The sequence below is a fragment of the Trichosurus vulpecula genome, chromosome 6, assembly GCF_011100635.1.
Source record: "Trichosurus vulpecula isolate mTriVul1 chromosome 6, mTriVul1.pri, whole genome shotgun sequence".
Lineage (NCBI taxonomy): Eukaryota > Metazoa > Chordata > Mammalia > Diprotodontia > Phalangeridae > Trichosurus > Trichosurus vulpecula.
In genome coordinates, this window is record NC_050578.1 from 31940482 (window position 1) to 32001429 (window position 60948).

The 60948-nt window shown below is 37.5% G+C and overlaps 1 protein-coding gene across 1 annotated transcript; it reads right to left on the reverse strand.

Moving 5' to 3' along the window:
• Window positions 1-37337: 37337 nt before the first annotated feature.
• MTNR1A (melatonin receptor 1A) lies at window positions 37338-60315 on the reverse strand. The gene is made up of 2 exons (XM_036764986.1): window positions 60063-60315; window positions 37338-38206 (listed from the first exon to the last, which is right to left on the reverse strand). Exons 1-2 carry the CDS (start codon window positions 60313-60315, stop codon window positions 37338-37340), a joined length of 1122 nt encoding a protein of 373 aa, XP_036620881.1.
• Between the last annotated feature and the right edge of the window lie 633 nt (window positions 60316-60948).

Sequence of the window (60948 nt, forward strand, 5' to 3'; positions counted from 1 at the left end):
GAATAACATACACACTCAATTGGGTATTTTGTCCTACAGGAAAGCAGAAGATAAAGGGATAAAGAGAGGGGGGATGATAGAAGGGAGGACAGATTGAGGGAGGGCTTAGTCAGAAGCAAACACTTTTGAAAAGGAACAGGGTCAAAGGAAAGAATAGAATAAATGAGGGGCAGGACAGGATGGAGGGAAATATAGCTAATCTTTCACAATATGACTATTGTAGAAATGTTTTGCATAACTACATATGTATAACCTATATTGAATTGCTTGCCTTCTCAATGAGGGTGGGTGGGGAGGGAAGAAGGGATAGAATTTGGAACTCAAGGTTGTAAAAACAAATGTTAAAAATTGTTTTTGCATGCAACTGGGAAATAAGATATACAGGCAATGGGGTATAGAAATCTATCTTGCCCTTCAAGAAAGAAGGGGGGAAGGAGATAACAGGGGGGTGGGGTGATAAAAGAGAGGGCAGACTAGGGAAAGAGGTGATCATAATGCAGTCTATCTTGGGGTAGAGGGGTAAGGGAGAGATGGGGAGAAAATCTGGAACTCAAAATCTTGTGGAAATAAATGTTGAAAACTAAAAATAAGTCAATTAATTTTAAAAAATAAAAATAAAATTTTTACCTCTATATTCATTAGGGAAATTGGTCTATAATTTTCTTTCTCTGTTTTGACTCTTCCAAGTTTAGGTATCAGTATCATATTTGTATCATAAAAAGAATTTGGTAGGACTCCTTCTTCACCTATTTTCCAAAATAGTATGTATAACATCGGAATTAACTGATCTTTAAATATTTGATAGAATTTGCTTGCAAATTCACCTGGCTTGTTCAATTTCTTTTTCTGAGATGGAGTTATTTAAGTATTTTATTTCCTCTTCTGTAATCTGGGCAATTCACATTTTTGTAAAAATTTATCTATTTTCCTAACATTGTCAAATTTATTGGCAAACAATTGGACAAAATAGTTTCTAATTATTGTTTTAATTTCTTCTTCATTGGTGGTAAATTCACCCCTTTCATTTTTGATACTAGTAATTTGGTTTACTTCTTTTTTTCTAATCAAATTAACCAAAGGTTTATCTATTTCATTAGTTTTTTTTTTCATAAAAACAGCTCTTATTTTATTTAGTTTTTTTTATTTATAGTTCAGTAGTTTTCCTAATTTCAATTTTGTTAATCTCTTGGTTTTCAGCATTTCTAATTTGGTATTTAATTTAGGGATTTTTAATTTGTTCTTTTTCCAGCTTTTATAGTTGCATGCCCAATTCATTGATCTCTTCTTTCTCTATTTTATTCATGTAAGTATTCAGAGATATAAAACTTAGCCTAAGAACCACTTTCACTACATCTTTCACTACCTAAGTTTTGGTATACTGTCTCATTATTGTCATTCTCTTGGATGAAGTTATTAATTATTTCTATGATTTGTCATTTGACCCACTCATTCTTTGGGATTAAATTATTTAGTTTCCAACTAATTTTTAGTCTATCTTTCCATGGCCCTTTATTACATAGAATTTTTATTGCATCATGATCTGAAAAGGATGCATTCAATGTTTCTGCCTATATTCACTGGACTGTGAGGTTTTTATGCCCTAGTACATGATCAATTTTTGTGCAGGTGCCATGTACTGCTAAAAAAAAAACAAGGTATATTCCTTTCTATCCCCATTCAGTTTTCTCCATAGGTCTACCATATCTAACTTTTCCAAAATTCTATTCACCTTCTTCACTTTCTTGTTTATATTGTGGTTAGTTTTATCCAGTTCAGAGAGGGGAAGGTTGAGGTCCCTCACTGGTATAGTTTTGCTGTTTATTTCTTCCTGTAACTCCCTTAACTTTTCCTCTAGGAATTTGGATGCTATACCATTTGGTGCATATATGTTTAGTAATGATATTACTTCATTGTGCATGGTCCCTTTTGGCAGGATACAGTTCCCTTCCTTATCTCTTTTAATTAGATCTATTTTTGCTTTTCCTTTGTCTAAGATCAGCATTGCTAAGCTTGCTTTTTTACTTCAGCTGAAACATAATATATTATACTCTAGCCTTTTACCTTTACCCTGTGTGTATCCTCCTGTTTCAAATGTGTTTCTTGTAACAACATATTGCAGGATTATGGTTTATAATCCATTCTGCTATCCACTTCTGTTTTATGGGAGAATTCATCCCATTCACATTCACAGTTATGATTACTATCTGTGTCTTTATCTCCATCCTATCCCCTACCCCTTTTATGTTTTTATTTCTCCATTCTCTCTTTCCCTCCTCAAAAGAGTGTTGCTTTTGACCACTGCATCCCTCAATCTTCCCTCCCTTCCATCAGCTCTCTCCCTTTTCTTTCCCTTTCCCCTTACTACTTTTTCCTTCCATTTTAACCACCCCCTCCTTTTTCTTTCCTCTTTTCCCTCCTACTGCCTGTAGGGCAGTTAGATTTCTATACTTAACTGAGTATGTTATTCTTTCCTTGAACCAAATACAATGAGAATAAAGTTCAAACAATGCTCATCTTCCTCCCTTCTTTCCCTCTACTGTAGTATGTTTTTATGCCTCTTCATGGGATGTAATTTACCATTTTCTCCCTCCTCTTTCCTCTTCTCACATTACAGTCCCTTTTCACCCCTTAATTAGGTTTTTCTTTATCATCACATCAATTAATTTATACCCACACCATCTGTCTATGTATATCCATTTTAAATGTCATAATAGAGATAGGATTCTCAAGATTACAAGTATCATCTTCCCATGTAGGGGTGTAAGTTTGCCCTTATTGAATAACATGTTCTTTTTTCCTTTCCTATTTACCTTTTTATGCCTCTCTTGAGTCTTGTATTTGAAGATCAAATTTTCTGTTGAGCTCTGGTCTTTTCATTAGAAAAGTCCGGAAGTTCCCTATTTCCTTGAATGTCCATTTTGCCTGAAAGATTATTCTCAATTTTGCTGGGTAGTTGATCCTTGGTTGTAATCCAGGATCCTTTGCCTTATGGAATATCATATACAAAGCCCTCTAATCTTTTAATGTAGAAGCTACAAGGTCCTGTGTGATCCTGACTATAGTTCCATGATATTTAAATTGTTTCTTTCTAGCTGCTTGCAGTATTTTCTCCTTGACCTGATAATTCTGGAATTTGTTTACAATACTCCTTGGCATTTTCAATTTGGGATCTCTTTCAGGAGGTGATTGGTAGAGTCTTTCAATGACTATTTTACCCTCTGGTTCTAGGACCTTGGGGCAGTTTTCCTTGAGGATTGCTTAGAAAATGCTGTCCTGGCTCTTTTTTTCATTATGGCTTTCTGGTAGACCAATAATTCTTAAATTATCTCTCCTGAATCTATTTTCCAGTTCAGTTGTTTTTCCAATCAGGTATTTTATGTTTTCTTCGATTTTTTCATTTTTTGGTTTTTGTTTGACTGATTTATGATGTCTCATAAAGTCATTAGCTTCCACTTGCCCAATTCTAATTTTCAATGAATTGTTTTCTTTACTTAGCTCTCATGTCTCCTTTTCCATTTGGCCAATTCTACTTTTTAAGGAGTTGTTTTCCTCAGTGTACTTTTTTCCTATTTTGTCCATTGTCTTTCAAGAGGAATTGTTCAATTTTTCTTCTGCCTCTCTAATTTGACTTTTAAAATCCTTCTTGAGCTCTTCCAAGAAGGCTTTTTGTGCTTGAGGCCAGTTCATATTACCCTTTGAGGTTTCAGATGTGGGTGTATGGACAATGCTGTCATTTTCTAAATTTGTGTTTTGATCTTCCCTGTCCCCATAATGAGAATCTATGGCTTTTGATTTTTCCTGGCTTTTCAAGTTGATCTCTGCTTCTGGGGCACAGAGGCACTGTCCCACACTTCTTGTGCTGGAGGATAGGGGCCTGGTTATTGGCTTTGTGCACTGGGGCCTCAGGTTCTGGCAACTGGAGGCTGTAGAGGCTGTAACTTACCTGGTGTTGAGCTGGAGTTGGTGGTGGTGGCTGGTGTATGCCGATGCCAGGTGGGGTTTTATTGTGTTTCCCCCAGGTTACACGGAAGCTCATTGGGTGAGGTGTGGGGGTGGGGGTGGTCTGGCTGCTGGAGGTTGCCTCTTTGCTGGGAGCTGTGCTAGAGTACAGGTAGGCTCAGCAGCTGATGGACACCCATCTGCCATATAAGTGGTGGTTCTCTGTGCGGATGTCTGCCAGCTCCCCTGTGTGCGGAAAGGCATGTGGGGGGTCCTAGTGTTAGTGCTTGCCCACTTCACCACCCCAGGGTTCAGGATTTATCACTGGGTTGCTGAGATGGGGCTTGCAGCTGGCTTGCCAGGACATGTTCCATCCTGTACTGGTCACCTTCAGCTACGGCAAGAGGGACCTTTCCTGTTAATCTCCTTAGCTTCATGACTAAAAAATTGTTGCATACCATCTTTCTATTGGCTCCACTTTTCCAGTATTTTTCCTGGCATGGTATTTTCAGGGTTGTTTTTTTTAACTCAGTAATAGAGACTGAAAGCAACTTACTGCTTTTCCACCATCTTGGTTCCCAGAAAGCTAGTCAATATTTGAATCAAGATTTAAACTCCAGTATTATTGACTCCCAGTTCAGCACTCTACTCTGTCACCTAGCTGACTGAGGGTATTGGCTAAAATGTTAGGCAAGCAAAAAATATCATTTCATTAATATTATTAATATGTGATTAAAAAGCACTATCCCTTAAGTTGCACTGAACTCTGATTTTGAAGTTGTTCTATATGGCAAATGATTCCCCTGCCTCTCTATGATGACTCTCTTCTCTAGACTTCAAATTTGTTTGGAGTTCAAATTTCTGTACAGTCTAGCTAATGGATCTTGCCTCCTAAGACTGATGTGACAGTGCTGTATCTTTCGCATTATGAGACAGTGCTGAGTTGTAGGCCATTATAAGCTATCACCAGGTAGAAACAATAGCACAGGGATTGCAGTGTTAGGTACTAATCTGGGAGTAACTAGAACATACCTATGACAAGAACTTCTCTATAGACCTGATGTTATCATTGCTGAGCAGGAACCCTGCTTTTGCTACTGGAATAAACTCTCAGATTCACCCAGATATTCTCAATTTCATTTGGAGTAGAGAGGAACCAACAGAAGCAAGAGGTAAGAGCAATAGAGGAAAACTTGGGAAAATAAATGAGAGTGATGCAAGGAAACTATGAAAAGAGAAGTAACAGCTGTGTTAAAGAGGCACACAAAAAAAAATTGAAGAAAATAACACCTTAAATAATTGAACTGGCCTAATGACAAACAAGGCATAAAAGAAAACTTTTCAAAATCAGAATTGGCCAAATGGGAAAAAAAAAGATACAAAAACTCACTGAAGAAAATCATTCCTTCAACATTAGAATTAGGCAAGTAGAACCTAATGACTCTATGAGACAACAAGAAACAATAAAACAAAGTCAAAAATGGGGGGAGGAAGTAGATGAAAAGGTGAGATATCTCATTGGTAAAGCAACATACATGGAAAATAGATCATGTAGAGGTCATTTAGGAATTATTGGACTACCTGAGAGACATGCTCAAAGAAAGAGCCTAGATGGTATATTTCAAGAAATTATCAAGGAAGACCAAAGTTGAAGTAGAAATTGAAAGAATCCACTGATCACCCTCTGAAAAAGACCCCAAAATAAAAACTCCCAGGAATATTATAGCCAAATTCCAGGGGTCTCAGATCAAAGAGAAAAGCAGAAAACAGAAAGAATGAAACAATTCATATATCATGTAGCCACAGTCAGGATCACACAAGATTTAATGGCTTCCACATTAAATATGATATTCTGAAAGGCAAAGAAGCTAGGATTTTAACCAAGAATAATTTATCCAGCAAAAGTGAGTGTAATCCTTCAGGAAGAAAAATAGAAATTTAATGAAATAGTTTACTTTTAACCACTATCTCACCATTCCAAACATTTTTAAAGAATCCCTGCCTTATCTTCTCCCTTTACTGTCATTCCTAATTCTACTAGCCCTCTAAGAATCCTTCCCTTATCCTCTCCCCCACCCTCCTAAATTTCAATCTATGTACTCTTCTAAAAGTCCCTCACTTATCCTTGTCCCTTTCTCCTCTTATTTCTTTATAATTTTAGAAGACTTTTATACCCTTTTAGGTGTATACATTATTCCCTCATTAATCCAAATAAGATAAAAATAAAATTCCAGTAATACAAACCCTTCACCCCCACCTGCTTCCTCTGTATCACTTTCATGCCTCATTTGTATGAGACAATTCCTCCTTTTTACCTTTTCTTATCCAATTTTGTTTTTTGGAATTACCCTATCATACTCAGCTCAGCCCCAACCTTTCTTTCAAACTACCCAAGTAATGATGCAGTCTTAAGAATATTAATAAAATTTTCACATATAAGAAGTAAACAGTTTGGCTTGTATTTCTTACATTTATATTGACCTATATTTCTTCTGAATCTTATATATCAACTTTTCCATTGAGCTCTGGTCTTTTTGTCACAAATATCTGAAAGTCTTTGAAACAGGACTTTCAAGAATTCCTAATGAAAAGACCAGAGCTGAATAGCAAATGTGACTTCAAATATAAGATTCAAGAGAAGCATAAAAAGGTAAACATGAAAGGGAATTCATAAGAGATTGAATAAGGTTAAAATGTTTACCTTTGTATATGGGAAGATGATATATGTAGGGAGGAGGAAAATTTGGAACTAAAAATTTAAAAAGGAAAGAATGATAAAAAATAAGCAAATAAATTTTTAAAAATTAAGATAAAAGAGCTGTCCATTGAGTAGACAATACGCATAAGAAAAAAAAAAGGATTATAATAGTTCCTACCTCTTGGGATCCATCATCATAAATAAGAGAGTTATAAGTAAGATTCTTATAAGTAAGATGCTTAGGACAATGCTTGAACGTGGTAGTCACTTAATAAATTATTATTTTCCATTGCCTGTTTGGAGCAGAGTCCAATGATATATTTGGCACAATGGCCCTAGGATGCTACAGAATCCTCTTAACCTATGGTATACTGGGTAGAGAACTCACTTTGTAGTCAGGAAGACCTGAGTTTGAATCCTGCTTCAGACCCTTAATAACTCTGCTGTCCTGGGCAAGTCACTTAACCTTTTCTCAACTTCTGTTTCATCTGTAAAATGGGCTCCTACCTCACAGGGTTGTAGTGAGGATCAAATGAGGTTACACAGGTAAAGTGCTTTGCAAACCTTTGTAAATGTGGACTGTTCCATAGTGACACTGGAGTCCACGTTGAGGATGTTAAAAATGGAGTGGATTTCCCTTGAAAAGACATGAAACTGTGTTCATATTCTCCTGCTCCAATTTTTTGGAAACTAGATTTCAGCAGCCAATAAATTTTCAAAGTATCTTGTCTGATTAAAAAAAAAAACTTCATCCTATTCATTCATCAAAAGGAGAATATGCAACCTCTTTCCATTTTAAAATCAGTGCTAGAGAATCTTGGAAGGGGCCCTCCCTGGGGCTAGATTTTTTTTTAAAGTAACTAACCAGAATGTTTAAGCACTTACGGCCATGCAAAAAGATGTGAGATGAATCCATTAAAGGCATTAGTGCCCCCTCAAAACCAATCCACTCTGAGGTTTTCAGCTTTTTAAATGTCAACAGCAAAGCTTAAATGAGAAAGAACTCCAGAAGATCACAGTTCTATGAGATATTTTTTGAAATAAGCATAGAGGAATGAAGAAGCGAAAAGTAGTTTCAGCTAGGAAGGGAACATGTCCAGTGAGAGCTTTTGTGCCCCCAAATTTAAGCATGAAAGTCTTATTTTATAGCACAACTATGTTTTATGAAAATCCTTGAAAGGTAGTAAACATTTCCAGGGAGGAGATAGCAACTTCAATGTACTCACCATCTTTGATACTTCAAGTGTGAGTACTTTCTTCAATGTGAGTACCACTATGTCAACCCACCCAAGAGCCCTATCACTATGAAAGATATAGGTTAGTTTCTATGGCCCCTAAAACTCTGCTGCTGGTCACATGCATGCTGCTGACAGGTACAGTGGGTATAATGGTTGATCATATGACCTGATCTATGCTAAGAAATATGTTAGCTGATTTTTTTATTCATTAGCTTGATGTAGATGACTAAAAGTGAGGCAATTATACTTTCTCAACTTACTATATATCCTCCCGGGTGTCTCAATTTTCTTAGGTCTGGAACAGAGAATAGGAGATATTTAAGGTGCTTTCTCCAAATTAGTTTGACTTCCTCATATGCAGGACCTCCAATGGATTATTTTCAAACATGTGAAAACCAATCATGCTTTGTCCCTTTCCCTAGAGAAAGGGTCATGAAATTGTGTATATATGGTAGAATTCTCAGTGTTTGCAGCAAAGAATTTTTTCATGTTCACAATTCCAAGAAGATTCACACATAGGAAACAGCAGATTAGTTTGGTCTGAATATAGTGAATGTAGAGAAGATGAAGAAGAGAATAGGGCAGTACATATGGAAAGATAGGTAGAATCAGATTGTGAATGGCTTTAAATATCAAGTAGAAGAGAAAACATTTTCTCCTGCTTTTAAGAGGGAGCCATCGGAGATTCTTGAGTAAGGGAGTGACATGGTCAGGCACATATTTTAGGAATACAGCTTTGGGTAGACATGCCTATGTCTCCATCCTTCTCAAGAAAGCCTTATTTGATCTACCTTGTATGGACAATAATTTGATAGCTCTCATCCTAGACCTCTCCTCCCTTTAATAACTAAACTGTGAAAACTGAACTGGCGCCTCCATTTTCTTTCTATTCATTCACTTCTTTACTCTGGGCAGTGTGGCTTCTAATCTTATCATTCATCTGATGTCTTCAATCATCTGTTAATCACTAAATCTAAAGGGCTTTTCAATTCTAATTCTTATTGACCTTGCTGTAGCCTTTGGCATTATCATCCTTTTTTCATTCATACTCTCTTGTCTCTAGCTTTGTATGGCACTGCTCTCTTGTGTTTTCCTACAGCTGATCTGACTGCTCCTTATCAGCTTCCTTTGTTAAATCTTTATCCAGGTCATTATCACCCATTATAGGTGTCCCCCAAGGCTCTCTCCTAGGCTTTCTTCTATGCTTCATTTATATTATTATTTTTGTTATCTCCTCAGCTCCTGTGAGTTCAAGTATGCAAATAATTCTCCCTCTATCCAGTTTTAACCTATCTGCTGATTTTAAACATATATATATTATTTATTGCATTAAATGTTTCCTAATTACATGTAAAAAATTTTAACACTCATTTTAAAAAACTTTTGACTTCCAAATTCTTCCTTTCCCTCCCCCCCCCCCCTTTGAGAAGGCAAAGAAAATGATATCAATTAAATATATAAAGTCATGCAAAACATATTTCCATGTTAGCCATGTTGCAAAAGAAAACACATATCAAAAAAAAACCCCAGAAAAATAAAGTTTAAAAAGTATGCTTCCATCCGCACTCAGAGCTCATCAGGTCTCTCCCAGGAGGTAGACAGTATTTTTCATGATATATCCTTTGGAATTGTCTTGATCAAAGAAGTTAAGTCTTTCACAGTTGATCATTATTACAATATTTCTGTTACTGTGTATAATGTTCTCCTGGTTCTGCTGACTTCACTTTGCATCAGTTCATATAAGTCTTCCCAGGTTTTTCTGGCACCATCCTGCTCATTATTTCATATAACACAATAGTCTTTCAATCATATACCACAGCTTATTTAGCCATTCCTCAGTTAATAGGCATGCCCTCAATTTCCAATTCTTCACCACTGCAAAAAGAACTGCTATAAATTTTTTTTGCAAATAGGTCCTTTTCTCATTTTTTTGATTTCTTTGGGATACAGACCTAGTAGCAGAATTAAGGGTATGCACAGTTTTATAGCATTTTTGGTGTAGTTCCAAATTGCTCCCCAGAATGCTTGGACCAGTTTATAATTCCAACAGTGCATCAGTGTCCCTATTTTTCCACATCCCCTCCAAAATTTGCCATTTTCCTTTTCTGTAATGCCGAACCAATCTGAAAGGTGTGAAATGGCATCTCAGAGTTACTTTAATTTGCATTTCAGAAGTAATTTAGAGCCTTTTTTATGTTGCTATAGATATCTTTGATTTCTTCTTCTGAAAACTGCTTGTTAAAATCCTGTGGCCATTTATCATTTGGGGAAAGCTTATATTTTTAATAAATTTGGCTCAGTTCCCTATATACTTGAAAAATAAGGCCTTCATCAGAGAAGCTTGCTGTAAATTTTTTCCCCAGTTTCCTTCATTCCTTCTAATTTTGGATGAATTAGTTTTGTTTGTGCAAAACCTTTTTAATTTGATGGCATCAAAACTATCTATTTTATATCTGATAATGCTCTCTTTTGTTTGGTCATAAATTCTTCACTTATACATAAATCTGAAGGTCAACTATTACATGTCCTCATAATTTGCCCATGATACTACCTTTATGTTTAAATCATGTACCAATTTTGACCATATCTCAGTATATGGTGTGAGATATTGGTCTGTGATCAGTTTATGCCAAACTGTTTTCCAGTTTTCCCAAGCAATTTTTGTGCAATAGTGATCTTGTCCCAAAATCTTGGATCTTTGGGCTTATCAGATACTAGATTACTAAGGTCATTTATTATTGTTGTTATTTTTATAGCTCTATAAAATAATTCTTTGATAATTTCATTGGTTGGCACTGAATAAATAAGTTAATTTAGGTAGAATTGTCACTTGTATCACATTGGTTCAGCCTACCCAGGAGCAATTAATATTTCTCCAATTGTTTGGATCAGTTTTTAATTCATGTAAAAAAGTATTGTTGTAAATTGTGTTCATATTGTCCCTAGTTTCATCTCAGCAGATAGACTCCAAAGTATTTTATATTATCTACATTTTTTTAAAATAGAATTCCTTTTTCTATCTCTTTATATTGGGTTTTCGTGGTACTATATAGAAATGTTGATAGTTTAATTGGGTATATTTTATATCCTGAAACTTTGCTAAGGTTGTTAATTGTTTCAACTAAATTACTAGTTTATTTTCTAGGACTCTGTAAGTATATCATCATATTATCTGCAAAGAGCGAGTTTTGTTTCCTCATTGCCTATTTTGTCTAATTGTGATAGCTAGCATTTCTAACAACAATGTTGAATAAGAGTGATGATAATGGACATCCTTACTTTACCTTTGATCTTATTGGGAAGACTTCAATTTTAACCCCATTGCAAATAATGCTTATTCTTGGTTTTAAATGAATACTACTTATCATTTTGAGAAAGGTTCAATTTATTCCTATTGTCTCTAGCATTTTTAATAGAATACATGTATTTTTTCAAAATTTTTTTGTACCTTTTGGTATAATCATGATTTTTGTTGTTTTGTTATTGATATGGTCAATTATGTTGATAGTTTTCCTAATATTGAACCTACATTGCAATCCTGTTATAAACCCCATCTGATCATAGTGTATTGTCTTTGTGATAGATTGCTGTGATCTTCTTGTTAGTATTTTATTTAAAATGTTTGCATTGATATTCATTAGGGAAAGCTAATGTCAAAGTCAGTAAGACTTGAGTTCAAGTCTAGCATCTGATACTTACTAGCTTAACCACTTAATGGTCAAGGGAACTTTCTAAGACCTTTAGTAGCTCAGAAGGTGCCACCTTGCATTGGTAGTGGGAATTCTCTAAACCAATGAAATTACAGGTCTATTCCTATCACTTTCTTATCACAGCTATGAACTGATGATGATAAATGACTTAATGGTTTATTATACTATTTTTCATCTTTCATATGTTGCGGGCCCCCGGCCTCGCAACTTTCTCGGCGTTCCCCCCAAGACCCAGGCCTTTGCCTAGCAAAAGGCCTGATCTCACGCAAAATGAATGGGGCGGGAGCTGAAAGATGGCGAATGACTCCGAATTTTATTTCAGCAAGCAGCATTTTTATATCTTTAATGACATAGGTACATTCTTTGGTTACGTGGGTGAAGAACAGGTAAAAATCAAGACACCTGGGTACTAGGACCACCCCGACTTCACCTACTCTCCTCCCTTTCCCTTCCGGCACTAACCCGAAGCTCCCTGCGGGCAGGCAGTCCAGGCAAAGAACCGGACGTTCCATGTGCTCTGGCAAACCCAGACAGAGAGCCAGAAGTTCCATGTGCTCTGGCAAACCCAGACAGAGAGCCAGAAGTTCCATGTGCTCAAGCAGGTCCGGGCAAAGACCTGAAATTGCTAGGGAGGCAACAAAGGTGAGACCCCTCTTCCTGGCTCCACCCATATCTCAGAGGCCTGAGTTTATCTCAGCAGGCCCCTGGGTATGGAGGTCCAAGGAGGGCAGGGCTCAGCTCTAACTTGGCCCATAACATTCGTACACTTTTCCAAGAGCTAATTGTTGCATAATGCGAGATAAATTTGCATTTGGATGATATAGAAAACAATACCCTGGATTTCCAAATGATTGGAGCAAAGATGAATGCTTGAAGCCAGTATCTAACCAGGATGGGATTAGACACACAGTTCAAAATCTGAGGATTGGAATAACATATATATGTTTCCAGAAAAAAATTCTTCATACGTAAATTGGTAATTTATTATCTGTAGGCAAGAATATGATTTGACAATCTTTCAGACCAATTATTCCATACTTGACCAAGGCTTCGAAAGTGACTTTGAAGCAACTTTCATTTAATATGCAGTAGTAGACAAAAAGACAATAAATTGGCCATGGTAGAAAATTATGATATGATATAAATAAGGATTTACAACCATCTGCATACACACATATACACATACATACATACTTATATGTGTATATTATACATATATATGTATGTATACATGTATTCACATATATGCAGATTTGCAGATTCTTCATTGTGTTTATGTATGTAGTCATTAATATTTTTGCTTTTATATCACCTTCATTGCAAATATAGCTCTCTTCCTACCATCCTCAGAGAGCGATCACTTATAACAAAGAATAAAAAAGAAACAATACTGATGTGTGTATGCATATTTAATTTTTAAACAACTTTATTTAGGCATGTTTTCCACTGAGCCACTACCAATGAGATTTCCATTGGTTACGACAAGACACAGGACTTTTAAAAAAAACAAACATTAAAGTATGCAGAAGGTATCAAGTCATAGGTCACTTTTTTAAAATAAGAAATTAAAATTTTCTTACAATAATAAAATTCCCAGGTTTTTATTTAAGGACCACATCTAATCTGTGGGAAAATAAATATATAACACCAATAATGATAACAACACCACCTTCTGATAAAAAATAATAACAGTAGCTGACACATGGCACTTTAAAAGTTTACAAAGCCCTTTTAATTAATTCTCTTCTGGACAACATGTGATGATATTCTGACTTCCCTGATTTGTCAAACATCTATCTCATTGTGCAAAATGGCTCTCTCTCCCAATGATTAAATCAGGACATAATAAAAATCAATGAATGTTTTTGCAGAAACCTCAGAAACAGGCAAGTGCCCATTTTTAGCCCAGAATTTAGATATTCATGAACCTAAAGAAAGAATGTTCTTGTCCTCGTATTCAAATTAAAAACAATACAAGTTTTGCTTAGAGCAAAGGTTTCATGGGGCACAGAGAGTGGAGGGGGGAGTGAAAGGTAAACCATTCAGATATGAACGGCATTGTATGCAGATCATTTCTGTGTTTCCAAAAGGTACGGTCCCATTCATTGTGAATCCCCACTTTAGGAAATGTGTAGTACTTTCTAAGAGCACATCACAGAAAAAGGAGCCACAAGTATAATTACCTACTAGGTCCTCAAATAACACAGTCATTTCTTCAGTATCACAGCAGCAGGCCAAAATTGTTTGTACTCTGCAATGGGTTGAAGCAGCTAGGTGACACAATGGAGAGAATATCAGGCCTGGAGTCAGAAAGACTCAACTTCTTTGAGGTCAAATCTGGCCTCATACACTTGCTAGCAGTGTGACCCTGGGCAAGTCATTTAACCCTGTATGCCTCAGTTTCATCATCTATAAAATGAACTGGAGAAGGAAGTGGCAAACCCTTTCAATTTCTTTGCCAAGAAAACTGAAAACGGTGTCATGAAGAGTTTGACATGACTGAATAATAACAACAAAATGGGTTACAAGACACCTGGTACCATCAGAAGGTTAGAACATCAGTTCAATGGTAAAATGCCAAGAACGTGGATCTAACCACCAAAAACAATTATAATTTGCAAGATAAATCAACATTTTAATTTGGAACTACACATTGATCATATCCCAGGTGTACATAATTACTGTATTTCCATAAAAGCAGAAGAAAGTATCTAAATGATCCTATATCTATTATAAGAAGGCACTCATGCAGCCTACCAGTCTCAAGAGCATGAGTTAAAATTAATGTAAAACAACCATTATAATTTAAACCTTTTAAAAATTCATAGACACTAAATGAATGCCACATTACACACACACATAAAATATTTATTTTAAAACATTTCTAACTGAATAGCCATCACTTTAAAAGGTTTCAGTTACAGTGATGAAAACACAATGAAACACAAATAAAGATTCTTCTATTATAAAGCACTGATGCATGTCTGGATCCCTTTCATTATTCTAAGATAAGACAATGGTTATTTATTATTTATCATTTGTTTCTCCTACACTGTCATCTGTAAGCAGATAGGGATGCAATTCTACCTCTTGTAGAATTTGGTTATAATTTGCTTCATAGTCAATAAACATTTATTAATTGTTTATTATATTAGGCAATGTGCTAAGTGCAGGAGACATATAACGAGGCAAAAGACAGACTGTCCTCTAAAGAAACTCATAATCTAATGGGGGAGATAACAAACAAATGAATCGGCAACAAGCAAGGTATATATAGGATGAAAAGAAAATAACTAAAAGAAGGAAGGCACTAGAATTAAGAGGGGTTGCAAGATGGATGCTTTTACTCTAAACTTAATAATCATCAACAAAAACAGTTAAGTGACGTGATTTTTAAAAAGAAATTTGAGGGGGAAAATATCCAGATGTGATGATTCAAACCCATAATCTCTTCTCCTAGGGAGGCTTGGCTGGTGGATCACTTGAGCTCAGGGGTTCTGAGTTGTAGTAGGGCTACAGCCAATCAGGTGTCTGCACTAAATCCAGCATCAATGTGATGAACCCAAGGGGAAAAGAAGGCTACTAGGCTGCTTAAGGAGGGATGAATTGTTACAAGTCAGAAAAGGAGGTCAAAGCTACCATAATGATCAACAATAAGACCCTACAGTTGAAGGCTAGGTAAGAATGGATACCTAGTCTTCAAAATAAAATTGAACAAAATAAAATAAAATAAACTCTAAATTACTTAAAATATTATCGACATAAGCAGATTAGCTTTAACTTAAAAAAATGAAAACTTCCATGTCCCTTTCAGATCTCTTTTCTTTTGTGAATTGTTTTCTGGTATTTTTTACTATATATAAAATAATATATTTAATATACTAATATTGCTATATTATATTGTATTACATATAACGATATACCAGTTATACACACACACACACACACACACATATAAAATTTTAGAGCACTGGTCTTGGAATCAGGAAACTCATCTTCTGAGTTCAAAGCCTCAGAAACTTATTAGCTGTGTGACCTTGGGTGAGTCACTTCACTCTGTTTGCTTCAGTTTCCTCATCTATAAAATGAACTGGAAAAGGAAATGGCAAACTACTCCAGAATTTCTGCCAAGAAGACCCCAAATAGGGTCATGAAGAGTTGGGCACAATTGGAATGACTGAACAACAATAACAAAAACAGTCAGTGTGTATATTCCCAATCTGGTTCTTCTTTCTTCACTTTGCATAACCGCATATGAGATTTCTATATTTCTTTGTATTTTTCATATTTGTCATTTTAATGGCACAATAATATTTCATCATATAAGTATGTTACAATTGGTATAGCTGTTCTCCAATCACTGGATATGTGGGTTACAGGGATTTTTTTGCTATTATGAAACTGTACAAGTATATCTTTTCCCTTTTAGTTACATCCTTAAGGTATTATTATAATGTAAAATATAATATGTTCCTAACTTATTGTGTTTTTTTCCCAAAAAATGTAGCTCCAACAGCAGTGTAATAGTGGAAATGTCTTACAGCCTTGTAAACATTTTTAAAATCTTTTTAAATTATTTTTGCAGGATCAGTGATTCAGGAGTGACCTCAATTGCAATGGAACCCAACATATACCTGAACAAGTATTCCTTTTACAATATCCCCTAATAGTTATCATTCTGCCCCTTCCTGAAAATATCAAATGAGGGGAACTCACCACGTGTTGGAGGATCCCTTTCTCTTTTGGGTAGCTCTAATTATAAACAAAAAACAAAACCTTCCCACCTTTTAGCATTAATCCATCTCTCTGGAATTTTCATTCATGGCTCCCAGTTCTTTCCATTGGTGCCAGCTAAAAAAGTCTAGTTCCTCTTTCATCTGTCTGTCCTTGAAATACTTGAAGATTCATGTCATGTCCAACAAATTCAAATCTTCAATTCTCAAAGCTGAATTTCATCAGTTCCCTTAATCTATCCTTGCATGGTATGGTCTCTGTACATCTCACTTGCTTTGGTGCATGTTCCAGTTTATTAAGTGTTCTTTCTAAAATATGATCACAACTGAATGCAATGTTTGAGATGCCCAAACAGGAAATAACAGGACAACCAACTCCTTAATTCTAAACACTTGTTTTAAGTGAAGAACTTGGCATTATTCATCCTATATTTGTTTTAACCTGTCAAAATAATTTTGGATCTTGCCGATATCCCTCCCAACCAATTTAATGATTACAAGGTAGTAACTCAGAGTTATTTTATTTTGCATGTTTCTGATCATTAGAAAACTTGAAAAATGGGGGCGGAGCCAAGATGGTGGCTGGTAAGCACTGACTAGAGTGAGCTCCATACCCGAGTCCCTCCAAAAACCTATAAAAATGGCTCTGAACCAATTCTAGAATGGCAGAACCCACAGAACAGCAGAGGGAAGCAGGGCTCCAGCCCAGGACAGCCTGGATGGTCTCTGGGTTAGGTCTATTCCACACGGAGCTGGGAGCTGGGAACGGAGTGGAGCAGAGCCCAGCCTGAGCGGTGTGGACGATCCAGACCAGAAGCCGGGCGGAGGGGGCCCTAGCGCCCTGAATATGTGAGCTGCGGCAGTTACCAGACCCCTCGACCCACAAACACCAAAGACTGCGGAGAAGGTTAGTGGGAAAAGCTTCAGGAGAGGAAGGAGTTCGCGGTTCGGCTTCCAGCCCCGGGGGCAGCGGAGGTGGGGCAGCTACAGCTGTTGTTACTTCCGGCTCCAGGCTCACCTGGTGGGAGGAATTAAGGGGCGGATCAGAGCAGGAGTGCAACAGCCTGCTCAAGATCTAAGCCCAGCCTGGACTGGGGGTTCTTGGGGAAGGAGTAGTGCGGGTCTGACAGAGCTGGCACCTCCCCCCCAAATGTGGAACATAGAACTCGTTAGTCTACAGTCATACCCCATTGAAAAACTCAAGGGTCAAGTTATTTGGTTGGGAATATGGCCAGGCAGCGAAAACGCGCCCAGATTCAGTCTCAGACTTTGGATACTTTCTTTGGTGACAAAGAAGACCAAAACAGACAGCCTAAAGAAGACAACAAAGTCATAGAGCCTACAACAAAAGCCTCCAAGAAAAACATGAACTGGTCCCAGGCCATGGAAGAGCTCAAAAAGGATTTGGAAAAGCAAGTTAGAGAAGTAGAGGAAAAATTGGGAAGAGAAATGAGAAGGATGCGAGAAAACCATGAAAAACAAGTCAATGACTTGCTAAAGGAGACCCAAAAAAATACTGAAAAATACACTGAAGAAAACAACACCTTAAAAAACAGACTAACTCAAATGGCAAAAGAGCTCCAAAAAGCCAATGAGGAGAAGAATGCCTTGAAAGGCAGAATTAGCCAAATGGAAAAGGAGGTCCAAAAGACCACTGAAGAAAATACTACTTTAAAAATTAGATTGGAGCAAGTGGAAGCTAGTGACTTTATGAGAAATCAGGATATTATAAAACAGAACCAGAGGAATGAAAAAATGGAAGACAATGTGAAATATCTCCTTGGAAAAACCACTGACCTGGAAAATAGATCCAGGAGAGATAATTTAAAAATGATTGGACTACCTGAAAGCCATGATCAAAAAAAGAGCCTAGATACCATCTTTCAGGAAATTATCAAGGAGAATTGCCCTGATACTCTAGAGCCACAGGGCAAAATAGAAATTGAAAGAATCCATCGATCGCCTCCTCAAATAGATCCCCAAAAGAAATCTCCTAGGAATATTGTTGCCAAATTCCAGAGCTCCCAGATCAAGGAGAAAATACTGCAAGCAGCCAGAAAGAAACAATTTGAGTATTGTGGAAACCCAATCAGAATAACCCAAGATCTGGCAGCTTCTACATTAAGAGATCGAAGGGCTTGGAATGCGATATTCCGGAGGTCAATGGAGCTAGGATTAAAACCTAGAATCACATACCCAGCAAAACTGAGTATCATGTTCCAAGGCAAAATATGGATTTTCAATAAAATAGAGGACTTTCAAGCTTTCTCAGTGAAAAGACCAGAACTGAATAGAAAATTTGACTTTCAAACACAAGAATCAAGAGAAGCATGAAAAGGTAATCAAGAAACGGAAATTGCAAGGGACTTACTAAAGTTGAACTGTTTTGTTTACATTCCTACATGGAAAGATGATGTGTATGATTCATGAGACCTCAGTATTAGGGTAGTTGAAGGGAATATGCATATATATATATATATATATATATATGTATGTATATGTATGTTTATGTATATATAAAGTGAATGTGTATGTATGTATATATCTACATGTATATGTATGTATGTGTATGTATGTGTATATATATGTGTTTATATATATATATATATATATATATATATATATATATATATATGTAAAAGAGAGAGAGCAGACACAGGGTGAGTTGAAGATGAAGGGAAGATATCTAAAAGAAATAAAATGAAATTAAGGGATGAGAGAGTAACATACTGAGAGAGGGAGATAGGGAGAGATAGAATGGGGTGGATTATCTCACATAAAGGTGGCAAGAGGAAGCAGTTCTATGGGAGGAGGGGAGAGGGCAGGTGAGGGGGGAATGAGTGAACCTTGCTCTCATCAGATTTGGCCTGAGGGGGAATACCATACATACTCAGTTGGGTATCTTACCCCACAGGAAAAAAGAGGGAGGAAGATAAAAAAAAATAAAAGGGGGGGGATGATGGAGGGGAGGGCAGATGGGGGTGGAGGTAATCAAAACAAACACTTTGGAAAGGGGACAGGGTCAAGGGAGAAAATTCAATAAAGCGGGATGGGTTGGGAAGGAGCAAAATGTAGTTAGCCTTTCACAACATGAGTATTGTGGAAGGGTTATACATAATAATACATGTGTGGCCGAGGTTGAATTGCTCAACTTCTTAGGGAGGGTGGGTGGGAAGGGAAGAGGGAAGAGAATTTGGAACTCAAAGTTTTAAAATCAGATGTTCAAAAACAAAAAAAGTTTTTGTATGCAACTGAAAAATAAGATACACAGGCAATGGGGCGTAGAAATTTATCTTGCCCTACAAGAAAGGAAGGGAAAAGGGGATGAGAGGGGAGGGGGGTGATGGAGGGGAGGGCTGACTGGGGAACAGGGCAACCAGAATATAAGCCATCTTGGAGTGGGGGGAGGGTAGAAATGGGGAGAAAATTTGTAATTCAAAATGTTGTGAAAATCAATGCTGAAAACCAAATATGTTAAATAAATAAATTGCATTTAAAAAAAAAAAAAGAAAACTTGAAAAATGTTTCAATTGCTAATTTGTGTTTCTTTGAAACCTGTCAGTTTATATCTTTTAGCTCTTTCTCCATTAATGAACAGAATTTATTTTACAAATTTGTATCATTTCTTTATTGGTTTTGTAGTGATACTTTGGTCAAATGTATTTACTGCAAAAATGTATTTACCAATCCATTTCTTTCTTTGTATCATTTTGTGTGTAAAGTCTCCCTATTTTATCAAATCAATTGAATATACTTTATTGAATACAATATCTTTTATTTGCTCCATAAGTGAGAATGTTTCTCCTTTTCACAACTCTGAAAAATGTATAATTCTCTTTTGAATATTATATTACTTTTACCATCCATCCATTTGGAATTTATTATACCACATGGTGTGAGATATGGATCTAATGCCATTTTTGCTTTCTCATTTTCCAAATGATTTCGATTTGGATAATGTTTTCTTTGCTAATGTTTTGTGAGCCTGCTCTTATCAAAAACTAGCTTATTACATACCTTTGGCTCTAATTCCGAGTTACCCATTATGTTTCATTTATACATTTTTCTATATTAACTCCATTGCCAGATCATTTTGATAAGTGCTTCATTGTAGTATAACTGGAAGTCCAGAAATGCAATTACTTACTCTACCCTGACCTTTTTTTCTTAATTCCCATTAATAATACTATTAGTTACATTCATACATACATACATACACACACACACACACACACATACATTAAATGTCTCTATAATTGTTTGTTTTCCTTTGTTTCTCTAAATGTTGTTTTCATTATTGTTATACAAATTGTAGGTTTATGCTCAAATATTTGATACATTTAGTCATTATTGTAAACTATATTTCTTCTCTTAGCAATTCTTCTAGTGTTTAAGAAAGATTTGTAATTTTTGGTTTATCCCGTTTTAATGAGAGATAATGGAAGCAATGGAAAAAAGCACTTGACTTGAATTCTGGAAAGATATAGGCTTAAATGCAAGCTTTAACACCTTCTGGTTGTGGAAATCTCAGCAAATCATTTAAATTCACAGAGCCTCAAGTTTCTCTGATGTTAAATAAGGATTATAACACTTGTATCACTTACCTCATACTTGTTTCTGGTTTTGTTTTGTTTTTTTTGTTTGTTTTTTTTCATGAGAGAAGAAAAGATTGCATTTTAGAAATATCAAGGGGGATCCACCAAAATTTTATGGCTTTTTTCTACCATCCTTTCAGCCTTTCTGTAAGTCTCTCCTCTCCTCACCTCCCCCAGCTAGTGGTTGTTAGCATCTCCTGTTTGTTTCCCAAGTTATTCTTGATGATAATCCTACCTCTCTGCATCTTTGACCACATCATAACCCTTCCAGCTCCTTCCTTTGTGTTCTCTTTCTTCTCTTCAAGACAGATCTTGCCTCCCTATATTTAGATTTTGATGTCAATCACAAAGAATTTAAACACAACACACTGCAGATATGACAGAGCTTTCAGACATATTGTAGGAAGTCTCTAAAAAGGGATAGAGATTTTCAGCTAAACATCATGCTAAAATCATTATAACTAGCACTTGGATATATTTGAAAGAGTCATTGGAGACTAGCTTCTTTAGATAAAACACTATTTTTCTGATATATTACTATTTAATTTTTAACTGACTTTACATATTAATGTATAATATCATGCAAGTTTTCCTATACTTTTATAATAAAATGTCCTGGGTCATCTTCCTCATGCTGTAACAAAGAAATTTCAAACGAAATCCAAAATTATTTTGCTCATACATACTGTTGCACTGAGTTATGGTGAGTCAGCTCAAAGGAGATAATAATAAATTCATATATAAGACTATCTGGGTAGCTAGGTAGCACAATATATAGAGTCCCAGCCCTGGAGTCAAGAAGACTGCTCTTCCTGAGTTCAAATCTGACCTCAGACACTTATTAGCTATGTGACCCTGGGCAAGTCACTTAACCCTCTTTGCCTCGGTTTTCTCATCTGTAAAATCAGCTGGAGAAGGAAAGGGCAACCACTATCTTTACCAAGAAAACCCCAAGTGGGGTCACAAAAAATCAGACACAACTGAAAAACACTTCAGCAAAAACATGAGGCTATGTTATCTCCATATCATCTCATGGAACACTGGTTTTAACCGTTCATTCAACAAATATTAATTGCTTAAAATGTGTTTCCTAATGTGATTCTAGAATGTGTTTTACTCTAGTAACAAGCCAAGTTTAGATCTATAGACATATCTTCCCCTGTCAAGCAATATTAAATTAATAACCAAATTTTTTTGTATAGTGTGACATACCCTCCAGTTTTATAATTGTTCAGCATACAGATCTCTGCTTGTATTTTTATATTTACATCAGGTGAAAGACCTAGGTATCTTACATCCTTTCATCACCCAGTATTAATATAATCATTCAAATAACTTATAATGTGTAAATTAAAGATCTCAGAGTATTTTGAAAATTCATTTTTTCTTAAAAAGTTGAACTGAATGTTGCTTATAATTATGTAATATTGAGAGCTGTCCTTGAAGACAAGGCTAGCTCTCTGATAGGGCTAATTGTAGATATAATCAGGCAACTCAAGAAGCTAAGATACTATTACTTTGAAGTATATCAGAAAACTGATAAAAATAATTTTAAATTATTTTGAAATGTCATTTTTTCTACTAAAATTCATTCCTTGTATTCAGCCTTGAGCCTCAATCTCTCCAGCCTGCAATTAAAGGATATGGAGCCAAACCTCACACTGTAGACAAGTACTTAATGTCATAAAAATTTTTTAATGTTACTCATACTCACAGAATAGCACATTGATGAGGAAGCCATTTCACATAAACAAAAGGCTGCTAAAAAAAAAGAAAAAATATCCCCCTACTAGTAAACATATATGGTAAAGTGGTTAGAGCACTGAGTCTGGAGTCAGAAAGACTTAATAGCTGTGTGTAATGTTAATGGAATAAAAAGATCTTTCCCGTCCATTAATAGACATATGTAAGCACGTGTGATACATCCTGAGTCACATAGAACCCATTGGGGGAGGAACTTGCCTAAGGAGGAGCTTGCTTAGGGGAGGCTTGCTTGTAGGAAGGCTTTCACATCTTTTGGTACTAAATTAATTAGGCACTGAGTCATGAGGGCTGTGATGCCTTCTGGCTCTGAGCCTATTACCTAAAAATGTATATATATTCTGAGGTGAGATTTTGTTTTGGGGGTTCACTTATGGAAGGACCTTTTGATTCCCTGGACAGGACTCTGAGTAGCCATTTGTTAAGAGCCTCCCCTCTCCCCCGACTACTGCGATGTTTGTGGTACGTGGTTGTGTTACTTTAATCAGACAGTTGGAGCCCTGTCTGTTGAATCTCTGTGCTAATTTCTCTGCTTGTATTTTCTATTTATCTGTAATTAAAGTAAGATTGTAGACCTCCTTTTGAGTCATCTTTCCTTTAGAAAAGTAGGTCAAAGAACCTGTGCTAGCAGCCTTCCTGTGTGCTACCTCCACACCTCCACAGCAGCTGCAAGCAGTGTTAATACTACACTGTGTCACTCTGGGGAAGTCTCTTAACATCAGATTAACATTTGACTTTGGACAAGTTACTTAATCCTGTTTGCCTCAGTTTCCTCAACTGTAATATGGGGATAATAACACTTACCTCAAGTGTTATTGTGAGGATCAAATGAGCACAATTTTAAAGCACTTAACTGGCACATGATAGGAGCTATAAAAATGCTTATTCTCCTCTGCTTTTCTTCCCTGTATATGTATATAATATATATATATAAAATGTATAAACATACATATATACATGCTAGCACATGCTTATAAGCAGTTTATATGTTAATAGATAAAACTGTAAAATGTTATCTTGTATGCATAAGTGATATAGATACAAATATAGTTAATATATGTACCATAGTCAATCCATATATATGTGTTTGTTGCATTCATACACACATATATACATACACACATACACACACACACACATATATATATATATATAGATAGATGTATGTATCTCTAATAGAACCTGGACTTGGAATGTCTTTGGAATAGATAACTCCCAAATGAGGAGACCTTATCAATGCAAACTGGTACCTGCTCTTTAACTTACAATCCTTGAGAGATGTTGAGAACACTGAGTACTAAAGTGACTTGGCCAGGGTCACACAGACACTTTGTGTCTGAGACAGGATTTGAACCTAAATCTCTCTGAAGGAACATTTCTCTCTTCACTAGCCAGGCTGCCTCTATATGTCCCTCCCTTTCTTTCTCCTTTCTTTCCTTCTCTCCTTTGTTTCCTTCTTTTCTTCTTCCCTCCTTATTTCCTTCCCTTTCTTCCTTCACTCCTTTCCCACCTGTCTTTTGGGACAGTTAACAACTATATCGCTGATAGCATATATCAAATATAGTATATTCGAATTTCAACAAGATACTTGGCAAAAAACTTCTCATGTCTTTGTTGTTAAAACAGAGACCTTTGGGCATGGTTAGATTTAGAAATAGTCAAATGACTATGTCTGATCCCATGGATGCCCCTGCCTAAAATCATACCATTGCTTTACACCATAAGACCAAAGCTATGCTGAGTACTTTCAGGCAGATATTTGGCATTCTCTTTCAGTACATCTTGTACTTAACATCCTGTTCAAGTACTGACCTTTGAATTTCTACTTTAGCAACTGGGTATTTTTGTTCATGACTGCTCCTTAGATTTAGTTATGTTGAAGAATTTCTAGTATCATGCCAGCTGGGCCTTTATAAATAGACTCAGTAACAACAGATACACGTCACTTAATAGAAGGTCAAATCTCCCTAAATACCCAAGTAGGATCTTGAATCATCAAAAAAAAGTTAAGAAAGATATAGTCAATATCATCTTTTTAAAAATTGACCTTTCTATTCTTTCTTTATTTTGCGTTATTTTGCTGTTTATCTTTTTTGTCCTAAATGGCCTCAAAATTCCTTCTACTTCCAAATCTATGACCCAGTAATTCTCAACATCAACACAACTAGCTAAACTTGTTTTATAACTGTTTACATTGAAATGAATCCATTTTCATATATTCAATGTCAAAATTTCAGTTATTCTTAAGTTTTTATCAGAATTTTTGTCAATTTGTCGTCCTTCTGTTCAAAGAGTTTTTTCACAGTGTTATTATTTATAATTGTATAAAATAGTAAGCAGCCTAAATGTCCAATAACAAGAGAATGGTCAGATAAATTGTGGTACATTAAGGAAGGACTATGATGCAATTAAAAATGAAAAATTTGAGAAAGGTGAATAAACCCGAAAGTCCTTTATAAAATAGAACAAAAGAAATAAAAAATATCAGACCCATAACATTATATACACTAGCAATGACTAAGAGGTCAATATATTCTTTGTATGAAGGCAAGCTTTATTTTAAGTGGTTGAAATGGGGGGAGAGGGAGTTTCAATATGGTTAGAAAAATTCACTAAGGAATCACATATTTTCCCAAAGTGTGAAAACATGAAGTACTATTAGGGAAGATAATGGAGATATTTTGATAAATGATTATGTATTATTGAAAAATAGCAGCAGTCCTGAAAATTTCAAATACAAGTACAGTGGAAGGGTAAATATTTGTAGGTAAGATAATTTCCAACATAAATACCTTTAGTCATTTTTGTTCATGGAATAGATTGGTTTAAAAATAGTGTACTTAGGGTTTGATGACCAGTAAGAACAGTTAACCATTTAAAAAAAACTTTGTAAGATTTAAAAATCACTAACAAAGTTTTCTAACAGATTTGTTCCCTATTATGCCCTCTAAATATGGGGAAACAGGAATCTGTTTTTTTCCACAGAAGACCCTGATGAAAAATGAAGCAAAACAAAACAGAAAACCTCCATAGTAGCATTCAACTGAGCATACTACAGCACAAAGAACACTGAGCTGAAGTCACAGGTGGAGGTGGTGGAGGTGCTGGTGGCGGTTGAGTCATGTTCAACTCTTTAGATGAAGAAACTGAGGCAAACAGGGTTAAATGACTTGTCCAAGATCACACAGCTAATAAGTGTCTGAGACCAGATTTGAACTCAGAAACATTAATTTTCTGACTCCAGACCCAGGGGGCTTTCTTGGCAAAGATACTGAAGTGGTCTGCCTTTCCTTCTCCAGCTCTTTTTACTGATGAGGAACTGAAACAAACAGGGTTAAATGACTTGCCCAAGGTCACAGAGCTAGTAAATGCCTGAGGCCACATTTGAACTCAGGTCTTCCTGACTCCAGTCTCAGCATTCTCTCCACTGAGCCATCCAGCTCATGGGACCCAAGTTCAAATCCCAGCTCTGCTTTTTACTGCCTGTGTGACCTTAGACAAGTGACTTAAGTTCTGTGTGTCTCATTTTTTTCATCCATAAAATGAAGGAGGTATACTAGATGACCTCCAAGATCCCTTTCATCTCTGTATCACTGACCCTATAATATTTGAATTAGCAAAATTTATTGTATATGAGATCCTTTTCCTCACCATGGGTCACTTTTTTCTTTCTCATCTGCTCTACTTTAGACAAGCTTAGAGTGATCAAACGAAGATTATTTTTTCCAGGAATAATAAAAAAGGACAGATAGATGGATAGATAGATAGATACACAGGCAGAAAGATAGATACACAGACAGATAGGTAGATAGATAGATGATAGATAGATAGACAGACAGATAGATACACAGACAGATAGAAAGATTATAGATAGATAGATAGATAGATAGACAGATAGATAGGCAGATAGAGAGATGGAAATGGAGATAGATATGTAAAGTCTGGATTAGGTATTTATCTTCCTGAATTCAGGGGCTTTAACCAGTGATTCCTTCTCCAGGTCCCTTCTAGAACAATAATTCAGTGACTCTAGGACTATTTTAGAATAGATATACACAAAATTTATTTGAGAGATTAAATCAAACTGACTGACCAATCAGTTCAGAGAAGTGGGAGTGGGGGGAGAAAAAGGAAAAGAAAAAAAAAGATCACCTCAGTCAAGTAACCCATCAATTCTAAAGCCTCAAATTCAAGGACTTTGAGCCAACATGTTGATGCATCACTAATCTGTCCATGTGGACATAGGTATATAGATCACAACTCATCCACACTTTCTCTGATGTGCTTCTTCTCCACATCTTTTTAAAAATCCTCCAAACAGGGTCTGCTCAATTTACAGAAAATCTTCTCTAAGTGTCTTATTGATGGCAGTGTAGCACTTGGGTTGTCCGTATGTTTATCCTATGTTGTTACTATGTGAATTGCCCACATTCTTTTCCAGTCATATGTGTCCTTCATGTTGTTTATACACACATAAACATAATTATTCATATTATGCTGCAGCCTCCCTATGGCTGCCATGGGTCTTTTCATTGCCCTGTGGGTCCCCCATAATTTTGATTCTTCTGTAACCACCATATTTTATGATTTGCAGCTATATAGTATCAACCAGTAGGTGAATGCTGTTGTTAAAAAGACAGTCAGTATAAAATTGGGGAACCACTGAGAACACTAAATAATTTCTTTTTCGGCAGGGGGCAGGGCAATTGGGGTTAAGTGACTTGCCCAAGGCCACACAGCTAGTATATGTGTCAAGTGTCTGAGGTCGGACTTGAACTCAGGTCATCCTGGCTCCAGGGCTGCTGCTCCACTCACTGTGCCTTCTAGCTGCACCTACATAGTTTCTTAAATGCCATTCAGCCTGCTTTCCCATGTAATCCTGGGCCTAGTTCACAGCTCTTCTGCAATACCTTACCCAAGAGAGATCTACTGAGGGACTAATTCAGGTGGCTTCATGTTAAGATCTAACTGAATTTTGTAATCCAGCAATATGTGTGTATCTATGTCTATATCTATGTCTATGTCTATGTCTATGTCCATATCTATATCTACATCTACATCTACATCTATATCTATATCTATATCTATATCTATATCTATATCTATATCTATATCTATATCTATATCTATATCTATCTATATATCTATGTTATTTACCTAGTTGTTCTTTCCTAGGTAGATTACTGGGCTCATCTCTTTTAAGTGGCACTAGATCATTGATTCAAGGGAACTATGAGAAATAATTAGTTGTCTCTAAAATAGCCTAAATAATTTGTACATTCAGACACAATTTTAAAGCCACGTGTAGCCAGAATGGACTTTGTTTTGTTTGAATGACTCAGCTTGCCTCGTTGAGCTTCCCTGGACGCTGGGGCTTGCTCTTCCGGGGCAGGAGGCCTAGCAACCATGCCAGGGATCGGAGAGCTTCCTGTGTGATGAGTCGTGGGGCTGGCTGAGGAGAGGTGTGTTAACGTGGTCTACGCTAGAGGGAGGGGCCAAGTCAAGAACCAATCGGCCCTGGTCGTTCAGGCAGCACTTGATGATGTCAAAAACTCTGTAAGAGGGGAGAGGACAGCTTGAAGATCCTCCTTTCCTTTTCCGGTTGGAGCCAGAGACGCCTACAGCCGAAGCTGAGCTGCTGGTAGCAGAGCTGACTAGAGGCTAGTGGGTAATCTTCTTACCGTAGAGGGGAAGCATGTATACGATTTTGCCTTATACCATCTCGCTTCTCTGTGGCCTCCTGGTTACCCTTGTAAGGCGGACTTATTGGGCCTGGAAGCTTTTGATGAAAATATCAAAATGGGGACGCTGGTTTGTGGGCTTGTTATTGTGGAGTGTAAATACATGCTTTAGTTTTCCTGCCTTCTGCCTAGAGAATTCCTTATATCCTGTGGTTCCAGACCTTTTAGGCACATATGAGATTCTCTTTGAAATCATAAATTCTGCCTTCCTAATATATTTGGCGAAGAGGTGGATGGGATCACTAGATATAAGATCTCTATTCAGAAGCAGAAGAACTTCAGAGGAAGAGATGAATATCCCAGGGTGGGAGGATCCATTTTATTCCTCCTTAGCAAAGCAATTGGCTAAAAAAGCCGGACCCTGTGAAAACTGGGAACCAAGGCTACAGAGAGGAGATCCTAAGGATTTGGAAAGGTGTTTACAAGAGGTTGGGATTCAGTCAGGGGCATCACTATCTAGGCAAAACTGGATAGTGTTATCAGCCTACCAGCTAGTATATGAAAGATTGAGATTAAGTGAAAGAGATGGGGGCACTCCTATCCCACAGCAAGAAGGGGAATCTCAGATAGCAGGAGAACAAATTGCTGCTCAAGAACCCACTGACTCAGATGAGAACTTTTCTATTAATGTGGCTACGAGCAACAGGAGGCCAAATAAGCCAAGAGTGCATCCCAACTCAGCCCAGACCAAGCCTGACTGCCTGCTTTGTCCTTGCCATGGTGGCAGGGGAAGCGAGTGGGGGGAAAATGAGACAATGTTAGGGGCTGAGACAGAAAACGCTACTAGGGTTCAGGACATCCCTCGCACAGAGAATGGGAGATGGTTAAATACTCAGCCAAGCGTTCGTCCTGTAGAGAGGAGGAGGACAGAAACCCGAGGTGGCAATTTAGTTACGAGGGAATTTCAGGAAGATTTCTCACCATAAGAGGTCACAGATATTTTGAGTAGATTCAGCCAAAGAGTAGGAGAACCATTAATATCTTGGATGGTAAGGCTCAGTGATCAAGGGGCTGGTGGAATATTAGTAGATAAGAGGGACTGTATGAGATTCATAGGTATCAGCCACGATCCTCTAGTTCAGCAAGCTTTTAGGGAACATCATCAGCGAGGAGATGATGCTAGCAGGACTACTCTGTTGGCATTAGCTGCTGCGGGATGCAATAAGAGATATACTAATGATTCTATGTGGCCCACTGAGCACAGACCCTGGTATTCACTTAAAGATTGTATCATGAGACTAAAAGAGGAGGTAATGAAGACTGCTATTATGACAGGAACTGCAGACAAATATTACAATGATCCCATAGGAATCCCTCATAGGAATTTAATAATTAGGACAGCTCCCCCTGCTTATAAACAACTAATTTTGAATCTGTTACTTGGGGAAGTAGGGAGCCATCTTACAGAGGTGATAAATAAGATTTTACAGTTACATGACTTAGGAGACTGGGGAAGGGATAGATCTCCTCGAGAGAGAAGGGTGAATAGCCAGCAAACTTGGCGCCAAAATGGAGTGACAAGAAAAGAAATGTTCACTGCTCTATTGAGAGCAGGGGTAGGTTTTGAAATGATAGATGGCATTCCAACCAATGAATTGTACAGGATGTACCGAGATAAAGGACTCGATAACAGGAGAGACAGGGAAATAAGAACTGCTCCTGCAAATGCTACAGATGGTGAACCTTCATACCCAAGTGAATCACATGCTAGGGAATACTAGGAAAGAGGCCAGGCCCCAGCCCAAATTAAGGAAATACGTAAGCTGGATTGCAGACCTCACATTAACTTGACCACATATTGGAAAAATGGGTCAAGTACAGTAACTAGGGCATTGATAGACACTGGGGCCGAGGCCACCCTTATCTATGGGAATCCAGACAAATTCAGCCATGGAACTCCTATTACCATCGCAGGACTAGGAGGGACTGAAATATCAGCCAGACAAGTTAAATTGATGATGAAAATTGGACAGTTGCCCAAGAAAGAATATAGTGTGGTTATTGTGCCTATTCCTGAATACATCATTGGAATAGACATTTTGAAGGATATGACCTTAAATTTACCTGAAGGGAAATACCAATTTGCTGTGAGGAAAATAGGCATTAATGCAGTCTTAGTGGGGAAAATCAAGATGGATCCAATCACTTTGCCCGAACCTTCTGAAGTAATTACTTTGAGGCAATATCGTGTGCCAGGTGGGCAAGATGAAATTGCCAACACTATAAGAGAATGTGTTGAGGCAGGAGTGTTAGTCCCTACAACTACTCAATGGAACAACCCTGTCTGGCCAGTCCGAAAGTCAGATGGGACATGGAGGATGACAGTAGATTATAGACAGCTGAACAAAGTGACTCCTCCCTTGTATGCTGCTGTTCCAGACACGGTTACTTTAATAGAGAGAATACAAAAACATGAAGGGACTTGGTATGCAGTTATTGATTTGGCCAATGCCTTCTTTACAATCCCAATAGACCCCAAGCAATGGAACCAGTTTGCTTTTACTTGGCAAGGCCGACAGTATACATTTACACGCCTGCCACAAGGATATATTCATAGCCCAACTATTTGCCACAGGATTGTAGCTGAGCATTTGGATGAATTAAAGCTACCTGGTGTACAGCTTACACATTACATAGATGACATCATGACACAGGGGAAGAATATAAAAGAAGTGGAGGAAAGTTTAGCATTATTAATTGACCATATGAAAAGCAAAGGATGGGAAATCAACCCCGCAAAGGTTCAGGGGCCAGCTCAAACTGTAAAATTCTTGGGGATACAGTGGAATAGAGGACTGCGAGAAATTCTCCCACAAGCTCGACAAAAAATTCAGGATTTTCCCACCCCTACTAATAAGAAAGAGGCCCAAAAGTTCATAGGGCTATTTGGTTATTGGAGACACCACATCCCACATTTGGGACAGATTTTAAAACCCTTGTATAAAGTCACCAGAAAGAAATATGAATTCGATTGGGGCCTTGAACAAAGTAGAGCTTTTGAGGAAGCAAAGGCTGTTATACAATTAGCTCTGGACTTATGGCCTATGCAAAATGGGCCAGTGGAGTTACAAGTGACTGTATAAGATGACTATGCAAATTGGAGTCTGTGGCAAAAACAACAGAGCTGAAGTGTACCTTTAGGCTTTTGATCAAGGAAACTGCCCTCATCTGGAGTGCTGTATACACCTTTTGAGAAGCAGCTGTTAGCTGCATATTGGGCTTTAGTAGAAACTGAGCAACTAACCCTGGGTCATGAAGTGATATTAAGGCCTGGAATTCCAATTATGACTTGGGTAATGAGTACCCCAGCTTCTCACAGAATTGGACATGCACAAGAGGCAAGCATAATCAAATGGAAGTGGTATATTCAGAATAGGTCCAGAGCAGGCAAAAGTGGAGTTTCTGCTTTACATGAGTCGGTGGCGAACATTGGCACTGAGAGAAATGAAAAACCCCTTGAATCTAAGCAACAGATGGTGCCATCCTTAGTGAAATGGAATAATGGGTATGATGGACTAAGTGTAGAACAGAAGAAACACACTTGGTTTACTGACGGGACAGCAAAATATTTAGGGCAGAAGAGACATTGGAAAGCAGTAGCCTATAACCCCTGTACTAGGCGACCTCTGGAAAGTTCTGGGATAAGGGGAAGTAGCCAATATGCTGAACTCATGGCAGTACATCAGGCCATCAGAATGTAGAAGGGAGGACAGTGTCATATATTCACTGATTCATGGGCGGTAGCTAATGGATTAGCTACTTGGATGCCTATATGGAGGAATCAGAATTGGGAGATTCATGGCAAACAAGTTTGGGGTAAAGAGTTATGGGAAAATATATTGGACATATCTTTGGTTACGGATTTGTCAGTTTTTCATGTTGATGCTCACGCGACCCTGACCACACCAGAGCGTGAGTACAATGCACATGCGGATCGACTAGCAAAGATTACCACTGAATGTATTGTCCCTACTCCAACTCCAACTGATGACTCAGCCTTAGCAAGATGGGTCCACCAGAACGCCGGCCATTTAGGGGTCCAGGCCACCCACCGATGGGCACAGGATCGAGGTATCAGTATCTCTCATGCGTTGTTAAAACAAATAACAGAGGGGTGTTGTATATGTCAATTAGAAAAAGAACGAATTCTTCTTAGGATAGTAACTGGAGAAATAGCAAGCGGAAAAGTTCCAGCCCAAATTTGGCAGATAGATTATATTGGCCCACTACCCCAGGATAAAGGATGTAAATACGTATGTATGTGTGTTGACACCTATTCAGGTGTACTAGTGGCTTGTCCTTATAAGGACGCAACTCAGAAAAACACCTGTAAAACCCTAGATATTGTAAGTTTATACTATGGAACCCCAATGCAGATTCAAAGTGACAATGGGTCACATTTCAAGGGCAAAGAAGTGAAAAGATATTGTGTGTTGAACAATATAGAATGGATATATCATATTCCATATTACCCACAAGCATCTGGGCTGATTGAAAGAATGAATGGATTGTTGAAAGAACAGCTGAGAAAATTAAGCTCTAATAATTCATATCGACATTGGAAGGATAATTTGTCTATTGCCTTACGTAATTTGAATAATAGGCCCGTAGGGGGGAGTACACCTCTAGCCAGAATGATGACCCCAAATTTGCAGATTAGAGAACAGCAAACATGTGAGATCCAAAATATTGAATTTTGGACTGTGAGGGAAGATGTCCCCCTACCATGTCCAGGAACACCTGGTTTGGCAGGATATGATTTACATTGTATAGAGAATTTTAGGTTGAATAGGAAAGAGATAAGAAAAACCCCTACTGGAGTATGTATGAGAATCCCCAAGAATCATTTTGGGCAGATATTACCTAAACCAGGATTAGCAGCTCAAGGAGTACATGTATTGGCTGGAGTGATAGATTCGAATTATCAAAAAGAAATTGTTGTGACACTCCAGAATTTGGGTGAAAAACCTGTACAATTTGGTAGGAATGATAGGATAGTTCAAGTGATTATTATCCCCTGTGAAAAAATACCCTTTGTGAAAACTGACCCTCCTCCCAGAATAACTACTAGAGGGGCAAAAGGGGCTTGCTTCATTGATAGAATAAAGTTGGGAGTTAAGGTATGGGTAAAACGGAAGCCAGATGATATTCCAAAGGCTGCAGAAGTCATAGCCCATGGGAAGAACAACACTGTAACAGTTGTCTATTCAGGGGAAGATAATTACCAAATCGTGCCCCTGAACCATATATTTTACCGTGAATAGGGCTATAATATTAGATTCACGGACCCCACAGGTATGGCTGATGCTGGTAATTGACACAAGCCACTCAGAGGGAAGGTGACTTTGTGTGATTAACGGATGAAGGCTTGTACATCTGGGGAAAGGCTGGGAGGATAATCCTAGTCTATCTAGGATGGGATCTTCCTGGTTTCCCTTGTACATCTGGGGAAAGGCTGGGAGGACAATCCTGGTCTCCATCTAGGGTGGGATCTTCTTGGCTTAGTTTCCTCATTGTGTGCCGTTTAAAAAGAAACATTTCCCATTTGAGTTTGGCTCTGATATTGGATCTCTGCATAACTGAAATTTCAACTAAACTGGAGATGATTTTATTTGAAGGCTAATAGCCCATACTTGCCTACTCTTTTTGTTCTCTGTTTTAATTAACCTTGTCGCTAGTTCTGTCTCCTGCAGGTTTAAGCACCCTGCAGTTTCCGGTGACCGCCTAAGCATGTAGCATTCTTGGAATTCCTGCCAGCTCGCTAAAGAACTGAACTCTGGAATGGGACTCTTTGAGGCAGGGACACCTCTACATCCAATTTCAGCAAGAAGAAGCTATGGAAAATGAGACCTTCACCCATTACCCCAAGATTTTGAGCCCCAATTGTTTGAGGGGGGGAATGATGATAGTGTTCTGTGTACTTATTTTGTGTTATCCTTGCTATATTGTTTTATTGTTATGATATTATTGATCCTATGTAATGGATACGAAGATCTAGGGGTGGACATTTGAATTATTAATAATTATTTTGGGATGATTGATTGAAGAGATTATCTGGCTGGGATCTAGGGGTGGATCATATTTGAATCGTAAACCAATATTTGGGAATGTCACAGAATGATATGTTTTGCTTTATTGTGAATGATATGTTTTAGTTTCCTGCATAATTGGATCACAATGTTCTAGGATATATAATTTAATTTGAATTATGATTGGATTGTGCCTCCTAGAACATTGTGAGGGGTGGAGTGTAGCCAGAATGGACTTTGTTTTCTTTGAATGACTCAGCTTGCCTCGTTGAGCTTCCCTGGACGCTGGGGCTTGCTCTTCCAGGGCAGGAGGCCCAGCGACCATGCCAGGGATCGGAGAACTTCCTGTGTGATGAGTCGTGGCGCTGGCTGAGGGGAGGTGTGTTAACGTGGTCTACGCTGGGGGAGGGGCCAAGTCAAGAACCAATCGGCCCTGGTCGTTCAGGCGGCGCTTGATGATGTCAAAAACTCTATAAGAGGGGAGAGGACAGCTTGAAGATCCTCCTTTCCTTTTCCGGTTGGAGCCAGAGACGCCTACAGCCGAAGCTGAGCTGCCGGTAGCAGAGCTGACTGGAGGCTAGTGGGTAATCTTCTTACCGTAGAGGGGAAGCATGTATACGATTTTGCCTTATACCATCTCGCTTCTCTGTGGCCTCCTGGTTACCCTTGTAAGGCGGACTTATTGGGCCTGGAAGCTTTTGATGAAAATATCAAAATGGGGACGCTGGTTTGTGGGCTTGTTATTGTGGAGTGTAAATACATGCTTTAGTTCTCCTGCCTTCTGCCTAGAGAATTCCTTATATCCTGCGGTTCCAGACCTTTTAGGCACATATGAGATTCTCTTTGAAATCATAAATTCTGCCTTCCTAATATACCACGTCTTCATAGTATTTCAAAGACTGATTTAACAAACATTTAGTTCTCACAAAATGTAAACTTTCTTACTATAAGGTTATCAAACCTCTATTATTACATATAGCTCCATCAAAAGGGCAATAATACCAGGGTAAAAGGGAAAAATCACTGAACTCACGATTTGGTATACGTCATTTAAAACAACTGGTTTCACTAATATTTCTAAATTAATTACGTGACTGATGTAATCCCATTGATGGGAGGGACTATGATGTATGTATCTCTGTAAACCCAGTCCCCAGCAAAGCACATATTAGGTGCTTAATAAATACTTGTGAAATTAAACCAAATGGAATTGACTATGACATTGTGTAGTCATCATATTTCTCCCTCTTTCACATTCCTTCATTTTAAAATCAACCATGCCCTTCCTTTTTTTTAGAAGAAAATTTTAGTTAGGTAAAAGTCAGTCAAGTAGTGAACACCTTTCAGGTATTTTTTTTAATATAAGGAAGGAAAACATTGGTTGTCTATCCCAGTTCGATAAACTCAGTATTTTTGTTTTAAAAATGCCTCTTGAATCTGAAGTAAGAACATTTTTCTTTTAAAATTTTTTACATTTTATTTTTCCCAATTGCATCTGATAATAATTTTAACATTTTTTAAAAATTTTGAGTTCCAAATTCTCTCCCTCTCTCCCACCCTTCCCCCGTCATTGAGATGGCAAGCAATTTGATATAGATTATACACATGCAGTCATGCAAAAAATATTTCCATACTAGTCACGTTACAAAAGAAAACACAGACCAAAAATAATTTAAAAAAACAAGAAAAAAGTTTTTTAAATCTAAAAATATGCTTTGATTTGCATTCAGATTCCACCAGTTCTTTCTCTGCAAGTGGATAGTATTGTTCATCATAAGTCCTTCTTAATTGCCTTGGATCATTGTGTTGTTAAAAATAGCTAAGTCATTCACAGTTGATCATTGTACAATATTGCCATTACTGTGGACAATGTTCTCCTGGTTCTGCTCACTCTATGTTGTATCAGTTCATATAAGTTTTCCCAGGTTTTTCTGACAGCATCCTGCCCATTGTTTCTTATAGCATAATAGTATTCCATCACAATCATATACCACAACTTGTTCAGCCATTCCCCAGTTGGTAGGCATCTCCCTCAGTTTCCAATTCTTTGCCACCACGAAAACTGCTGCTCTAAATATTTTTGTACATATAGGTCCTTTTCCTCTTGATTCTTTATCTCTTTGGGATACAGACCTAGTAGTAGTACTGCTGGGCCAAAGGGTCTGCAGATTTTGTATAGCCCTTTGCGCATAGTTCCAAATTGCTCTCCAGAATGGTAGGATAAGTTCACAACTCTGCCAACAGTGCATTAGTGTCTCAATTTTTCCATAACCTCTCCAATATTTGTCATTTTCTTTTTCTGTCACATTAGCCAATCTCATAGGGATGAGGTGGTACCTCAGAGTTGTTTTAATTTGCCTTTCTCTAATCAATGATGATTTAGAGCATTTCTTATATAACTACAGATAACTTTGATTTCTTCTTCTGAAAACTACCAATTCATATCCTTTGACCATTTATCAAATAGGAAATGACTTGTATCAAGTAATAACATTTTGGAATAGGCATAAGCTCTTTTTTCTAACTATAAAACAGGGTATTTTAAGTATTATAAAACATTGTCAATTTTCAAATCTCATGCTTCTCCTTTCCTGGCTTGTACAGAGGTGGGGAACCTGCAGCATTGAGGCCACATGTGGCCTTCTAGGTCCTTGGGTGCAGCTTTTTTTGTTCGGTGAAGTTTGGATTCAGTTAAAGGGCCACACTTGAAGACCTGGAGGGCCACAGGTGGTCTTGAGGCTGCAGGTTCCCCATCCCTGGTTTATGAATTTGGTTGACGTACAGATTCTTTAATGTTTCCTCAGTCAAGGATCAGTTTCTCAGGAGAATACTTAGCTATGGCTGAGCACGTAAAGAAAAATAAACAAATCCATGAGCACCAGCAAGGTTCTTTTCACAGAAAGTCCACTTTTATTTGATTGTTGTTGGTCATCAGAGGAGAGGGTTTGCTTTTCATTCTCTCTGGCACATCATTAGAGCTATCCACGAAGAATACTTTTCCTGAGCAAAGGGACATTATAATTCTTCTGTACTCCCTTCTGAAATTCTGGTTCAGTAATCCATATACAATGGCATTAAGGCAGCTATTAAAATAGGCCATGTAGTAACTGGACACAAACAACCACTCTGGAATTCTGGGAATGATCTTGACAGGATTGACAGCCACTGCAAGACCTATAAAGTTTAAAGGACCCCAGCAGATGGCAAAAAGTACAAAGACCACGAACATGGTGACAAAGTTCCTGAAGTCATGCGGTTTCAGTTTGAGCTGGTTGTCAGGTTTCACCCTCCGTCTTATCTGAAGGACAAGGATCCATATTCTCAGGTAGCAGAAGGTGACAATGATGATGGGAGTGATGAAATGGAAAGTCACAATGGTTATTGTATATGCAGAGCTGACCGACTGTGCGAATGTGCAGGAAAAGACCCTCGGGTCATACTGGAGTGATCCAATCAGTAAATTGGGCACGATGGCCACAAAAGTCAGCAGCCAAATTATAACCACATAGCAGAGGGAATTCTTGTTACTATACAGCTTGTCATACTTGAAGCTATGGCAGATGTAGCAGTAGCGGTTAATGGCAATGCCAGTGATGTTGAATATGGATCCAATGACGCTCAGACCCATCAGAAAACCACTAATTTGGCAGTGCAAGTATCCCAGGTTCCATCCATTGTGAAATATAGATGTAAGGACCAAGGGGTATGGATAGACTGCCACTACCAAGTCTGCGACGGCCAGGCTTACCACAAATATGTTGCCTAGAAAAAAATTATAAAATATATTAATTTCATCCTTTGCATTAATTTCAATTTTATTATATAGGAATTTCTGAAATTTCACTTTGCTGAACAGCAAATGGACTCTTTAATTATTTTGAATTCCAAATAGAAATATTTCTTCTCATTTCATAAGGAAATATAATATACTATTCACTTCCTACATTGTAATTTTAAATCAAACTTCTCTTTTGACCAGTCAAATTGCCAAAGAGATACTATATAAGGGAAAATACAACAAATTTGTTTGAAGAAATAAGAGGTCAAGAATATTGAGAGATTGCACCCCAAAAAAATCAAGTTGAGAAGAGCTCAGCAGTACCAGAACCTAGACTAGTAGTAGTAATTTACCAAAGCAATCTCATGCTGGAAACAAAACTGAAAAGTATACCTGTGGAAGAGACAATGAGACTTAGAAACAAATGTTTACCTCAATTTAGTATACAAGCTACTACAAAGGAATCCCTTATTTGTCAAGAACTTCTGGGTAAAATGGAAAGCAATTTGGTCAAAAATTAGTCTAGATCAGCATCGTATATCTTTTATCCTAATAAATTTCAGCTCACCAAAGGATATAAATATAAATGTCACAACACAAAAATTAAAAAATGAAAGATTATATATTTCAAAATTATGGATAGGATAACAATTCATAACCAGACAAGGGAAAAAAGAAAGCACAAAAGACAAAAACAGGTAATAGTGGTTACATAAATATATTAATTTATAAACTGCATAAAATTTAAAAGCTTTTGTATAAATAAATCAACTACAAACATACTACTATAAAACAACTCCAAACATAAGAAAATGCATGAAGTAGGAAAAATCCTCACGTTAAGTATTTTTTATTCAAATTAGAAATATAAGATCTATAGAGAACTCACACAAATGTCATTCCTCAATAGATACACAAATACATTCATCATTGGTCTTCTTTGAGAACAAAGCACAAACAACAATTTGTGAGTAGTAATAGCTGCCCACCCCCCACCGCCCCACTCAACTGGCCAATTCCAGTTGGGCAATGCTCATTTTTTCCTTTCTTCCATCCCCTACTCCTTCTTCCCTCTCTCTTTCCTCCCTCCCTCCCTCTCTCACTCCTTCCTCCTCCTCTTGTCCACATGGAAAATCATAATGATGGGGTGATGGAACCTGGACAACTAAAAGGAAAAAAACATGTCTTTGAAAGCAACCCAGTCCCTGAATTTGCCCATGTATTTCAGCAGCCCAGATCACTGGTGTCTTGCCCAAGGCATCTGGCTCATCCCAGCCCACCTAGATATTTGACACTCCTTTCACAGTCCTTCTTGTCACACCATAGGGTATTTACCACTCTTTAATCCCATCCAGATATTTTCACTTTCCCTTTTTGTATATAAGTAGGTCCCACCCCCATTAAAGTGCAGATTCACTAGCAATCTAGCCTGTGCTTTTAGCATTACCTTGACTAGAAGAAGGTTTGAGTGCATGAATTCTTTCCAGATGGATGCCACTCCATACTCAGACATTTCAGTGTTCCCAGCAACCCCACACTGCATCAATACCCTTACATGTGGGTGCTTTGCCCAAAGGAATATGCATTTTGATCGCTTAAACCTTGCAAGATATCTTGGGATTTATGGACTAGATTTTTTTCCCTCTTCTTTATTTATTCTATCATTTAAAAAATAACTGACAATTAACTCTTGTGCCATATAGTTTCATTTATGATTTTTTTTTAAATAGAGCACTGGAAAACCAGGCTTTGATAAAGCCCATTGGGATTCAAATGGAGCCAGCTACTTTGACCATGCCTTGAATCCAAATCACTCTGGCTCTCACTGATTGGACAATAATAAGTCCTACAAGCCTCACTTGGTACTTGTTTGGGTTTTGATGGTTCAGAGCAAGTGCAAATAGCAATTGTATCTGTCCAGGCCAGAAACCCTGAGGGTCTTCCCCTCCCAGTTTGATTCTTTTTTTTTTTTTTGAGTAGGCAAACTAGGCCATCTTTAGCCTCATTTTTTACCTAAGCTTAAATCACTAAATGGATGTTGCCCCAGGGAAATTCACAACTGGGAAAGATCTGAGCTTAAAAAGGCCAAGATCTCCCACTGCATCTGAGGTCATCTCCAGTCATCCTGACTTATCTCTTGCTACTGGATTCCAATGATCCTAGAGGAAAGAGAGTGAGGCTGGTGACTTTGCAGAGACCTGCCTCACTTAATTCCAATTCATTTGCAGGTCAAGATATCACCTTCCTGATGTCATTGGTATTCTTTCAAGAATGAAAGACAAACAACAACAATATACATTGCATATATGCTTATGTGTGTGTATACACCTATGTATGTATGTGTGTGTATATAAATGTATATATTTATGTGTATATGTGTGTGTATGTGATATAGCCATGTTTCAAAAAAAATGCAAACTGTAAATTACCTTAAAAACACCTCATAAATCACTAACAACAGGAGAAATCAAATCAAAATGACAGTGAGGTTTTGCTTCACACCCATCATATTGGAAAGATGACAAAAGAAATAGCCAATATTGGAGGAATGTAGGAAGTCAGGAACACTGACAGATTGCTGTTATCCCTGTGGATTTGTCCAACAATTCAGGTAATCAATTTTGAACTATGTGAGAAAGTCAATAAGCTGTTGATACACTTTTAAATTGAACATAAATGCCAAGGGGCAAGTGACAGAAAGATATATCTAACATACACCAAAATATTCATATCAGCATTCTTCAGAATCCAGTAGCAGAAAAGAAAAACAAAAACAAAGAAAAGGGAATCAATGTAGCTGTTCATCAGTTGGAAAATGGCTTAACCAACTGTGGTGTATGAATGCAATGTAATTTTATTGAGATGTTCATAATAGCTCCTGTGAGGAATTCAGAGAAACATCGGAAGAGTTTGAAGTGATATATGTCCAAAGAAAGCAAAACAATGCTTACAATGTCTACAAAAATATAAATAAAAAGGAACTCTAAAAGGAATGCAAAGACTGAAGAACTGTCACAACCCATCATGGCCCTTAGAGAAAAGGTTAGAAAACAAACTTAGATTTTAGTAGTGCCATAGAGCACTATGGGTATGGAACGTTGTGTACTGTTTTAGGCACACAGTCACAGTGTCAGTTGGTTTTACTTAGCTGTTTCTCATTGTGTAAAGGGAAGAATAATTGGGTTGTTTTGAGGAGGGATCTCTGGAAATTTCTGTGACATAAAAGAAAATGCATGATTAAAACTTATTATTTTAAAAAGATATACAAAATAATACAAGGTGAAGATAAGCCCCAGGAAAAATACGTGCTAGAAGTGCAACAATTTAAATAAAGTTAACTTGAAAAGGCCACAAAACTTTGGATAAATAAAATGGCCAATAATAATAACGTGCTGCCCAAATTAAAGAACATGTCTTTCTTTTTGGTTGTCATTAATGTGTGTTTTCAGGAGGCTTTGGGGGGTGTGGTCAAGGCAGTGGCAACCAGGTGACATCCTTGATATCTCACAATCATTCACCCCCCCCCCCAGTCAGTTGCCAAATCTTACCATTTTTGTCTCCACAACATTTCTTATACATTTCCCCTCTCTCCAATCAAATGAGAAAGTATTTACAAAGTGCTTAGTGCAGTGCCAGAACATAGTAGACATTATATAAAGGCTTGATCCTTTCCTTTACCCTCTCCAAACACCTAGCCAATGCCCTAGTCTAGTCATGACTTGGATTGTTTCAATAGCCTTCTTGGAGTCCCCACCTCATCACTCTCTACCCCAATCCATCCTCCACATGACTACCAAGTGATTTTTCCTAAAACACAAGTCTGACCATGTTCCTTCCAGTCTTCCTCACTCACGAATCTTAGGAAGTTCCCCGTTACCTCTAAGATCAAAAACCAACTTCTCTGTTTGGCATTGAAAGTTCTTCACAACTTTGTCCCAACCTGCCTTTCCAGTCTTACACCTTATTCCCCCCTCCACACTCTACAATCCAGCCCTACTGACCTACTTGCTGTTCTCGACACAAGACACTCCTTCCATCTCCACACTGACTATCTTCCATGCCTGTGATGCTACTATTCTTCACCTTGTCTCTCTAGAGACTCAGCTCAAAAATTACTTTTAGCAGATCTCCCCAAGTTACCTCCTGCCCTAAGATTTCTCTTCTAAGGTTAATTTGTATCTCCTATACATATATATATATATATATATATATATATCTTGCATCTATTAGGTGTCCCAAAAATCTTGGTGGAGACTAAGTTTTAATAGCTTAAAACTGCACTGAGACTTTTGGGACACTCTGTACCTGTTTATTCATGTCTCCCTCCTCCACTTAGAATGTGTTCCCCTTAAGGGCATTTTTGTATCTGCTTGCCTACCCTTAGCATAGGACTGACTACAATGATGAGAACAATCAAATACATCTTCAGAAGACTCAGGTACGTCAGAGAAAGAAAGAATCATGTCAGTTTCCATATTTGCAGAATTTATAAAAATCTAACATCTGGTCACTTTGCATAGTTACAGAATTTAAAATTGAAAAATTCAACAATTTAAAAATATTTATCAAGTACCTACTGTGTGCAAAGCACTACAGTAGGTGTTGGACATAGTGTAACAACAATCTGTTAGCAGCTGTGTAAAACCAACAACACCAGCACACAGAAGGGCTGCTAACACAGATTCTTTGATCTGCTTTTCTAAGGAAAGCAACTTTAAGGGGTTAGCAATCTCAGTTTAGTTAAACATATATATATCATTCACTTAGTTCAGGGGGAAAAGATCAGCCCCTTGAATTTCAGGGCAAATACAAACAGAAATTACAAACATCAGCAGACAGACCTTGTCTGATTCAAATCACAGTTCAGTTACCAAAGAAGTAGCAACATCTATCTGGGTTACAAAGCTGGTTGCAGGGAGCGGGGGAGGGAGGTCGGGTTCAAGGGCTTGTCCAGAGTCTCCTCACCCATATTCTTTCAATGAGTGTACTCCCAAAAGTCAAACACCAATCTCAGGTCTTATATACCTGTCTCAGGGCCCTGGGGCACTTGAGGCTCACCATTTAGAGTGTGAGAAATCAGTGTAGGAAAGCTCCAAACACAAGCACTACATCATATACAATTCAATGACTTTCCATTATCTTAGTGCTGAGAAACATTCCAAGATAAAAAAGATCCCACAACCTGCCTCATTAAAACAAAGACCAGAATCATTAAAGGCACTTAAGAGAAGAACAGCAAAAAGCCCCCCCACCCTGATTATCATTACACATAGAAATACAAAAATCAGCAAAGCCCTGCCCTCAATCACTGACAATCTAACAAGGCAAGCATAACATAACCAAATGAGTATGCTACCAAGGAGGACTCCACAGGGACTGTGGAGAAACCTAGAGTGATCTAAGGGTTAAGCAAACGAACTTTGCTATTGTCCTTTGTCCATAAAGCCTCAGTTGGCTAATTTCACCAAACAAAGATGATTTCGAAGAAGTACATTATTAACGTTAATAAGCATAGCTAACTAGAAAAGTGATTTTCCCCATCTAAATATACTTTTCAATAGAACTCCCATAAAAACACACTTTCAAAAAATTCAGCTGCTCGAGACAAAATAAAAGTGATGTTAACTATACCTCTTCTGATAATTAACTCTAATTACCAATAAAATGATTAGCTGTAATTTAAAATGTACATGTGCTGCATAACTCCAGGTGGATGAATTTTCATTTTGAAAAAACATGGACATGGTAAAGAAAATGGGTTTTAAAAGCACATTCTCTTTCAATCACTATATTCATGTCCAAACTTCACCATGTCAAAATAACCTAATGTAGATCTATAGAAAAAAATTCATTTTCAAATACAATTATAAATAATGTCAGGCAGTTTGAATGACTTTCATCCTCTTTAGTATGTTCCTTTTCAATTCAGGTAATTATGGTCAATTTCTATTCAGATCATTATACTAATAGAGCCATTAATATAATTTCCTCTGAACTAATAGGGTTTTTCAAAAGTTCAGAGGAAATTGTAAACTACAGGGTACACACAGACACACAAAACAATGGCCATCATGGAGTTCAGCCCAATGCTGTTTTCTTGAAGTTTGCCATAGCAAACTAGTTCATGACTTTAGCACTCACCCTGCTGGCAATAGGCCTATCTATACTTAGTCCAGATGGTCCCCAGGCAATATTCATAATCTCTTGTCAGAACCTTTCCTTTCAGAGCTTATGTTCTCCTAGCCACAGCCTTTGAGAACACAAGGTCACCTCCATGTTATGATGAGGCATCAGAGTAAGATATCGTTGGCTTAGTGATTGAATAATTAAATTATAGGAACAATAAGACATTTAAAACTACATCCTGGCTACTCCCTAAGGCAGCCCTAATCCTCTGCCCCAACCTCCAATAGATTATCTCTCTTGTTTTAAAAGCTCTCCAAAGAGAAAAAAATTCTACAAAATGGCTCCTCTATTCACCAGTCATTCTTTTTATTATTAAATATTATTTTTTCAATTAATGTTTATTTTCTCTCACTCCCACCTGTACTAAACAAAACATTTGTTACAAATAAGCATAGTCGGAAAAAAGTAACTCCCAAATGAGCCACGGCCAAAGTATGTCTCATAATGTCAGATGTCAGGAGGTGAGTAATATAGATCGTCATCAGGCATTAGGAAGCATAGCTGGTCATTGCATCGATCGGAGTTCTTAAATTTTTTCCTTAGTTGTTCATTTTTACAAGGTTGTTATTTCACTAACCCATTCTAACATCAAATGTGAAGATGCATGCGTCATTATTATTATTTGGTCAGACCTTGATTTTATTGACATATAGTCATGGGGAGAAAACATGAATGATTTTACTATCAGTGCTAAAATCAAACAAAATGAGAGCTCACTTTAAAAAAATTGCCTACACTTCCACAAAGAAGAAAAGTAACATGATGAGATCAAGGTGCTCTATGTCAGATTCGGAAGCAAAGATTGCTTTTGTCTTGCTCTCATCAAACAGGCATTAGCTATAGTTCTTCCCTTCATAGATGCACAATTTCCCCCATGTTAGAAATTTCCTTTGACCCCACTGTTGCCCCTAGTTATGATTTAATCTCCCAACTACTTTTCAAGTGAGGGATCCACAACCAGTTGCCTCTGTTTCCTTCCCACCTATTTCTTCTTTAGCCCTCTGTGATATGGTAGATGTTCCTCTACCATCTTACTGAAACTGACATAGTATATCTCTGAAGTCCTGGAGACCAAAAGCCCAGGGTTCAAAACCTCCCACACACACTTTGTAGCTACACGAACAATTTCTTGTATTCATCCCTTCACCTCTATTTCTACTGTAACACATTAGGACAGGGTCTTATCATATGCCTAGACTATGAAATAATCTCCCGACAATTTTCCCAGACTTTACTCTCTCCTCTGCTGGTCTCTCCACCATATTATTACCAGAACATGTTTTTTTTTTCAGACACACACACACACATATGTTTTTCATATATGTGTATATATATATACATATGAATATGTCTGCATATGCATTCATGGGTTTTTCACACGTACACACATAATAGTTTTTCATATATATGTAATATCTACACATACATATATACATTTGTTTATATATATGTATGTGCACACATATGCATACATACACGTACATATTTGCTCCTTTACCAGCTTAGAAAAATCTAGTAGATTCCAAACTGGTCTACCTAGAAAAGACCATGATGTCTAATTCCAAGGCTTTGCCCACAGTGTTTTGTATGCCTGCCATGGCCTCTTCAATTACCACCTGCTTAATTACCACCTATTTATTAAAACCCAATTTAACTGCCACCTCTTCCATGAAGCCTTCCTTAATTCCCCAGATTGGTACTGACTTTCTTCATCTGAACTCACAGAGTACTTAACATTTCCACTCTCTAATGTGCTTATGATGTAATATTGTGCATTATAAGGGGGTTCATGCACGTGTTTCAAAACTCCTCTAAATTTAATAAGCATATGTATCCTTTAATCAAAAGTTGGTATCTTTTGTGCTTGAGGAAATGTTCTTTATTGCAGATGGCGCTTAGTAAATATTTGCTGTTCATTGTTGATCTTCCAGAGCAGAGACGGCACCAAATACAGTACCATGTGCATCATAGATGTTGGGTAGGCTTTGATTGGATTGAACATTTACACTCTCAATTCTTGGAAATTTGACTAAAAATATAATTTTATGAAACCATTTAAGTTAAAATATTTAGGAAAAAATCACAGCTGAATCTTTTCATGCAATGAAGAAGAGTGAAATAATTATAGAAATTATACTTACATACTGATATTTAAAAATGGATATACCTTTCTCTGGCCATGAATAAGGTTCACTACCAGGTCATTGATTGTCAATAAATCTAAATCCACCCACTGTGTGGTTGATCAAATCTGGATTTGGTAAATAATTAGCAATAGCCTATATTTCTACAAGGATCAAATGAGATAATATTTGTAAAGCATTTAACACAGTGCCTGGCACATAGTAGGAGTGTAATAAATGTTTGTTCTCTTCCCCTGAAAGTGAAGCCAAATCAAATAAATGATAAGAAAATATTGGGTCTATGTGATTTGCTGGGCCCAATCACATTTCTACACCTTGAGTGAGGATCTCATTACGATGGCCTCTAGGGGAAAAAGACAGAATGAATGTTTTGTTGTATATACTTGGTAGCAGTATAAATTATGATTTTAAAAGCAAAATACTAGAAAAACATAATGAGGGCATCTGGTATTCCTAGATTCAAAAAGTCCTTAGTTTATTCCTCTAGCTACTTATGCTCATCTATAGGAAGAAAGGAAATTATATCTATTTGATACCTGCTATGTGGAAAAATGGAAACCTGATGAGATCATGATTTTAAATTGTTTTCAGATTCTCTAGATTCTGGTCACAGTCATAGAATTACAGAATAATAGAATACGAGATTTGGAAGGGACCTCAGCAGCCATCCAGTTGAATCTATGCACAAAAGGATTTCCCATTGTATCATACTGGACAAGATATTGGGGCCTCTCATTGAAGGTTCCTCCAAGAAAGGAGAACCTCCTACCTCTTGAGGCAGCCCATTCCACTTTTGAATAGCTCTAATCTGACATCAAACCTAAATCTATTTCCTTACAACCTCTGCCCATTTCTCCTGGTACTGCCAGAAGTAAACCCACCTCCATTGGCAGCCCTTGAAATATTCTTCTCTTCCCTAGACTGAACATATGTCATGGCCTCAAGGTCTTTAACCACCCTGGTTGCCCTTTTTCAGATGTTCTTATCTTATCAATATTTTTCAGAAACTTCAGCACCAAGAACTTGACACAATACTCCAGATGAGGTTTGATCAAAGCAGAGTACAGGGGACTAACATCTCCCTCTTCCTGGAATCTATGTCCTTCTTAATGGAACCCAAGATCACATTAGTTTTGTTTTGTTTTGTTTTGTTTTTGGCTCTCACATCACATTGTTGACCCATATGGATCTTGTAGTCCACTAATATCCCCATATCTTTTTCAGGAAAAAAAAATGCCTGCTATCTATCTATGCTTCACACTCCAAACCCAATTTTTCCAGCATTTAGAATTTGATGAAGACATGGTCTAACAACAATGCTACTTGCTGCTACTGTGTCTGGGCAAGGCCAATAACACCAGCACACAGGAGAGCTGCTAGAACAGAATCTTTGATCTGCTTTTCTAAGGAAAGCAACTTTAAGGGGTTTACAATAGCACTTTAATCAAACATACATATATCACTCACTTAGTTCAGGGGAAAAAGTCAGCACCCTGAACTTCAGAGAAAATACAAACAGAAATTACAAACAGAGAAAATATAAATGGAGCAAATAACACAAATCAACAGAAAAACTACTAGCTGACTGACCAAAGCTATACATACATAGTTACCAGACAGTGAAGCACCAGCATCTGGTTTTTCAAAGCCAGGGGGATCCTTAACAGCTACTCAAAGTCTCCACATCAACACCCTTCCAATAAGTTAGCCCCAAACAAAATGCTAACCTCAGAGTATATGTACACTTCTTCAGGGTCAGAATGCTTCACACCTCTTAAGAGTTTCATACCTCTCATGACCTAACTAGCAAAAGGGTGTGGGCCTTCCTACAAATGAAGGCAAAACTCAACCAAAGACACTTGATTGCCTTGGTGCTGAGAAGCACTCCAAAAGAAAAAAACAGTAAAAAATCCCACCTTGCTTGCTCTTATACGTGGTTATGAATGGGTACATCTTTAAGTTTAAAAGAGATGGTGGTAGAAATATATGGATATATTTATTAGTGGAAAAAAAAGATAAGTGTATATGATGTTTTCCTCCAAGAGGTTATCTAGTTAAAAATATAAGCAGATTGAGATAGGTATCCACATAGAATTAACAAAACTATGCACTTTTATTAAGTGCTTAATACGTGCCGGGCATTGTGCTGGTCACTAGGAAGACAGAGAAGAAATAACAGTCACTACTTTCAAGGAGCTTTCAATCTAAAAAGAAGGTAGGACATTGAAGAGGAGTTAGGGATGCCATGGAGGGCAACTCTCACTCTTTCCCAATAAACATCTTTGGCAATACTATGAGATAAAGAGTCCCATTCATCTGGCTCAATGTAGCTTTTTTTTCTTGGGCTTTGATGTTCTTTGTTTATCACTCCTTTTGACCCAAATCAAAATGGAATACATAAATAATTATGAAAGAATTCTGAATAAATTAATTTAAAATATTGAGGATAATGAAGGAGATAACGAGAGTTTTTATTTGCCCATTGTACATTCAAGTCACCTGGAACAGATAACAATAGTCAACATTTACATGATGCTGTAAGGTTTGCAAAGCACTTTACATATGTTAAGTCATTTGATCCTCACAGCAACCATGTGAGGTAGATACTATTGTTATCTCTATTTTACATATGGGGAAACTAAGGCACATAGCGATTTAAGTGACTTAGAGTCACACAACTAGTAAGTGTCTGAGGCAGGATTCAAACCCAGATCTTTCTCACTCCAAGCCCTTTGCTCTATCCATTGTGCCACCCAGATCCCTGTTTAGGTACTAAAATAATGGGAAAATGTGAATGCAGAGCCACTGTTGGTAAAATGTGAATGGGAGAATGGGAGATGTAGAGAAAGATTGGAGTAAGGTCAATGTTGTTCTTATTTTCTAAAAAGAAGAGTGCAAATTGTAGATCCCTGAGTTATTCTTGATTCCTGGGAAAATTCTAGGAAAGATCCTAAAAGTGATGGTTGGCAGCACTGATTACACACACACACACACACACACACACACACACACACACACATAAGGCAAGGAAAAAGTAATGCTAGACTAACCTCTTCACTTCTTTTTCAATGAGATTACTAAACTGGTAGATAAGGGGAATATGTTTGCCTTTGACCAAAGCTGACTTCTTTTGGGAAAAAAAATCTAAATTTATTTCCATGACTCACTGTTTAGTAGTAATTGAAAAGTTATTAAGAAATCAATATAAAGTAACACAAAATATTTTATAATCCTAGCAGCTTTTAGTTATAATCATTCAGATACATTAGAGGTTTGCTATCGAAATCACTAAAAAATATATTATGTTTACCTAAAATTGACTTGTCATTTTGAGTAATACTTTATAGATATATTGATTACTTTGGATAAGAATAATTCCTAGGTATACGTAGAAATTAATAGCAAAATTGACTGCTTTCTTTACTAACTGCACAAGAACAGATGTATTTTATAAGAATTTGTTCTTTCCAAAAAATGGAAAAATTATACATAGTATCATGATAAATAATACATAAGTAGGCAAAAAGTAATTAAATGCAGAACAATTTATGCAATTGTAAATAAATACAGCTTTTGAATGACTTTATAACTCTGAGAAATGTAGTAACTAATCGTTACTTCAGAGGGTTTGTGGTAAAGCATGCTTCCTATTCTGTAGAGAAAATGGTGAACTCTAGGTATTGAATGAGGTATAACAGGTTGCATTTGTCCTTCATTTCTGAAGAGGACCATAACATCAGGGAAATGGTGACATGGCTTGCAGTTGACTTTGATATGAGTGAGGTAGGGCTGTGCAAGGTCACCAGCCTCACTTTCTCCTCCAGAGCCATCTGGGTCCAGTGACCAGATATTCATCAGGATGACTGGAGATGATCCAGGGTGAAATGGGAGACCCATTTTCAGACATGATGTCTGCACTAATTTCTTACAAGGAAGGGCACTCGTTTGAGGGCTCGTTGGGAAATGAAAGTATTTTTTTTTTAAAGCATGAATTAAAACATTTTCAAATAATACATTAGCAGCTTTATTATAATAACAATAATAGCATATTATTATTATTATTAGGATACATACAAGCAATACATTAACAAGTATACAACAGCCTTAAAAGCAAAATGGGCAGCCAAAACATATGATGGTCAAATACAAAAATCCCTGGGCTAACTCTCAAAAGACCCAAGTTCTAGTCCTAGTATCCTACTACATTGCTATGAGATCTTGCACATTTGTGCCTCTGTCAAGCAAGCAAATAGACTAGATGATCTCTTTTCCAGCTCTAATGATCAATGCATAAAACACTTAACTTGGAGTCAGGAAGATTTGTCTTCAATTCCTGACTCAGACACTTACTACCTGTGAATCTTGGCAAGTCACTTAACTTTTCTGCATCTCAGGTTCCTCACCAATAAAATAGGAGGATTGGACTCAATGGCCTTTCTGGTCTCTTTCAGCTCTAAATCTATCACCTCATGATCTATGATAAATAACCAAAAAGCTTTCTAGCATTCAAGTCCATGAAAAAAGGAAACACAAACTTGAAGAGGAAAATGGGAATGAAGAAAAAATTGAACACAAAATTAAAGTAGGAGAAACCAAGACCAGTAAAAGTAAGAGTTAAATTACATTTTAAGATGAATACGATGTTATTGTAAAGGATTCAGGATGGGAACCATAAAGTAATACTGCTTAGTGATGATCCAAGAAAAAACTAGGCAGACAATTCTGGATTTTCACATTCGTTCTAGGATAATAATGAAAGAGGAAAAGCTAGAACAATTATTGAGTGTTGTCTTAGATTTTAATTACTTATAATGAAGGTTTCCAGATAGTTTTATCAGGAGTTACTGGTAGGTTCTGAAAGGTAGCAAGCAGTAGTGGACTAGATTTGAAATTAGGAGACCTGGGTGTAAATATCACCTCAGAGATCTACTAGCTCTGTGACTCTCAGAAAATCACTTATAATCTCTGTGCCTCAGATTTCTCAGTATTGGTGGCATCTAAAGCCCCTTTGTGGAGCATCCAGGTAGCACAGTGGAGAGTGCCAGGGCTTAGAATCAGGAAGACTCATTCAAAATCTGGACACTTCCTAGATGTATGACCCTAGGCAAGTCACTTAACCCTGTTTGCCTCACTTTCCTCCTCTGTAAAATGGCAAACTACTCCATCTTCACCAAGAAAGCCCCAAATAGGGTCATGGAGAGCTGGACATGACTGAAAACAACTGCACAACAACAAAGTTTCTTCTAGCTCTAAATCTATGATCCTATGGTGCTCCCCTGGCAGTTTCCAGGTTTTTGTTGCCATCACACCCGTTCTGCAAAGAGTTCAAGTATCTCAGCAGAGAAGGGAATATATCTAGACACCCTCTCCCTTTATATCTCTACTCCCCTGTCCCCATGCTCTCTAACACTTCACCCTTTCAAGGACTTAACTGTAAGCATCCACACTTCACATACCACAGTGACCCCAAAGTTTTGAGGAAATAAAAGTATCTCTTCCTCATAAAAAATACTTTTTCTTCACTTAGGCCAACTGGTTACCTACAACTAGGAAATTCAGATACTCTAAAATGGATCCTTTATTGGATGGATAAGTATGGACAAATCTGAATACTACAATATTTAGGTTTTCCAATAATACATGATACACATAGTGGGCATGGGAAAACTGCAATACATTAAAAGCAAAGGATTATAAACAAGTAGCTATATAAAGAAATATATGATCCAAAAAGAAGATGGGCCAGTCATAGGAGAAGAGTGAGGGATAAGCAACAGAAAACTGAAATTCACCACAGCTGTGTGTGAGATGTCAAGAGAAAATAAGAAAGACCCCAGAAGATTGGGGGGACCCCAATAGGGATCACTAGGGATAGTGAATTGGAATGATTTCAATGGTATAGGGAATTCCCAGCTAAGGAAACACCCTCTACCAATGCAGGTCACCACTTGCTCTGTAAAATACAGCCTAGAGAGTTGCCTAGAGTACTTTGAGGTCACATAGCCATCATGTATCAGAGGTAGGACTTGAATGCAGATCTTCCTGGTTTAAAGGTCAGCTTTTGATCTACTATGCCATACTATCTCTCCTTATAATATGTCATTGAATTCTGAGTCACAATCATAGCTTTAAAAAATCAGGATGCAAGCAGACTAGTAATTGAATAGGTTGAGAAAGGAAAGTAATTAGATCCCTAGTTTTAAAAAATGTCTCTAGCTTCTGTTGAACTGCAAGTGTAGCTTTCAAATGTATTTGACCAATAATACTGAGGTAGGGACAGACCTGCATATTAAAAAGTGCTCCACTTGATGGTAAGCTCCTTGGGGGTAGAAACATAATTTAAACTTCTCTTATATTCCACATATAGCTATTACATTGATCAATTAACCATCAAGAATTCACTTCATGCTTAGCACTGTGCTAGAATACTCAAATCAATAAGCAGAAAAGATGCACTTATTTAGTGAGTCTGACATCTTTGGGAGAAGGCAAACTCTCAGATCCTTTAGAGTTAGGTTTCTCTCTCAGAACAAATTTATAAGATACTATCTTCCCACCCTAATAGGGGGAGTAAGGGACTGGTGGAAAGAAGTCAGGTTGCTTTCCATGGTGCTGAAACACAAGATGCCCAGGCACTATGCTCACATAGAAAAATAAACTATCTAAGATACAGGTATTGCTGCTGAAGATGTGGTTGAGCCAGGGCAGTAGACTAATGTGTTTGAGTTATGGTACAGGCAAATCTAGACTATAAGAGCCCAAATTGAAAATTAGCTCTCAGATAAGTAATTTAAAAGCACCTATCTGTGGGCAACACCTAGATAGTGATCTTATTCTCTTGTAAAATACTTTTGATTTTTGTTTTGAGACTTGGTCTCCCTATATTGCCCAAGCTGAAAGTGCAGCTGCCCCTCATGGGTCATATCCCAATATTGATCACCATAACCTGTTCTGTTTTTCTAACCTGGGCAGGTTCAGCCCTTCTTAGGCAACCTGGTAATCTTCTGCTTCCAGGGGCTCATGATAATGGTACCAGACTTAGTACAGACATCTCATCATCTTTAGCCTTAACATAGCTCAGAATTCCTGAACTCAATACATCTACCACCCTCAGTCTCCCCAAAATCAAGGACTAAAGGTGTGTGCCTCACCCAGCCAAAATCCTTTTGATTTAATACAGAAAATGTTTGATGTCACTAATTTCACATTTTTCAAGAGCTGCCTTGAATTATAAAAAAAATATGGGTATATAAATTCTGTGTATACATACCTATATGTACATATTTAAGATATTTTCAGGCTGGTTCATGTACAATGTTTTCTGGAAAATGCCATTTTGCAATTAGTGAAAAGAAAATACTAATAGAAAATTACTTTTAATAACCTTTACATAGTGAATATGGCTTATTCATTTGTTTTTTCTCTGAACACAATTCATAACAGAGGGCTCTTGGAAAGTAATTCCTTTCTCATCTCACGCTGTTTATAGGGATCAACAAAAATGTGACTGAATTTCCCAGAAGCTGTTACTTCTGATTTCACTGAACAAACACCCACGTTGCCAGCATATGGTAATTGATTCTCAATACTCTCTTGAGCGATTACAGATTTTATTACCATAATTTAAGAAAGAAAAATTTCTATTGTTCAGGAAACTGAGAAATAAAGAGAGCAGGAGGTTGAAATGCCAAGAAAATTGGAAATAGAAATTAAGGTTTCTCTTCTACAAATCACCTCCTTACCCATTTGAAAACCATCCTCAACCACAGATTGAGGTATTCCCCTATGTAAGGTACCCTGGAAGTCACAGATCATCAAAGCCAATCTAAAATTATCAAAGTGTTAAGCTGGTGAATATATGTATCTAGATCAAAAATTTCTTTTTATTTTTCCATCCAGTGGTAGCAAGAGAGGCAGTATTATGAGGGAAATCTATAATGAAAGAGGAGTGTGCCAATCATACAGCAAGAATAAGAGATAGTAAGATGACAGAATTCTAGTAATTCAAGATTATATTACATATATGTATATATTATATCCCTAGTACTTAGCAAATAGTAGGTGCTTAATGAATGAGTGAATATAATAGCTAACATTTATATGGTGCTTACCATGTGCCAGGCACTGTGTTAAGCACTTTGCCATTATTATCTTATTTGATCTTCACAACACAACAACCTTGGGAAGTAGGTGCTATTATGAGTTTCATTTTACAAAGTGAGGCAAATAGAGGTTAAGTGACTTGCTCAGGGTCACAAGCTAGTTTTACATATATAGAGTATTATATATAATATACATAAATATACAGCTAATCTTCAACTTTCATGGGGGCAATGTTCCTGAAAAACAGTGAAAAAGTAGAAAAAACCCACTAATGTTGATACATTGAACCTATGGGAAAGAAGGGGTTGGGTTCCCGCAACCACCAAAAACTGTAATCTTTTACTAGAGATTGATGGAAATATATTTTTCTGCATATAATTCTTCATAACAAAACATTAGTTCCGACAACTTTTCCTAACACAGTAACCATGAAATAATCCATAAAAGGCAATACACAAAATAAAATTGGTAACATAAAAACATTTTTTCTCACTAGTAATTCCCTAGAATTTTGTGATCTTTTGTGTTAAGATTTCAATTAAAAATATATTTCAGATAATAGTCACTTTTATAACACCTGAAATCTATAGTATCATAAATACTATAGAGCAAATAGAATCTTTAAAACTAAAGCACTTTTTAACTTGACTCTTATCTTCTATTGTGTCATATGGTGGTGTGAGTGTGTTGTACTGTATCCTACATTGCTGTAAACCTCTTTACCCTGGCTGCCCTCTGAAAACCAAGGGAGAAGTTGCTGGGACTTTAGTCACTGCCGTTGGAATATGCAGAGACTGGCAAGTTCTCAACATCACCTCAGATTCTGTCCTTTATGGCTGGTGGATAGTGTAGGAGATCATGAAGGATGTACCGACTTGAAATAATGCAACAGCTATGTCTGCTTTGTGGGTTTTTTAGATCCTTAAGGATCTCAGAATATGGGAACATAGCAGAGGGGAGGTGATGTCTAATCTGAAGGCCATGATAGATGGTGGGATTGACAGCCTCAATTTCTCTAGTTGGTTGACTAGACCAACAGCAGCTGCAGGGACAAAGTTTATCCAACACCTTTATTTTCTCACTAAACCACATCACTACTTTGCAAACTTGAGGTTAGAGCCCAAAGGACTTGCACTACACTTTGAGGGTATAACTGCAACATGAAACTTGAGTTTTAAAGATGAACAATGAAAATATGCAATAAATGCACACGGAGCTCTTTACACTACAATGGTGGGGTGAACAAGCCCAGTGAAACGCCAAGTAGGATACCAGTGGCTCCAGAAACTTACACTCATTGAACCTCTCATTTTTTCTCTACTGCACATGGCTGTGGTATGCATGGTTGTCAACATGGAAATGAAGTTACTAATAGAATCACACAAATGCCTGAAGTCATGAAAGTTGAACTGAGTGAATGTTAAAGATTAACTGTATACATCAGCTAGAAAAAAGCTTTCCTTGGTTTCAGTGGATGCTTTATAGAAGATTTGGGGGGGGGTGGTACACATAGAGAAGAACTGCTCAGGGTGAGAAGGTATAGAGAGAACTATTTTGATATGCATAGGTCTGATGCTGATAAAATCATGGACCCATCAAATCACTGGGAGAGAAAGCCAGATAGAATCCCAGGCTTCACTTACAGTCAACTTTTCCAAGCTGTGGGCCAGAAACTGCGATGGGGAGGGGCTGAAGGAGGAGGGGGTCTGAGAAAAGATGTGATGCTCATATTTATTAGATACATTTTTGTATAGCTCTCACCTAAATTAGATGCATTTTTCTTAGTGGATTCAAATCGAAGTGCAGTAAAATGATACCAACAGGGTGAATTTGCTTCCCCTAAGCGAATGAAACCCAGAGATTATTTGATATAGTTTGAAATGACAAGATCACATCTGAATTGGTAACTGTCAAATCTCAAAATCAGCATTGCCTACCATGGTCACTGTCAATCAGTGTAGGCTTATGACACAGATGGGTTGTGTTATCTCAAAATTTGTTACATTTTAACTTGAAGTGTGTAAACTGGGGATTAAATAATATTTGTGTGGAAGTTAAAAGTAACTTCAATATTTGTTGTATTTCTTAAACTTAAACATTTTCATGAGCAGACTATAATAAGCTAGCTTCCAGAAAAAGGCCTGGTAACTTTTTAAACATGGAAAATATCTCAGAAACATTTATACTCATTTGAAATGTTCAAAATTTAAATTGAATTATTCTACATTTTGCCTCTAAATTTTAAAGTGGAATGATATTCCTAGATTATGGATTAGAAACTCATCATGTATTGATTAATCATTCTTACTTTGCATTTGAGGAATCTTGAGACTGTAAGAAAGATTAAGGGACTTGTCCAGAGTAGCACACCTACTAAATGTCTGAGGTGAACTTTGAACCCATCTTCCTCATATCCCATCCAATACTGTAGCCTCTCAGTACTCAGTACATGGTAGTGATGATGATGATGGTGATGATGAATGATATTTCCCTCCACATACCAGGAAAATACCATTGATTCTGCATCAGTTGGGCACATTTTGATTTTTCTCTTTGAAGGTATGGAGAGAGATTTCACTGAGAGATTTTCAATGATAAATTTTCAAACTTCAAAATAGACATTAAAATCTCCTATGGCTACCACCTTAAGAAAATTTGTATGACTGGTTCTGTTAGTCCAGTGGTTTGCTACGTAAAGTTTGTAATGCCTCAATTTTAATAAACTCCTTTTTAATTAAGAAAAAAACCATCTGCTATGTTTGGAGAAGACCAAATTTGATTTTTATGTAAAATTTCAGGAACAAAGTACATATTGACACATTTCCTTTACACAGATTTTTCTTTCTATAATTACAAAATAACTGAACCCCAGAAAAGTTGTGACTTGCTTAAAGTCATAGGCTAATTAAAGGCAGAACAAGATCTAGAACCCATGTCTCTTAGGTCAGGGCTCTCAACTTCAAGATGTCACACTGTCTTATTCACAAACTCTGAACTCTTCCTCCTCCACCACCACCACCAGGAAGAGCAGCATCCAGGGAACCCATGGATGCTAGAAAGAAGAGTGTGTGGAACTAGAGAAAACTCAAGTTGATCCTTCAGTAAAAAAATCAGGGACAAACCAAGTTAACATTTCCTTTAAAAGTGAAATGACTTACATCATGTCTCCAAAGGCAAATTGAAATTCTAAAGCCAGGTTTCTTAAAATTTTTGCTCTTTTTTCTCTATCCCTAGCCAACCATCTATATTGCCAACACCATAAATCTAGTAGGAATAAAGAGAATGAGAGCAATAAGGCTTTACGTAATAGTCTTTGGTGAATCACATAAAATAACTACATCTGTCTAAAAACCATATTACAAACTGTCCTGCAGGTGGAAAGTTCCTTTTTATTGTGTCTGTCATTAAAAAATGATCATTCCAGAAAGCACCAGTGGGACATTTGTAGGCAAAGTCCCAGCAAGGCAATACTAGATGTGCATATCCCCTATTTTCCTCATCAAAATACTATTTAATATTCTTCCTCAGTAACAGCATTATTGATTTTATAAAATATTTTACCATGAAGCTCTTGAATAAAATGTAATTAAAGTTGGATGGAAATAGTAAAAGCTTTTTGATTTTTGAAGATACAATTTTCCATGCAGTCACATACCTGAGGCAGTATGGTGTAGTGGATAGAAAGCTAGTCTTGGAACTAGGAAGACCAGGGTTAAAGTCCCTCTTATAAAAGGATGTGAAGTTTAGATTTAGCCAAAGGGCCACACTTGAGGACCTAGAGGGCCACAGGTTCCCCACCCTGGTGTAAGGGATAACTATTGGACCTTTAGTCAGGAAGACCCGCTCTCAAATCTCACATTAGCTGTGTGTCATTCTCAGCTTTACCCTCCTCATCTGTAAAATGGGGGTATAAATACCTGCAAGACCTACCTCAGAGGGTTTTCCTAAGGCTCAAATGAGATAACAAGAAGAGCTTAATTAAATTAAAATATAATCACAAAAGCTGTATAGATTGTCAACATTATTGTATCCAGGGTTCTTTGCACACAGTGGGCACTTAATAAGGATCTGTTGGATTAGATGAATTAGCATCTTCACTTGGATGGTTCTCTCACAGATGGGCAAATTATCGCATCAGTGTACAATGCCAAAATATGATGCTAAAATAGTTTTCTCTAGGTGTCGAATAGTTTGCAGAAACTTATCTGAAATAAACCGTTTATCTTCAATTACTCACTGAAAAAGCAGCTATAAGTCAGGTACAAAATTATTCTTAAACTCTACATGAAAATGTCTATTTTGACACAACCATGACTGTTTCAAAAGATCAAACCAAAAAGAAATTGATACTTAACTGGCATATCCATGATGTCACAAACAAACATTTTGAGGATTTTTATAGTTCATTCATTCATCCATTGATTTATTCAGTGAGAATTTGTTAAGCACTGGGAGAAGACACAGAATTCCTAGCCCCTATGGCTTCTCCTGCCCACGTACTACATTTTCTCTCATATCAATAATTAAGATATCTAAATATCTTATATTTCTTATATTTATATGTAAATATCATATACATAAATATACACATCTGTAAACACAATTTCAAGACAAATGACTAAAATGTACAACTCAAATTGTGGGAATAGATTAGAGTAAGAGTTCTTGAGGTCCACAAACTTAAAAAAATAACTTGATAAGCAATACAACTGGTTTATTTCACAATAATAAATATTTTTTATTCATTTAAAAACATTAAGGGAAGAGGTGCAGAGGTCTCACCAGACTGCCAAAGGAGTCCATGATACCCACAAAGAGATTAAAAACTCCTGGTATAGAATAAGTAACAAGTTGATTTTAGGAACCGGCAGCAATGTGTATCCCCTAGTAGTCTAATGAACTCCACAACTTAAAATAAAAGTTGCTTTTTAAATCTTTCTTTCAGAAAATAGAAACCAATCCTAGCAAAATTTAAAGGTAAATTTTTTTGGTAGTCTGAAGACTATGTATTGCTTTCAAAATAACACTTTGGGTTGGGCAGTGTAGAGAAAATGCTTACTACTGAAATCTGTGAACTCTTGTGGAAAACCTTCAGGTAAAATAAATAAATGAGAGAGAGGGAGAGGGAGAGAGAGAGACCAACCAAGGGGGAAGAGATGTATCTGAAAGTGTTGTTCTAGAGTCTAGACCAAAAGACGTTGGCGTGGGAGAGAGAAAATGCAGTGAGAGTAGAGTTTGGTTCATTGCTGAGAAAAAGTTCCTAGAGGAAGAACTCTAGGACTGGCACAAGAAGATTTCGGGAGCGGCTCCCCGGTATCATCTCCTCCCTTTCTCACCTTGACTTACCCCCTTTTCTGAGTTTGTTTTTTTTTCCATTCCCCACATGTCTCCCAAGAGTCATTTTTACCTGCATTCCTCAACTTCCTGTTCCGATACACCGAAAGGATGACCAGGATGTTGCCCAAGATGTCCACTACAATAGTAAAGATGAGGATGGACGCAAGAGTGAAAGGTACCCATGCGGGCCGTTTTAAGGCGCTCTCCGCCCCGCTGGGATCCCGCCAGGAGTAGTTGAGCGGACCGCTGCTATTCTCCATCATTTTGTTGTCCTGAGATAAAATGACAGGGTCTCCCCCTTCCTCAAGCCCCTGCGTCTCCATCACTCTGTGGGCTTGAGAACCCCTCGGACAACTTCGGGTTTTTCCTCTACCTCCACTAAGCAAATCCACAGCACGGAGTGGGGATGGGGGTGGGGATGGATCGCTTGTTGCTCTATAGGCAAAGACCCAGAGGAAACTAAATCTGCACCCCTTCTGGGGTCCCTCTCCTCCTTAGGAGGAGTCTCCCTCTTCCTTCTCCTTAGAGGCTGAAGTTGCACCCCCTTTCTAGTTCTCTTTCTCCTCCCCGAGGTCCCCCTCCTTCCTTCTAAGGCTGAAGCTGCACCCTTTCTCTCTCAGGATGTGCCCCCTCCTCCTTGGGCGCTGAAGCTGAACCTTTACTGGGATCCCTCTTCTCCTGGGGGTCTCCCTCTTCTTTCCCCTTAGGAGCCGAAGTTGCACCCTCCCCTCTGGGGTCTTCCTTCGCGTCCCCTGAGTCTCCCTCCTCCTCTGAGGGTTAACCTGCACCCCTTCTGCGGTCCGCCTTCTAATCTTCAGGGTTCTCCCTCCTCCTTAGGGGTGGAAGTTGCACCCCTCTGGAGTACCCCTTCTCCTCCCCAAGTCTCCCGGCTCTTCCAGCCCTCCAGCTCTAGGCAAGTCCCCCTGAAGTGCACAGCTGCCCGACTCAGTCTCTTT

Bases quoted from the DNA above. Each gene is read 5' to 3' on its own strand.
- MTNR1A (XM_036764986.1), bottom strand. From the start codon at position 60,315: ATGGAGACGCAGGGGCTTGAGGAAGGGGGAGACCCTGTCATTTTATCT. The intron at 38,207-60,062 runs GTAAAAATGACT...ATTTTTTTCTAG, and splicing joins CAGGAAGTTGAGGAATGCAG to GCAACATATTTGTGGTAAGC.